Below are 72089 nucleotides of genomic sequence, written 5' to 3' on the forward strand. Positions count from 1 at the left end.
ATGGCGCTGTGTGAATTTTCCTAGATTATTATTATTATATACCTAACACAGTCTCGATATGTATTATACACAATTGATAAGAACAGAAAAAATAACAGATTATAAGACTAATTATTTTATTTCATCAAAATCGGTTAAATCGTTTCGGAGAATTGCAACTAACACTGTGAATCGATAATTTTTTAACTATTTATTTATTTATTCTTTTGCACACAAATATTTTATACGGACTTCATGCCTGATGGCATTCTCTACCAGTCACCAGTAGCGTTGATCAGAGATAGTATGGCGGTGCAATTGAACAAGTATATATTAGATGCATTTGAATAATATTATGTGAATTGAATCAGTGAATAAATTAACAAATAACAGTTTTGAAATTAGCTTTAATTCCTAAAATTAAATTACTTTGGAAATATTCGCTGGAATTTTATGTATATAGATAATAGGTATTTATATAGTAGTCGTTAAGGAAGCTCTTTTCAGTTTTTACGTAAAGAGATTATTATTATTAACCAATGAAGAAAATAATTTATATATATAAATAAATAATAGATAGATATAAATAATTCATAGTAATCGTTTTGGAAATTCCTTTCAGTTTTTACGTAAATACCCAAAATTGCAGGTAGCTTTACAGTGTTTAAGCGCAAAATATATAGTAAGATCTAAAACTAAAATGAAGCAAATAAATAAATTATTATATATATAAATAACAGTTTTAAATTAGTTTTATTTCATTCCCTTTTGAATATTTGCGGAAATTTTATATATATAAATGAAATATAGATAGACATAAATAACTCATAGTAATCGTTATGGAAATTCCTTTCAGTTTTTAATTGCAGATAGCTTTACAGTGTTCAAGTGCAAAATATATAGTAAGATCTAAAATTGAACCATGTAGCAAGCAAATAAAGAGATTATTATGATTAACCAATGAAGAAAATATTTTATATATATAAATAAATAAATAATAGATAGATATAAATAATTCCTAGTGATCGTTAAGGAAATTCCTTTCAGTTTTTGCGTAAATACACAAAATTGAAGGTAGCTTTACAGTGTTCTAAGCGCAAAATTTCAATGTTCAGTTGATTCCATTAATTAGTGATGCTATGCTCGCCCCATCGCGCCAACTTGAATAGCCAATTACATTGATAATTGGAGGTCGCGCAGGTGTCTCCAGAACAAAGATGGCGGACGCTGGTGCAAGTGAATGGAAATTGGCGGGAAAGTTCACTAACTCGAAAAGTAAGAAAAAAATCGTACCAGTTGAGTTGAGTCGGATTTATTCTATTTTATACACCTTATTTTACTTGTACAAATGTATTATTAAAAAGTAAACTATTTAATTAACTGTTGAGTAGTCAAATTGAGCTATAACTTTTGGCGTTGAGTGAAGTTGGTATTAGCAAATAAATAAATATAAATATGGTAAATATTTATGTTTATTTATTCTGTTTAATTTATATATTTATATTATATATTTATTTTTGTGTATATTTTAAATACATGTTATATTTATATAACTTAATTATATATGTACATAGATATTGTTTAGGTATTTATATAATACAGTATTATTGTCACAGGTTTTCATCATTACTTCCCTAAAATGCTTTCTATTTCTACCTAATGGTTAGCTGTTAGAGAATACCATATGGAATTAAAGTCACCAAATTGTACAATTGTTATTGTGCAAAAAAGTAAAAATAAAAATACTTCTCTTGATGTAAAATGCAAATAGAAGTATATTCTATCTATCCATCTTCTTTGCCAGTTCTTCTTAACTGAAGTAGCTAACTGAACTGGACGGTTGGGATATCTGCATTACATAGTATAAAACAAATTCGCTGTCGCTCTCTGTGCGTCCCTATGTACAATAAAATCTTTAAAACTCAACGGATTTTGAAGAAGTTTTTTTTTTAATAGATAGAGTGATTCAAGAGGAAGGTTTATATGAATAATATTAATAATAATAAATAAGAACGTGTACATCCGGGCGAAGCCGGGGCGAGTAGCTAGTAATAATAATTTTGAGTATGAGTTTGTCTATCTAAGTGGGATGTAAGTGTTATATTTATTTATATATATATAGGTATACATTTTTTTTTATTATATATGTTTATTAATAAAAAAATAATAATAGATGGATGGATTGTGTGTAAGATGATATGAATAAAAGGAGAGTATCATCATCAGATTTGTCGGCCGATAGGAATCAATGGAAGAAAATGACTTAGTGCGCCGACCACAAATAATACGATAAAGGCAATGCAATGATAAGGTATATATATTTTTAATTATAACATATTTTATAGCATCTGCAGAATTAAAAACATATTCAAAATACTAAAATATTTTTTTCGTTTTTAAGTATTTAAAGTTTTAATTTTGTATTTTAAAATAAAGTATAAGTTGATCTAAATATAGGCTATAATAATAATAATAATAATATAGCATAGGAGACAAACGAGCTTGCGGTTCACCTGATGATAAGTTGTGTATCATGTATAGAACAGAAAATTCTTTATTAAACTTAAATTTTTATACACTTACTAAGAAGTCATATAAAAAATCTCTACTTTTGTCCCTTATTACAAATCTAAACTTCTCACCCTTATTACAGATAACGACGTAGGATATCAACACTTGACATGTTGAAGTTTTATCGTTTCATTTCAGATGTAATTAGATGAAGGTACAGACAAACAAAGCCATTATCAAATGACTGGATCGCTGAAGGGAGATTGTTAATAACAGTTTTATAAGTTAATTCTTGCGTGATAAAATACGATTTCTATTTAGGAAACTTTTTCGTGTTTTCTGATATTAAAAGCATTATTAAATTTTATCGTGTTGACTAAATTATTGATATAAATATTATTATAGTTAATATAGTATGATTAATTTAATATATCTACCTACGTCAATGAGATATGCGTGAGGATATGTATGTACCTACCTAAAAATATCTATGTAATAATATCTTTGGACAATTCACATAGCTCCATCTATTCTCAAGCTAAGGAGAGCTCATGTTATGGGTACTAGACAACTGATAAAAATATAGATACTTTTTTTTATCGTGCGGGGAATCGAACCCGAACGAATGTGAATGATGACCACATTGTTAGCAATGTACCACGTATCTGACGTGGTACATTGCTAACGATACATTGATACATACATGCTACAATGTCCACGTGGTTCCTCTTGGAAACTATCATGACAAATTCCTGGTGAAATGTCATGATGGGCTAACTGCTCTAACCTCATCTTATCATCCTCCACTGGTGCCCCGTAAACCGTTAGCGCAGGTGGGTGCAATACTTCATTATCATAAAAAAATCACATAACATCATCTAGTCCCACGCTAAGCAGAGCACATGTTATGGGTACTATAAGACATAGATACTTTTTTATTTATCGTGCGAGGAATCGAACCCACAACCATTCGAAATAAGACCGTATGCTACCGAGACTGTCAAATTTTATATTCATTTATTATTATAAATAAGCAATATCAGATCCCCGATATATTAAAGTAATATAATATAAGTTTAAATATAACTTAAGCCGTAAACTTGAATAGTTTGAAATTACCAAGAAAATATGATGGCGCTTGTAAGAAAGCGATAAACGAGTTACGGCCAATTAATAAGTTCGTCAAAGGGAAACTTGAATAATTGAACTTGTTACTGTTACATCGATATTTGCCGTGTTGAGTTTTTGTTGCTTGCTGCACGAAATGAATATTTATTACGATAGCGAGTAATATCATTTTAAAATGTACTCATTAATTTATTTATAATAATATTAATCTCATGACAATTCACACAGCGCCATCTAGACCCAAGTTAAGCTGAAGCTTATGTTATGGGTACTAGATAACTGATACAAATACATAGATAATTTTATTTCGTAAATACATACATATTATACATAGAAAACACCCAGAACGATACAAACAATCATACTCATGAATACAAATGATTGTGCCGTGCGAGAATCTAATCCGCGACCATCGGATGTAAAGCGGTGTGCTAGACCGCTATACCACCGAGGTCGTCAAGATTTAGAAGAAATTATTTATTAACATATAAGTTTATTTGAATCTAGCTGTGCCTGCGACTTCGTTCGCACAGCGCGTGCATCGGAAACCCTCAAATATGAATATGTACCCAAAATCTATTACAAATAAATTTATTATTATTATTATTATTATTAATTTTCCCCATTTTTGCAACATTTTTCACTAATGCTTCGCTTCTATTTGTCATAGAGTAATGTTATATAGCTTAAAGCCTTTTTTGACGAATGGACTATCGAAGACAAAAATAATTATTCAATTCGAACCAGTAGTGTAGTAACTCAGAAAGAGTTTAGCGCATTCAGACAAACAAACAAAGAAACTCTTCAGTATAGATTCGATGGGCTTAGTAATGTTGCGATTTAAGACTCCATCTTACTTCCGAAGAAGGTTCGATTTCTCGCACGGTACAAACATTTGTATTTATTAATATGTTTTTTTTATCTGTCTGAGTGTTTTCTATTGTTGCAGTTGTGGTGGAGTTCTTTTCTGTTAAGATGATATGTTTACTAATAAATAATATGTACATTTGCAGCAGAAGAATTGTATTGTCTTTTCTTATAATATTTTTACAATAATGTCATATATTTGACAAATAAACTATTATTAAACCGTATTCGATAAGGAGGTCATATGTACACCTAACATATACATTAGGTATATATTTACAAAAGATAAAGTGTATCTATGTATTTATACTGGTTGTCTAGTACCTATAACAATAATTTTTAGTTGGTTCTAGATGATTCTTTAGACGCTGAATAAGAATTAATTAAAAGGGCAACACGCAAGTTTCTTTTTCATTCTTCTTTTGATTAGGCATATATTCCGAATGAGCGGTAGAATTAAATATATATATATATCTATTCAAAAGTATTTATATTAAGTATATTTGACTAAACATTTCATTAATATTATAAACGAGAAAGTTTGTGAGTATGGATGGATATTTGTTACTCTTTCACGCAAAAACTACGAAACGGATTGCAATGAAACTTTGCATTAATATAGGCTACACATCAGAATAATACATAGGCTATAATTTAAAAATATATTATGTAAATTGGGCGATATATAAGATATATATATATACATATATATATATATATATATATATATATATCTTTGTAGTATTTATTGTTTGATTTAGTATATATTTATGTTTATCATATATTTATAATAAATGTAAGTTTTTTTTTTGTTAGATATTTATGTTTATCATATAATTATTATAAATGTAATTTTTTTTTGTTTAGGTATTCAAGTACATATTATTATTATATATTAATATTTTTTTTATCTTTATGTATATTGTATTAGTATCTGTATTTTGGACATTATATTTTTATGTTTAGTTTTAATTATTTTTGACATTTTTATAAAAAATATAATTTGCACATTTTAACCCACTCAACACATCCTATGCCACGCCCTATCGGGTTGACTGGAAGAGATATTTTAGAGAAAGTCCTTCTTTGTTAACATTAGCTGTAATTAATATACTTACAAATGTATTTAAGTGCAATAAAGAATATTTAATATATTATTATAATGATAAATGTCAAGTAAGTGTGATACAGACGAAGTTCCTCATATTTCTTCTTATGTTATGGATTCAGGGTCCAGGGTTATGCAATAATCCAACAACATAGTTTAAAATACACTAAATTAAATTGAATGTGTGGCTTTGATGTATCAATTATTAATTTCAATACATTGCAATCATGTTGGATACAACTTAAAACAGTGATAGTAAATTGAAAGTGCATTTACGGGGCCTCATACAGCGTTTAATTAATGCTTGAGGATTAATTTGGACAGGAGAGCGTTTTCAAAGCTTGTCATTGTCAGCGTTGGTTGGGGAACGTCCCTTAGTACTGCACCTTTAGCTGTAGATAGATATATTGGGGTACATTCAAAATATTAATAAAATGAAATTAATTTTGAATTTCAATTTCAATTTCAATAGTGACGGCTTCGGTGGTTCAGCAGTTTACCTCCGATGGTCGCCAGTTCGATTCCTAGCATGCTACAAATAGTTGTAAATGTAGTTAGTTGTACTTAGTCTTATCTCATTTGGTAGCATATGATTTAATAAAGCTGTTTATTTATTAAATCATATGCTACCAAATGAGATAAGACTAAGCAAGCCCATTTATAATAAAAAATAAAATAAATAAATGTGGACAATTCACACAGCGCCATCTAGACCCACAGTAAGCAGAGCTTACGTTATGGTACTAGACAACTGATATAAATACTTTCTTTTTTGTAATTGTAATGCATACATAATATACATAGAAAACACCCAGATCGACAAAGAATCATACTCGTGAATACAAATGTTTGCACCGTGCGAGGAATTGAACCGCGCGCCATTAGATATGAAGCGGTGTGCTAAACCACTAGACAACCGAGGCCGTTAATAAAAAAATAAACAATTGGTATATCTGACCCAAACTTAATATATATACATAGTAAGAAACATTGAATTTATACAAATCAAATCAAATCATTTTTGGTAGAAAACATTACTTATAAGTGTATACAATATTAAATATAATGTCCAGTAAATTCAGCCTGCATACAGGCGTACAAATTTTTATATATTAATATATTTATGTCATTCTGATTAGTCAATAATCAAATTAAAATAATATATCATTGGAATTATTGGCATATATAATTACTATACATTATGCATTAAATTATTAAATTTAATAAATTCTTTGACACTATATTAAACAGTGTGTCAATACGAGAATAAAAATAACAAATCCTAATTACGTTAATTAACAATTTCATCAAACACGTCACAATCTAATACTATAAGCTTTTACTCGCTTACGTCGCTGAACCGGTGAATACTGGTTCCTAATGTTATTGTTTCACCCCCACCCCCGTGCCACACCTGTCACCAACCCCGTTATTTACCACAATACCACCCCATTAATCTGATAAGCACTTGATGAGAGCCGAAATTCACTTTGTATAAAGCAAAAAGGTGTAAAGTTTTTTGCGTTCTGTTTCAGTAGTGTAATAATTGTTAAGTTATATAATACTAGCTACTCGCCCCGGCTTTGCATGGGTACATGTATTATATATATAAACCTTCCTCTTGAATCACTCTATCCATTAAAAAAACAGCTTTAAAATCCGTTGCGTAGTTTTACAGACTTAAGCATACATAGACAGACAGTCTCGGTGGTCTAGTTGTTTAGCACACCGCTTTACTATCCGATGGTCGTGGGTTCGATTCCTCGCACGGTACAAACATTTGTATTCATGAGTATGATTGTTTGTATTGATCTGGGTGTTTCCTATGTATAATATGTATGTATTTACAAAAAATAATGTATCCATATATCTGCTTAGCTTGGGACTAGATGGCGCTGTGTGAATTGTCCTGAGATATTATTATTATTATTATAGAGACGGACAGACAGCGACAGCGATTTTGTTTTATACTATATAATGATAGGAATTATTGCTATAAGAGAAATAATATTCTCATCTTGTATATAAAATTCTCTTTTCACAATTTTAGTTACTATACTCCTTCGAAACGGACTGACTGATTTTTATATGATTTTATATGCAGATTCAGTAGGCCTGAGAATCCTCTAATATCTAACCCATAAGGGTCCACCTCTAACATTGTTCATACAGTTTTTTTTTATAATGGGGCATTAAAAATAAACATAACCCTAAATTTTCAAATTTTCATCCTTCTACCATCAACCCCTATTTTAATAACGATTTAGCGATTCCGGCCGGATTCTTTTCATTAGGAGGTAGGATATATTTTCAGGTACTTAACACTGCGACTTATAGGTTTTTTTTTAGGTTTTAGATATTTATTCTCATTAAGAATTACAAATAATTCACTTAACATGAGAACTAAAAGCATAAACTTAACAAAATTAAATATTAAAATACAAAAGAAGGTGTACATATATAATGCGGACGGTGCAGTAACAAAGTCTTGTAACTATAAATGATAACATTTATTGGTTGCTTACCGCGCATAGACTTATAGAGATCTTATAAGATAAGAAGAATGATATCTTAGGAATAACATAATGGGATGGTAAGTGGTAACACTTAACATTAGGTTGCTTTTTGATCGTTGGATAAAAAAATAGATATTTGAAACAAAATAGTTAATTTGTTGTAGAAATATATAGTAAAACTATTGATGACTGGAAAAATGTATTTAATGGTGAGATGGTAGACGGTGAAGTGACGATTATATAATTTTGATTAAAGAATACAAGAAAACTTTAAATATATTAATATCAAAATAGTTTCTCAACATAATTAGACTAAAAATATTATCTCTATTTTTTTTATTATCAGATCGATTAAAGATATCGATTTTTCCATAATCGAGTACTTTTACACATTACAAAATCATAATCAATCATAGTGCAAATAGCTTTATTCTTGCAGAATCTTATGATATATCAAGTCAATTCGGATTCATATCACTTACAAAATTTTGTGTTAATAAATTCTTAAAGATTTTTTAGATTTTTCATTTTCTAGAAAAAAAAATGTATTTTTTATAATATACATCTAAATGTTCAATGACATTTTCGGTTTCTTGATTAACTGTCATCGTTTTATTCTGCAGCAATTTTCATTAAGGCATCATTAAGGAGTGAAACTTTTGGAGTACGCCTCTCACCCCGTCCGACAGACCCCTGTCTCAGTTGATTAATTTACGTGGCCCAGAGATGGCGAGCTTACCTTACCCAATACTATACTAGCTGTAAACGATGGAGAATGTTCTGGAACATTCGTTATAAATATAATAAATATCTAAGGACAATTCAAAAAACCTCATCTAATCCGAAGCTAGGCAGAGCTTGTGTTATGGTACTCTTATACATAGATATTTTTGTTCGTACATACATACATATATATTACTAATAGTATAAAGCTGAAGAGTTTGTTTGTTTGAACGCGCTAATCTCAGTAACTACTAGTTAGAATTGAAAAATTATTTTAGTGTTGGATAGTTCGTTTGTCGAGGACGTTTTTAGCAATATATGTAACAATACGCTACGACCAATAGGAGAGCAAATGAAACACAGACGTAGTTGCGCGGGTCAGCTAGTATATTATACATAGAGACCACTCAGATCGATACAAACAATCATATTCATGAATACAAATGTTTGTACCGTGCGAGGAATCAAACTCGCGACCATCGGAAGTAAAACGGTGTGCTAAATTGTTAGATCACTGAGCTCGTAATTTTTTTAATTGGATGATAATGGAATAGTGCTTCCGCCTGCGGTAAAAATTTACGCTGGTGGGACACCAGTGGAGGATGATAGCCATTGTTAGCCCAGCCCCTGGAGGTCAACCTGACATGGTACATTGTTAGCATTGAAATCATTAGTCTGCATTACTAACAATCCTTTTACCCCGAGGCCGTCATTGGAATAACTTTGTTATCTATTGTATTAAAAATAATCTAGACGGGGTTTAATTAAGGGATGAAAGTTTATACGGACGATGTAGGGGGTAAAAACTAGTATAGTATAGTATATATATGTATATCGTTACTAAATATATAACTAAACTATAACTAGTCTGGCCATAAACACCGTTACATAAAAACTTTTCTTTTTAATTATTTTGAATTTGGAACACGTATATTATTTTAAAAACTTCTTTTTATTTTGCGCCATTTTAAATACTTTTTCGTGTTCATTATCAAATTACTCTAATAATATTACATACTTATTTTGCATTTTCATTTTATAATATGGCTGGACCAGCTATATATATTTGTGTATATATAGATCTTATTTAATAACAATTTTTTTGTTATTTTAAATATAATAAATTTATATGTATCTACATATAGTTAAAAACTCGCATGTTAATTTTTTTAATGTATAATGCCTGAAAATCACTGTATAGGTGCACCTCAAACTTATATAAAACAGTTAGCTTCTATAGCCAACTTTCTATGATATTTCTTATTTTTGGCTTATTTTAAATTGTATTATTTGTGTCATGTTGGCAATAAATCAATTATCTATCTTATCTAATCTATATATATGATGGCGAGAAATTCTTCCAGTGCCGTTATTGTTCCTTGTTCAGTAAACACTGTTATACTGGCTGCAATGTTTCACAATACACGACTAGGAACGCTAGAAACATGCTTCATATTGTCATTTGTCAATGTTTATTTACTTATTCCATCTTCACGTCAGGTTCCTTACGAGGTAAGAGAGTACAGATTAAAAAGTACTGTTAAGTGCAGAGGAAAAAAATGCTGAAGATCAAGAAAGAAAAAAAATATATATACCCTCATATAGATGATTAAGTAATTATTTACCGTTTTGTAATATTCAATATTCCTGTTATTTCATATTACCGTAATATTATTATATCGACAGCCTCGGTGGTGTAGTCATTTACTATCCTTTTTACAAACATTTGTATTCATGAGCATGATTGTTTGTATCGGTCTGTGTGTTTTCTATTTCTATTTTGTGTATAATATGTATTTATTCACAAAAAAAAAAATCCATGTATTTATGTCATTATTATTATTATTATTATATAGCTCGATATATGTTATACAAGACTAAAATATAAACTTCAATTGAAATTGAAACTGAAAACTTTTGTACAGAATATATTTTGAAATTAGTTATTTAGATGAATAAATACTTCTATTGTTTTAAAACTAGAGCGAAAACAAAACCAGATAAAAATATTATGAAATAGATTTAAAAAAATATATATATTTTAACATAATTTTCATATTAGTCGTTGTCATCCATCTTTTTAAATGTTATTAAAATTGTGTAGTTGACAAAATAAGTTTTAATTCATTCCCATATCATACAGTAATAAAAAAAATCGAATATTAGTGTTAAATAAATCAAATCTTGAAATTTATTACTTAATAAAAAAAAACTATGAATTGTACAGCAACGTTGTTTTATAAAAATAATAATATTTCAGCCGTGAAAAGTTCGGGAATAGTCGGCTATATTCGGGAATGTTCGGAATCGTCACGTGCACCTATGGGTCCCGGATGATTCATTGTGGTTAATTAATTAATTAATTAAGTTATTGAATGGTTAAGTTTATAGTTTTAATTATAAAACATTTTCGTGTTGTGACTAAGTATGTATATGAATTGTTATGTATATACTTAGTATATCATAGGAAGCATCTAGAACAAAGTTTATATATATAAGGTTACTATTAACCAGGGTAAAAAATGGCAAATATAGTATATAGTTTCGACTAAGTTGCACTAAGTGCCTTGTGTGTGTATTTGTGCCTTTCATCATCTGCTTCTTCCTTATCTCATTTATTTGGGGTCGGCGTAATATGTTTTTCTCTTCCATTCATCTCTGTTCGCAGTCATCCCGTTATTTACTCCCTTTCTCACCATATCATCTTTCACACAGTCCATCCATCTCGTCTTCGCCTTTCACGTGAATAATTTTTTTATCTATCTATCTATCTATCTATTACTATATCACTATCTAAAATATGGTCGAGCGCAGTGATGGCTGGCTCATCCGTCATACTCGTGAACGGGTGCTGCTTGTAGGGACTGGTCTGCTCTAATCACTATGACTGATTTCCTCTTATTAATTGTTTAACCAGTTGGTTATATATTCAATATTATTTCTATTTGAGTATTTAATAGAATTAGTGCTAATTGGTGGTTTGTATTCACACACTTAAACTTAAAAATGTAAAGTAATAATAAATTATTTAAAAGAGCAACACGCAAGTTTCTTGCTCGTTCTTCTTGTGATGAGACAGCTTTCCGAACGAGCGGTAGATTAAAAAATGTAATGACTATTCAAAAATGCTTCAATGTAAGTTTATTTGAATAAATGATTTTCTATTCTATTCTATTCTACTATCCGTGGTCACGAGCTAACTGGAGTAACAGCGATGTTATTGTAGGTAGGTGACAGCAGTTCCTTCTACCGTCACGAGATTCGTTGGACACCATACGTAAACCATACATTTAAAATTATACAGTGATTTTTTACTCTTCTAATAATTTTTCGAGATTTTTAATTAAAGCGACGATGTATCCTACTAGTATTATAAACGCGAAAGTTTGTGAGTATGTATGTATGGATATTTGTTACTCTTTCACGCAAAAACTACTGGATGTATTTTGATGAAACTTTACCGCAATATAGATATGCATTAGAATAACACATGAGCTATAAATTAATAATATGTTATATAAATTGGGAGAAATATAATGATAAATGTCAAGTAAGTGTGATGCAAATGAAGTTGTGCGACTCAGATAGTAGGTTACAAAGATCACGAGGGCACAGCTAGTACTCAATAAGAATATTGCAAGAAAATTTCTAGTAAGTTATTATTCCTCGTTTATTTATAGACGGGGAGGGGGTAGGTAGGTAGGGGATGGAGGGGTCTGTGTAGCGGAATGTTCCGCCACGCGACAAGAGGTGTCACGCCGCGCCGCCATGGAACACGACCATCCGTCAATGTTTGTTTTAGTTATCTGTTTGGCGTATTTAATTTATAGTATTGCCAGCTCAGGAAAAGGTTGAGATACTGGCAATTTTATTTAGCTGCTACATTTTAAGGATCCATGCTCTGACTGGAGAGGGCTCCATTCAAAACGCTCCACTAGGAAAATTTACTACATTTATAAATTTAACTGGATAAAATTAGTTCATATTTATTTATCCTCGATTCTTAAAAAAAAAACACATTTCGTGAATCTTACTAAGATTATAAACGCGAAAATTTATGAGTATGAACGGATGGATGTTTGTTACTGTTTCACGCAAAAACATTTACCATCAGATGAGGTAAGACCAAGCGCAAAACCATTATTAATAAAAAAAAACTTCGCAATAGATTTTGTTGAAACTTTACATAATATATATGTAAATATATATACATATATAAACTTCTGTAAACATTTACGCATGCCGTGGCAACCAGTAATTAAGTCAACACTATATACCTGAACTTTTCGCAAGTGATTATAAATGTAACCTCATAGTGTATGTCTTGTTGGTCGCTCAAATAAATAAATAAATAAAATTCCCCGTTAAAATTTTTCAACACACACACACACACACACACACACACACACACACACACACACACACACACACACACACACACACACACACACACACACACACACCCCCCCCCCCCCCCACACACACACACACACACACACACACACACACACACACACACACACACACACACACACACACACACACACACACACACACACACACACACACACACACACACACACACACACACACACACACACACACACACACACACACACACACACACACACACACACACACACACACACACACACACACACACACACACACACACACACACACACACACACACACACACACACACACACACACACACACACACACACACACACACACACACACACACACACACACACACACACACACACACACACACACACACACACACACACACACACACGACAGTCACAATTCGTAAAATTTCACGCAAGTAAAAACAGATAGTTTTAATTTCGATTGCGTCAAATGTGAATGCGTGGGTTTATTTATAAATACATACATAAATAATATTATAATTGGATTATAGTTGTACAGTTTCATCTTATAATTATATATCATGTATATTAATATTCAATATTCCCAATGATAAAGTATTGAAAGTTGTAATTGGTGCTTAATTAATATAATTGCTTATAATTTATGCTGTATGTATAATACATACCTACATCTTCAGACATGTCGGAAGCTTGTAATGTAATTTTAGCACCAATTTAAGTACTTATATGAATACTAACTGTTTTTTGCGGCTTTGCTCGCCGAGATTTCGTTTTCATTCCCGTGAGATTTTTAAGAATTAGTTTTAACGTTGTTGTTTTCGTGCAACGCAGGACCGATCGTCGTGTAGATTTTGGGGGAAGTCTTTGTTCAGCAGTGGACGTCTTCCGGCAACCACTAATATACAATAATAAAAAACTGCTTCGATAACTTAAGATAAGTTTTTCATATATATATATATGTGTAAAATTGTAGATTATATAAGAATAATAATATTAATAACTCTTAATAATTCAAACTCGGCATTTAGTCCCAAGCTAAGTAGAGCTTGTGTTATGGGTGTTATGGGTAGGTACTACAGAACTGTTATACATAAATACTAGCTGTCCCTGCAAACGTTGTTTTGCCATAAAATAAAAAAAAAATTAGGGGTGGACTACCCCTAACATTTAGGGGGATGACAAATAGATGTTGGCCGATTCTCAGATCTACTCAATACGCTCACAAAATATCATGAGAATCGGTCAAGCCGTTTCGGAGGAGTATGGGAACGAAAACTGTGACACGAGAATTTTATATATAAGATAAATCACGCATAAATTTTCTAATCTATATTTTTTTATAAACACATCATACGACGCGTTTCAAACATGACCGGTTAATCCGTTCAATGTAGAGGGATTATTACATCTATATAATACATATTATCGACATTTAACCCAACAATCTAATCTCTGGGGCCATTAAATTTAATAACGAACTTGTATTTCACAGGTCTCATAATGACTAAGTTAATTGGCGCATGGCCGAGGCGACTCGCTGTAATTGAGAGTGGGGCCCGACCCGGCCCGGCCCGGCCCGGCCCCGATTATATCGCACCATTGATTGTATAATGATAGCGGCTTGTCGATTCTGATTTAATTGTTTTATTTCAAACACTGAAGAACAAATGAGGCTCCGAAGAACAAACTTTGTTCGCGTCGGAATAAAATAAAAAAAGTTAAAATTGAAGTGGCCTAAGGTGCTCCTTATAATAGCTATATGCCAGGGAATGTCCCGTCAAAACCGGTCCAGCCGTTTCAGAGATTAGCAAGAAAAAATAGCAAGACTACTTGCGGCACCTATTGGTAAATGATTACTGTGGCATATGAGCACCTATGCTATAAATAATTGTAATATTCTAAAGAGCCAAATTTTGTGAGGTTGTATAGGGTCATCAATCTACTATTTTGACCATTCTTTTACCTAGAGGCCATTTATCGAGGAATGTTATAGCCTATATAACATCACGTTTGCAAAAACTCCTAAGTGATAAGGTGAAAATGTCAGGGGTGGACAAAACTTTGACTTTTTTTATTTTTTTGAACAAAAATTTTATTTTTATATTTTTTATAATGTGCCAGTAAAAATACGCACAATCCCAAATTTCCATGCTCACTCTCATCAGTCCCTATTATTAATAGCGATTTTAAAAATGTTGTAAAAACGGGAAAACTGAGACGCAGACGAACTAGCGCGTATTACATAGTATCTTATATAATTTAACTAAAGTCCTCCCGGGATAGCTCTAGTAAGTGGACATAGTAAAAATGTATACGTTCAACCTTATATATTTACAGTCCCCAAAACGATTAGGTGGTTACAGTATACGCCATTCGTTAACTTGTCAGAGGGAACTTAACTGTCCCTGGCCCGAAAAATTAAGAGACCCTCGGGAGTAGAGGGCTCTTCTCAGGACCCTACGAGACGCAATCAAGCTTTTTATTAGTTGTACTTCTAATAAATGAAATTATTTGATAATAATTTCTATACGAGCTACCCGGTCCGACTTCGTACGGGTGTACATATAAACCTTCTTCTTGAATCGCTCTATCTATTGTTGAAAATACATTAAAATTCGTAGTGTAATTAAAAACATATAAGAGAACTTTTCTTTTCCCTTCTTTTGTCTAGTTTAAAAGAAGGTAGTACTCTCCCGCACGGGCCTTAGGCAAGTGTGGGAGAGGAGTTATTATTATTATTATTATTATCATCTGTTTTTATATTATTATTATATGTATAAGCCGGTGATTAGTACCAAGGACGGGACATGCCAAGTCTCTCGTTACTCTATTTTGCTGGATGGTTCATTCTGTGGCATTTAGGAAGCGACGGACTATCGCACATGTATCTAAGATAACAGCCTTTTGTAGTGGAATGTAGATTAGAATAAAACAATAGACGATCTGATATTAAATAATAATATCAGATGGTCTATTGTTTTATTATTATTGTTATATTTTATTTTAATATTATTATTATACTCTATTAACGCATTTTATCGGCTTTTGTTAGTTTTTTACCATACTTACGGGCCGTGTAATTAAGTGCGGTGTGTGTGTGTGAGTGTAAGTGTACTTATTGTGTGACTGGTATTATGTCCTTTTCATCTATCTCCAGAAATTTATTATTATTATTATTATTAAAAACAATTGCACGTGCCCGTGAAAATAGTATAATTTCGTAAAACTATTATCTTATTAACTACTTGGTGTCAATAATATAAATTAGATTTTACAATCAGTCAAGTGGTATGTACTTATTGTGTGACTGGTATTATGTCCTTTTCATCTATAATATTTCCAGAAATTTATTATTAATAAAAACAATTGCACGTGCCCGTGAAAACAGTACGATATCGTGAAACTATTATCTTATTAACTACTTGGTTTCAATAATATAAATTAGATTCTACAATCAGTCAAGTGTAAACCCATCTTTAGTCAGCACATCGTGTAACGTCCAACGTTTGATAAAGGTCATCTCAGATCATTTATTATTAGTGGCATTTGGCTCTGGGAGTCGCATGAATTCCTTATCGATCACTGTATGAATTAATGATGCAACTTTCGAATTTAGTTTTGATGCGAAACGAAAGGACACGCTGTATGTTGTAACTAAGCAACTGTATATAAATAATCTAGTGAGTTTGTCAAGTTGTGCGGACGAGAATCTTCGTGCAAGTGGCATGTATTTGTTTGAAGATCCTCAGGTTACCACAAGTAAATCAAATTATGGCCCACGGCCGATGCATTAGACTTCAGGGATTGCGAAAGGATGTCCTAATTCAAATATTGCAAATTCGAAATTCGTTTTTTATTTGTAAACTAGCTGTACACGCGACATCGTCCGCGTGGAATTTAACTTTAATTTTCTAAAATAAAAGTTGACTAAGTTACTCCTTAATACATCAGCTACTTGCCAATTAAAGTCCCTGTTATTTTGGTGTATGTACCGTATTTACATATATTCATATGCATGTAGTAAAAAACTGTTTTTTTTATTGGATTGTTTGGGCTATTGTCAAATGCCTGTAGCACCTGTAGCACTGCGATCTACATAGATGTATTATGCTCGTCCTTTTTCAGAGTTCTCTACCTAGACCCGTCAGGGACAAGATTTGAAGGATATTCTTAGGAGTGATGGTAGATAGTGTGAGTGGTGGAAGGTATTTCGTTTATGTATGAGTGGATTACAACCACATAGGATGTGTAGTGGCGTTTCCTCTTCAGTTTGGCAAAATCTGGAGATTTTTTTGTGCATACGAGTATACGTATGTGATTTAATTGTATTTTAATAATTTGATAAATAATTAATTTTTATTATACAGTAATTCAATTATACTATTATATAATAATAATAACCTAGGAGAATTCACTCCGGCTAGCTCGAAGCTAAGCAGAGCTTGTATTATGGGTATGGCTAGACAACTGATATAAATACATAGAAAATATCCAGATAGATATAAATAATTGTGATTGTTTCTATCAGTCTGGGTGTTTTTATGTAGTATGTGTATATAGGTGTCGTCATGGACAAAAATGTTTTTACCGTGCGAGGAATCGAACCCGTCATTGAAAGTTAAGCAGTGTGCAAGACCACAAAGGCCATCAATCTACATACATCAATTATGTATTTTAATATATACCAAATATATCTACATAGTATAAAACATAGTCGCTGTCGCTGTCTGTCCGTCATGTATGCTTAAATCGTTAATAATATAGTATATAAATATAATAAATTTATTCATTAAAACTACGCAACGGATTTTAATCCAGTTTTCAGCAATAGGTAGAGTGATTCAAGAGGAAAGTTTGTATGTATAATACATGTACATCCGTGCGAAGCCAGGGCGGATAGCTAGTAAGATTATAAACACTAGTATATAAAATGTGTATGCGTGTATATCTGCTGATGTAAATAAATTTATTCTTATTCTTAAAGTTTTTGCAACTTGCGAGTATTGAATTGCCACCGTGACTTCGAGGACTGTGTACTAACCCATTAATTCATAGAGGTAGTCAATTACATAACAAAATTCTTAATTATAGTCAATAACCAGTTTACAACGTGAGACGCTCTCAATCTCGACAACAGAATTTTGAAATTGAATTATTTATCAAACGAGCAGTATTAAAATGATTTTATAGACAATAAAGTGTGGAATTATTATTTCCATGTTAATAGCTACTATAAACCCCGGTATTATGGGTTCTGACGTCACAATGTTTAACATGTTATCCCTCATACTGCTACAAGAATATTGTACGCCTTAAGGTATTCGCTTTGATTTTCAGATTTCTTAAATTTTATTATATTTATCTAAATATATATAACTCAAAGGTGACTGACGTAGTGATCTATCAAGGCACAGCCCAAACCACTGGACGGATCGGGCTGAAATTTGGCATGCAAGTAGATGTTATGATGTAGGCATCCGCTAAGAAAGGATTTTGATTAATTCTACCCCCAAAGGGATAAAATAGGAGATGAAAGTTTATATGAAACTTTGTCAATTTTAATCCGATCGGGCTGATACTTTGCATGCATAAAGCTACTATGACGTAGACATCCCCTAAGAAAGGATTTTGATAAATTCCACCCCTAAGGACGGCGAGCGAGCGAAGCCGCAGGCAAAAGCTAGTTAGTACATAAAACTGATTATATATAGTACAAGAATTTGATTAGGATCTGGTAGTCACTGTATCCTACCACATAGGAATAGGTTCATTAGACGTTTGATATTTAAAAAAAGGTGTATGATATATACAGGCTGTACCTACTATAATAAAGGCGGTAAGAAAAAATTCAATAACTGAAATAGGTTCATTAGACGTTTGATATTTTTTAACAAAAGAGTTGGACGATATATACAGCGTGTGCCTAACATAATAAGGGTTCAATACGCATCGTACAGATTTGCTATTATGCCCCATTACTATACAGGACGTTCTATTATGTTCTACACCATTACGCTCGAGTTAAACGTTAAGATCGTATTGAAAAGCACCGTTGAACCCATTATCCTTGTTCAATGCATACGTTATGCGCTTATGTAATATTAAATTATATAATAATACCCCTAAGTCCCGGTGAAACTGCACCGCTATCTAAGATTATTATCTATCTACAATAGATACACGTATCTAACGATATACCTGGAGCAAATAATAGAAAAGTGCATTTCTGATATAAAATATTGTGAGTTTGATATAGTCGTCACTAATGTTACAGAATAGACAATTTGTTATTAAAATAAACTTACTTTTAAGATCTTTGAATAGTCATACATTTTTTTTAATAACAGCTCATTTGGTACTACTCTTTCTATTTTTATTTTCTCTATCCACTTTAAAGTAATCTGGAAGAGATTTCTTAGCGATGAAACCACTATCGAAAATATCTTTATTCATATAGGTCTATTACAGACTCTTATGATATGTCAATTCTACAGTCAGTTTGAGTTTTTTCGAGCAAAAAGCTGAGTTTTTGTGAGTTTTCAAAGAGAAACTCACAAAAACTCAGCTCTTATTCTTTTCAAATGAGTTTGTACATGTTTACAAAAATACAGATTAATTTCTAAATAACCACTAGCATACCTATACCATTTCAATTTTGTCAAGTAATATCACTAAATGTACACTATTTTAATATTTTTTTTTTATTCAGTGTAATAAAGAGTATGAATAAATATAAAAATAAATATAAATGATGACGTAATAGGAAACCCACGGAATCCTATCTTAATATAGTGAAAGATGATGGAAGCAAGGAAAAACTATTTCCCACGTAAGCACCGTGCCGTGAGTTGCGCGAATAACTCAACCATTAGTGCTTCAAGAAAACTGCTCTGTTGCAAACAGCAATGCCAGTCCCGGTTCCCACGGGACTGGTATGTTCACGGGAACCGGGAGATGTTTAACAAAATTGTTTATTTGTCCGGGATATAGGTCATTTGAACGAGTTGCTGGTGGCTGTCGCGAGATAGCAATTATTTTTTTAATATCTACTTATATATAAGTAGGTATTAATAATTTATGTACAAGAGATTTATTCGCGTAGTGGATTTATTTTTGTTTATGAGTGTGTTATTTGGGATAATAGTTTCGTTTGTAGATTATCAGGAAGATTGTGATTTTCACTAAGAGAATTTAGGTAGTGAAAAATAAATTGTCTAACTTTACTGGATATAAGAAAACCAATTGTAAAATACCAAATTTTAAGTCAATAATTTCACTAAATTAGTACTCCAATCATTTAGAAATTACACTATTCCATAATTTGACTATTATAGTCATAATTTGAACCATTTAGAAATCATGGAATAGTGTAATTTCTAAATGATTGGAGTACTAATTTAGTGAAATTTATTGACTTAAAATATGGTATTTTACAATTGGTTTCTTACAATACTTATCCAGTAAAGTTATATCTAATTTTTCATCAATATTAAATGTAAGATATAGCGTAATACACTTAATTTTCTTAAATTAATTTATTAATATTAATTAAGGTAATTAGGACTGTATATTAAGTCGGTATAAAGTCTAAATTCATATATATGCGTTTCACCTGCCGAGCTACAAGAGGCGAGAGTAAGACGTTCCGTGACGCGCTCCCATCACGGGAGATTCTCACTTATAATTTATTAACAGGCCATAAGTGCTAAAATGCGTTCATTTATAAGTCCAGTGTTGTACGTGTGTTCCAAGGAAATAAATAATTCAACGATCCTGAGCGCCCTGCCTCGGCTCGGAGAATTCGATTGGGATGCGTCTTCTTTTTCTACAGATGAAAATAAAAATAATTGGGGTTCCTGGTTATATTTTGTTGTTGTTTCATTATAATATACCTCTTTGAACTTTCCCCTTTTTTATTTTTACGATCACCGCGCCATGTTTGTGGAGAGCTCATGAATGTAATAAATGAAATTGTTGCTTGTAATAATAATGTGTTTAGTAGAAAAGTAGAAATATACGCAAACTTGAGTTGTATTGCTGAATGTACAGCGAACGGAACGTCTTTAACGTGTTTTTGTGCGATATTACCAAAGCTACCTGCAGTCAGACCCTCATCCCTTCGAATAACGTATTATTTATTACTAAATGCATGAAAATATGCGATACATAAGTATACGTTCCCTACACTGGGTCTTTAAATAAAACTTTTAGGCTTATATAGTAAAATGGTCAACTAAAAGGCATTAAGTGCCGGACCAAATTGAATTACGTGGACGAAGCCTGCCCTCACTAAGCTATTTACAAGTGGATAACAAGAGGTCGGCATCCAAATAAAATTATAATTGGCATATAATATGTGGAATATGACAAAATCCCGGTCATTCCGGGATTTTTTTTAACAATCCAACTCTAGTATGAATTATAATCATTGAGATTATAATTCATATATAACAAATTCAAATTCAAAAATCATTTATTCATGTAGGACATTTTAGCCGCTTATGAACGTCAAATTTTTGCATTCTAATTTTATTTTTTTTCCCTACCGTCCAGTTCGGTATATAGATCCAATTGAGAAGAACTGGCAAGAAACTCAATTGAAATACTTTTTTTTTTAAAGCCAGTTTATTTACAATGTATATTTATATAGGTGTCTATGTCTAACATTAAATGAAAATAACTCAAAGGTGACGGACATAGTGATCTATCAATGCTCAGTCCAAACCACTGGACGGATCGGGCTGTAATTTGGCATGCAGGTAGAAGTTATGACGTAGGCATCCGCTAAGAAAAGATTTTGATAAATTCCACCCCTAAGGGGATAAATTAACGCGAGCGAAGCCGCGGGCAAAAGCTATTATTATATAATATTTCAAAATAATTAGCATAGCGTCATCTAATCCCAAGCTAAGTAGAGCTTGTATTATGGGTACTAGACAAATGATACAAATACATAGATGATCTTTTTCTATAAATATTATACATACACAATATATATAGAAAACACCCAAACCGATACAAACAATTATGCTATTGAATACAATCGTTAGATTTGTTTACGTATGCATTATTTACAAATGTTTCGAACTCGCGACCATCGGAAGTAGCTGTGTAAACCGCTAAACCACCGTGTCATATAAATAGTACATAGAAACATATCTTTTATGGTATAAACAGAAACATTTTTTCTAAAGCGTAAATTACAAAAGGCAGCTCGCATATCCCTCGGGATGGTCCCGAGAAATGCATTGGCACAAACAACACACGGATCCCGGGCGAAGCTTTTGTATTTTCAAGTTCGACACTGTTTCGACGGGTTATTTCACGATGGCCACCAACTTCCGAAGCGTCAACAGACTCTGTCACTTTTTCCTCGGCAGTAACTTTAAAATATTTACGACTCCAAGTTGTGTGGGCAGAGATTCGCGGATTGCTACAGTTGAATTTGAGTTTGTTGCCGGCGGCCATTTTGTTATTTCTATATACGAGTGTTTAGATTTCTCATGCGATATTTGTTAGTTTATATGTCACAGGATATTTGATATTAAATATCGATTTGTAATCAAGTTGAAGTTACAGGTAGAAGTACACAAAGGACTTTGATATTTCTAATTTGTTAGTACTATTATTAATAATAATAATCATTCATAAACAGAAGATATTTACGTAAAACTATAATTTGGCTTAGGCTAGTATATAGCAAAAATACCGGTGAAAGCCGAGGAGAAAATAACAAAAAGAAAAAAAAATGCTATATTTGTATACTAGCTACTCGCCCCGGCTTCGACCGGATGTATATACATATTATATATATAAACCTTCCTCTCTATCTATTAAAAAAACCGCTTCAAACTCCGTTGCGTAGTTTTAAAGATTTAAGCATACATAGGGACGGACAGACAGCGACAGCGACTTTGTTTTATACTATGTAATGATACTCTCAAATTACAACATTTGAAAATTAGCAATGTATAACAAGTAAAGTTAGGTCCAGGTAACCAAATGCCAGAAAGTTCCGTAATACAATATGAGGACCCTGATAACCTAAACTAGGTATGTATGTATGTATGTAGGTATGGGTATTACACCTATACTATAGGTATCAGTACAATTTTGTAGTGTGTACTATAATTAAATAATAATATTGTAGTCAGATTGGCCCTTTTCTTTGATTTTTTATTATTTAGGACTATTTACACATCACACACACACGCACATAGCTCGTAGGACAGATGGCTGTTAGGGCAATAAATCCTCGAATGGCGACCACGGACCGGAAGCTGCAGCGTGGGAAGGCCTCCAGCAAGGTGGACCGAGGATCTGGTCCATATCGCTGGAAGGCATTGGATGCGAGCAGCGCAGGACCGATCGTCGTGGAGATCTTTAGGGGAGGCCTATGTCCAGCAGTGGACGTATTCTGAGCTGCTATGATGCTGATGATAATGATTCACACTTTGCCATCTAGATCTAAGTTAAGCTAGCTAAAACTGTGTTATGGGTACTAGATAACTGTTTTTTTTTTTGGGTTGTTTGGGCTATTGTCAGATGTGTAGCACTTGTAGCACTGCGACCTACATAGATCTATTGTGCTCGCCCTTTTCAAAGTTCGCTACCTAGACCCGTCAGGGACAAGAATTGAAGGATATTCTTAGGAGTGATGGTAATTGATACAAATAGATAGATTAGAAGTAAGGCGGTGTGCTAAGACGCTAGATCACTTAGGCTGTCATATTTATAGATATACAATCTGTACCCGCGACTTCGTCCGCGTGGAATTTAACTTTAGTTTTATAAAATTGAAGTAATCTAAGTTACTCCTTATTATATCAGTTACCTGTCAATAAAAGTCCCGTCACAATCGGTCCAGCTATTTCAGAGATTAGCCGGAACAAACAGAGAGACAGACAAAAATTGTAAGAAAATGTTATTTTGGTGTATGTACTGCATTTATATTCGTATGCATATAGTAAAACACTGATATATCAATATTACAAACAGACTCCAATTTTATTTATATGTATATTTGAAAAAAGCAATAAAAAGGTATTAATATTTAATTGTTATATCATACATTTAGTACTAACAGTATAAACTCTGTTACTTTTATCAATAGATCGTGGTTTGGTACAGAATTATTTATTTATTACATAGATAATTGATGTACTGCAATAGTTTCATTAACTCCATAATGTTATGTACCATTACAACGAGAGTCTGCATAACTTCTAACTATAGATCACACCTCTCCTGTGAGAGATATCTTTAAATATAGAAATGAAAGCATTGTTAATATATTTAAAATACAAAACACGTATTATAAAGTGGCCAGTACAGTATGCTTGTATGAAAAAATAAAACTAGGATCGTACAACTTTGTTTAATTAGAAAATCGCATGTCCGTTGCAATCAGAGCGTTTTTAAACGACGTTGCAAACTGGATTTCATTTCTGTTATAATAGTACTTAAGAATATTTCAGTTTTCATAAGTTTTCAACTAAAACTTGTAACGTTTATAAATAATTACGTTTATATATAGTTAGATGGCCTCGGTGATACAGCGGTTTAGAATACCGCTTTACTTCTGATGGTCCCAGGTTCGATTTCTCTCATAGCGGAAACGTTTGTTTTCATGAGTATGATTGTTTGTATCGGTCTGGGTGTATTCTAAGTATGTATTTACAAAAATATATATATGTATTTATATCAGTTGTCTAGTATCCATAATACAAGCTCTGTTTACCGTTATTTACTAATAATTTATGTATTTCTAAACATGGATGGCAATAAAAACATGTAGATTTTTGGATAACGTAATGCAAAATATTTACTGTTAATTTATTTATGAATGCATTCTAGTATTATATATATAACATAATGTGTATCCGTCTTTATATTTCTTACGTTTTCATTACTTAACTGAACGGAATTGAATGAAATTTGATGTGGAAATAGTTTATAACACGGAGGCACAAAAGCAGACAAAGTCGCGGTTTAAAGCTAATATTCTTATAATCGTTTACATTTTCATAAATAATTATATATATATAACTCTTATATTATGGTGGAATCGTACCCGAGACTTCGAAAGTAAGTTAATAAACTAAACCATCGAGGTCTTCAAGCAGCGATATAAAAATAGTATTTAATACTTATATAAAAGCGTAACGGTTTTTGTATTTACATGGTAAAATGTGAATACTATGAAATTTGATGATGGTCTGGTGTTTTGAGTAGTCATGCTCACTAAAATGTCCAGACTTGTGGCGGCGTGGTGGGCCGGATCATTGGGCTCCCTAAAATATGATGCGCAGTGATGGCTGGCTCATCCGTCATACTCGTAAACGGGTGCTGCTTGTAGGGACTGGTCTGCTCTTATCACTATGACTGATTTCCTCTTATTAATTGTTTAACCAGTTGTTGTGTATTCAATATTTTTTCTATTTGATTATTTAATTGAATTAGTGCTAATCGGTAGTTTGTATTCACACACTTAAACTTAAATTGTAAAGTAAGATTCAAATTATTTACATGAGCAACCCACAAGTTTCTTGCTCGTTCTTCTTGTGATGAGACAGCTTTCCGAATGAGCGGTAGATTAAAAAAAATATGATGACTATTCAAAAGTGCTTCAATGTAAGTTTATTTGGATAAATTATTTTCTATTCTATTCTATTTCTATAATAAACATTATAATTTTGTTTTTGAAATGTTGGAAGAACTTTGTACAATAAGCGACATGTCAATGCAAAATGCAGGGTAGGTGATAGGACACTTGTAACGACTCGAGACACGCAAAACAGCCAAATAGGCACACATTATAACGCCATTTCTTATGAATGGTATATAATTTATTCACACATACACCCCTGATTCTGTTCAATGAATTATTGAGCTGCAACGGAGAGATGTCTTACAATCAATTTAGTAATTCAGGAAGATTCACCGTTGAAGAAATTGGAGTAATGTAAATGTAGGTATTTAAATTATATTACACAATACTATGTTATTTTCACTTTCAGCGGTTTTTTATTGATATTTTATTGTATACTAGCTACTCGCCCCGGCTTCGTCCGGATGTACATTTTTTTTTATAACAGGTCATCCGCATCCGGATCCGGATGTACATTTTTTTTTACAACAGGTCAAACGAGCATGCGTTTGACCCTGTCACCTGATGGTAAGTGATTACCGCCGCCCATGAGCACCCGCAACACCAGGGGAATTGCAAGTACGTTGTCGGCCTTTTAAAAAGGAATAAGCTCTTTTCTTGAAGGTTTCAATATCGTATCGGTTCGGAAATACCATTGCTGGAAGGTGATTCCACAATGAAACATGTATTATATATATAAACCTTTCTCTAGAATCACTCTATCTATCGAAATAAACTGCTTGAGAATCCGTTGCGTAGTTTTAAAGATTTAAGCATACATACGGAAAGACAGCGACAGCTATTTTATTGACTACCTAAAAAAACGATTCCACAAAAAGAAGAATCAAGGAAAATGTTGCAGTTGAAAATAAAATCTGAGGTCGTAATATTGGAATCACTCGCTTCCAATCCATTTGAACTATAATCATTAAGATTGGCCCGCGTTGAATTTAAATAACTATTTAGCAGGCCAATAAAGGCCGGGGTTCTGTAGGGTACGTGCAGCAGATGTTAATTGCTTGCAGCCATTTAATAATTACGCTTAGTTCAATGGGAAGTTGGGTTATATTAGCACCGATGTCAAGTTCAGATGGTGCTCTTGTGAACACTTTTGATCGCGTTTTCATTGGATCAATGTGTTTGACCCTTCAATTCCCATGCCTGTCTTATACAAAATATAAACCATGTCTCGTTTTTTTTCATTGGAATAGATATCTTTAATATACGGCAAAAAAAAAAGTTAAAAATAAAATAACTAACACTTTTTTTATAGGGAAGCACACCGAACTGACGGTAGATTTGACATATTATAAGAGTCTGCAGACCTATATAAATAAAGTTATTATGATTTTCAATATATTTATAGGTTATTATAGTCCCCTAGCATCCTCCTAAGGATAATACTGAACTTATTTAACGATGTTAATTCCAGAACCTATGTTCTATACTTATATCTATTCTAGGAATAACATGGAGTGACCTTCCTATTACCAACGGCAAATACATGTAACTATAACTAAATATATTTTATTGTCAACTACTGTTATTAAACAATAGGTATAGAAATAACGTGGAACAAAATGGGTGATACTATCGCTTAATGTGTTATCAGATAACCTTTGTAATTTCCATATACATAATATTTTGTTATATCATTTGAACGACGAACAAACTAACGACCAATCTGAAGTGGTATCCTTATCAATATATGTAAATCAAAGCAGTCATGTCAGTGATGCTCATAGTATCACTTAAGTATAGCAAATCTATTTGCTAATTGGAAGGTCAATTCTATAAGAATGTTGTAACGATTCGACTGATACTTCACAAACAGCAGACAACAAAATTTGCAAAGCAAACTCTTTGACGGCTGTAAAAGGTAGGACAGAAGTATTCACGCTCAATAAAAAATTGCATACGTAAATGTAGATCAACTTATCATTTAAAACAATCTATTAGATAATATTTGTAACTATTATCATTGATACGTTGTCGAGAAAGATGAGAATGAATGTATGAATATGACACTCAAACACATAGATTTCTAAGATTGCGTGGTCGCAAATCAAAGAGGAGAACTCGAACGCATGGACACGAAAAAGCAAGAAAAAGTCTTAACGAAACTATACTCTTTCTTACTACTACGTCTTTCCCGTCGTATATTCGAATGTAAGAAATTGCGAAACAGCATTTAAAGCTTGAAGAAATCTGCAGCGTGTATGAAAAGAAGGATCTTAGAAGAGAAGAGGAGGGAAATTTGCAGCTTGCAAGATAGGAGTCTCTGTAGAAAGTTAGGTCTTCTTAGAATTTTATTCTCTTCTTATATATCGTGGATTCTATTATTCTCTTCTATAATAAAAACTTGATATATCAAGGTATGGATCAACATCATTTATGTAAAAATCTGTTAGATAATAATTAGATTGTTACTCTAATAGTAATCATGTATATATATAGTAAAACATAGAATATGACATTCAAACACAAAGATTTCGGTTACGATTAGTTTCAGCGCAAATGAAAAAGGAGAATACTGATTGATATTGTGATCAAAAGAAAAAGATAAACTCCTGTGACACGGGGAAGTGGTCCATCCAATGTTCCAAATCTTTGACAATCTTCTATCTTGACATTAGCTGCTATGATTAAAGTCAAATTTGAAACAACATTATTTAATCATACAGGAGTTTCAGTTACCTATGCGTTTTCTGTGTACAATATGTATTTACAAAGAAATGTATTGTATTGTCTCGGGTTATATATATATACTAGCTGTACCCGCGACTTCGTCCGCGTAAAATAGTGACCTTAACCAAATAATAAAATATATATATTAATAATCTAACCCAATAAAAAAGTTTCATCGTTCTAGCTCCAAAAATGAAAATTTCTTATGGCTGAGCCTACTAATATTTTCTCAACAGCCTAAAAAATAAGTTTCTCTAGCTTTAAAAATGTCAATACTTGCATACCATATTTCAAACCCATTTTCGTTAATTATATATCAATACGCAAAAAATAAGATTCGATGTCAACCTTTAAAAATGACTACTTCTATATGTCACTTTCAATCTCTTATAATTTTCGGATTAAAAAGTATATATATATAGGATCTAGATTTTAAACCATTTAAATCAGTACAGTAATTTTGGCATTCTGAGACAGACAGACAAACTTTCTTTCGATATCGTAATATTAGTAAGGTATTTATTAAACTGACCAACTGACAAAAAAGCGAATGAAAAAAGTTTCATCGTTCTAGCTTCAAATATGACGAATTTCCATAAAAACTATTATCTGCTATTTTACTTTACCCCTTGAATGGTGACATTTTTACAAATTTAAATGTAATATTTATTTTTATTTAATGTATAGTCTAAAAATTTCTTTAACTTCTTTTGAATATTGGTGGTCCAGTTGGCCAATAACATAATAAAAATTTGTTCAATCAAAATAATAGATGTGATGTTCTAAATTGCAAACATCCCTCTACTTGCGCGAACCATATCTTTGACTCTACTGCCCAGAAGGGAGAAACGCGTATTCCGACCCTGAATAGCTCGGATGGAACGGTAGATGTTGTTTCTTCCAAATGTTGTTCATATACATATGAACAACATTTCCTTGGACAACTTCATTCTTAATATTATATATTGTTTTAATTTCAAAAATATTAATAATATGTGATTACGATCTTGTCCAAGAGCAGGGTCATCAGTTATAGGACGTACCAGGATTATATTTATGTATTTATAAAAGTAATATTCGGAGCAAACGATTATACATTTAAATTTATAAGGAGTTCGGATTGACAATAATCAGTTGCTCGTTTTACTTCATGCGCGCTGCTTATACAAATGACATTTATGTTTATTTCATATCTAGTACAATATTGTGTAAAGAAATTTAAAATTTATTCAGTTAGACTTAATACCACAGTTATAAAGTAGACTTTCCAAAATTTCTAATTTTTTAGTTAAGCCAGTATTATACTATGTGTGTATTAAACCGCATTTTAAAGATAACTTGTATTTCCATTTTCAAGTCGTATACAATCCCTTTTTTCGCATTAAAAAGTAGCCTATGTCCTTCCGATGATCGGCGTCTAGACTATCTGCCTACCAACATTCATTTGATTGTTTAGTGTTGGTTTGAAAGTTTTCTGTGTACAGATATGTATTTACAGACAGACAGATGTTTGTCATTTATAATATTATATATATATTTTATATTTATTTAGAGAATTGCTTCCCAAAGAATTATATACATATACTAGCACTAGCTTTTGCCCGCGACTTCGCTCGCGTTAATTAATCCCCTTAGGGATGGAATTTATCAAAATCCTTTCTTAGGGGATGCTTACGTCATAGTAGCTTTATACATGCAAAGTCTCAGCTCGATCGGTTTAAAATTGACAAAATTTCATACAAACTTTCATCCCCTATTTTATCCATTTGGGGGTAGAATTAATCAGAATCCTTTCTTAGCGGATGCCTACATCATAACATCTAGGTGCATGCCAAATTTCAGCCCGATCCGTCCAGTAGTTTGGGCTGTGCGTTATTAGATCACTATGTCAGTCACCTTTGAGTTATATATATTTAGATAAAATGAGTATAGTTAAATTTATATTGAAGTGCAATATACCGGAGTATACATATACAGTTATAATGTCATATATATGTTACATCCATCCTATATACTGTGAAGCAAGGCCGAGTCGCTAGTGTTCTATAATATTGGTTCGGTCGGGTTGTTGCACACACATTGTTTGAAACCAAAGGTATAATCCGTTAATTAATTAATTTGCTCCCTCATGCGATGTGGATGTTGATATGTCTGCTTTTGAGCTCTCCATTCAAGTTGTGTGGAGCTTGCTTTGCCAAGAGGTTCTAGATCGTATTGCAATTAATGAAATTGTCTTTATACGTAAATACTAGCTTTATCCTACGGCGTTCTCATTCTAATTTATATATCAAGCCCATCTGATGGTAAACGGTTACCATCTCAAACAATATTTTTATGCTTAACCTCACTTATCACCAAATATGCTCAAACTCGAATGCTTACAAAATTATTTGATTTTTATAGAAGTTTGTAAATTTATTCTCTTAGTTATAATAATGTTGAGTATACTCCGCGAAGATCATAATATTTCAGCACATTTTTATGTATTTAAAAAAAACTTTATTCAATGATATTTTCATTGTATAACAATAAAATGTGGGTGTTGCGGCCTTTGACAGGATTGCTTGCTGGAAGCTTTTTTGGCATACTAGAACAGACAGAATAATTAGCAATAAAGTATTAGGACAAATATGACAGACGATTAGGAATTTTGGTAAAATTTAGGATAAAAGTATCCTATGAGTTAGTATAGAATCAGATCTATCTGTGTATCAAATTGCATTCAAATCCGTGGAATAGTTTTGAATAAATTCCATGGGCTTTTTCAATAAAAGAATTGTAACGAGTATATAGTTTTTTCGCGGATTAATTACTAGAGAGACATATAAATTGACATGTTATTTTTTACTTTGGCCAGGTTTGAATTGAAGTAGTTCAAACTAGAGATAATAAACTACTAGAGGGCCAGATAGAGTGTCTTGTGTCAGGTGATTTTACAAAAGAACAACTATAAAATTAATTCGAGTACGCATTCGAGTTTTATCGTACTCACCAACTCTAATTCGAGTCATTATCATTAAGCGTGTCGCATTTTGAAACAATAAAGTGTAAAACTTCCGAGAGTCATTCGCATACCTCGCGTGATTGTTCTCACACTCAATAAACAAAGTTTACAACCGTTCGTTCATTCATGAAAGAAATTCGTTCGCGTGCCGTCATATTTACAACGTAATTCTAATGAGTGCCGATATCAGGGTTGCCAACCTTTCGCAATTACACGGAGGCAATTTTGGGCGCTTGTGTTGTTGTTGTGGTAGAATTGTGACGCAATCTTGTGACTATGGCATTGGCGGCTCGTAAGTCTGTTATGTAATTTTTTTGTTAGTAAGAATCTTATACACTACCCTCATCATCTTTCCACCAAGTGGACTGGCCTTGTGAAGATTTTTGTATGCACTAAAAAGGACTTACTTTTAAAATTCCTGTGTTTAATAAAAGAGTTGCAACTATTAAAGTCTTAGTCAGGTACTGGGTAATAAAGAATCTGATATAATCTCGCACGTTCAATTTGGGTGTCCAATATCGCATAATATTTAGAGCTATTTTCGTAGATATTTTATCGAATTGGCTGTTATTTTGCTGGTGTTTAAGGATTTGTATTATTTTGTTTAATTAACCTACTATTAGCCTGTTTGAGGCCACAAATACAGCGCGGAAAGATGACCACCGGAAAGATGGCTACTGGAAATCTTATAACCTTCTCTCGGATATAGCTTGAAAGTCGTATGTTGACTGTCGCAATTTGATAGACGAGCCTAGTGTTGAGGTAGACGAGCCTAGAGCCTACTACACTAGGCTTCCAAGCTCTATTCGAGCTCTATTCAATGCCTAATCAAATTCTGACTGTTACTGGATCTACACCCAATGCGACATTTGTTTCGCCTCTGAACGAGGCATCATCAGGCAAAGAATAGAGTTTGGAAGTAGACTTTTGTAGAGAAAAAGTTAAGGCTGTAGCCTTAACTTTTTGATGACCAGACTACGGCTTAGTAGTGGCCAAATATTTCGTAATTTACGAGGATAATTGTATGAAAACCAAGTTCTAGTCAATGCCCAAAAAAATTTCGGACAGTCATTGGTTCTATACCTGCGTGCATTTGTTTTACCTCTAAACCAGGCTACATTAGGCAAAGAATAGAGATTGGATATTGTTTGAAAGCTTAGCGTCAACTTTTTAGTAGTGGCCAAAAAGTGGGCCTGAAATAAATGAAATAAATAAATAAAAATTTCGTATTTTTACGTTTTTTTATCGCACTGTTGGCAGCCCTGGTCGACATCAATTAGTTATGTTTGTTGAGTAATACTGTTATGTAAACACACCGTTGACATTATACCTACTGGTGTTAGTAAAATGAAATTGCTGATAGTCATCGAAATGTTGGGCGAGTTTTATAGTAGTGTCGTCGGTTGTCGCGTCGTGTGGAAATTGAAACGAAAAGCCGGTCAAGGGCGTGTCGTTTTATGGATATTAATGGAATGTTTATTATTTATTTATTTATTTTCCGCGTAAAATAACCTTAACCAAATAATAAAATATATATATTAATAATCTAACCCAATAAAAAAGTTTCATCGTTCTAGCTCCAAAAATGAAAATTTCACTTATGGCTGAGTCCTGTGAAGGTAGGTACTAATATTTTCTCAACAGCCTAAAAAATAATCAAAGCTTGAAAAATGTCAATACTTGCATACCATATTTCACCTTTTGACCCTTACAACCCATTTTCGTTAATTATATTTAATCAATACGCAAAAAATAAGATTCAAGCTTCAACCTTTAAAAATGACGATACTTCTATATAACCTCCTCTTTCAATCTCTTATCTTTTTCGGATTAAAAAGTAACATGTCCTTTGATCTAGGTGGCATTTAAGTGAGACAGACAGACAGAGTTACTTTCACTATCGTAATATTAGTAAGGTATTTATTAAACTGACCAACTGACAAAAAAGCGAATGAAAAAAGTTTCATCGTAGCTTCAAATATGACGAATTTCCATAAAAACTATTATCTGCTATTTTAACCCCTTGAATGGTGACATTTTTACAAATTTAAATGTCATATTTATTTATATTTAATGTATAGTCTAAAAATTTCTTTAACTTCTTTTGTAAATTGGTGGTCCAGTTGGCCAATAACATAATAAAAATTTGTTAAATCAAAATAATAGATGTGATATTCTAAATTGCAAACATCCCTCTACTTGCGCAAACCATACTTTGACTCTACTGGCCAGAATGGAGAAACGCGTATTCCGACCCTGAATAGCTCGGATGGAACGGTAGATGTTGTTTCTTCCAAGGAAATGTTGTTCATATGTATAGACAACTTCATTCTTAATATTATATATTGTTTTAATCTTCAAAAATATTAATAATATGTGATTACGATCTTGTCCAAGAGCAGGGTCATCAGTTATAGCCCGTACCAGGATTATATTTATGTATTTATAAAAGTAATATTGCGGAGCAAACGATTATACATTTAAATTTATAAGGAGACAACGGATTGACAATAATCAGTTGCTCGCGCAACTTCGCATGCGCGCTGCTTATACAAATGACATTTATGTTTATTTATGTCGCATATCTAGTACAATATTGGTGTAATTCAGAAATTTAAAATTTTTAAAGTTAGACTTAATACCACAGTTATAAAGTAGACTTTCCAAAATTTCTAATTTTTTAGTTAAGCCAGTATTATACTATGTGTGTATTAAACCGCATAAAGATAACCTTGTATTTCCATTTTCAACCCCTTACAACCCTTTTTTCGCATTAAAAAGTAGCCTATGTCCTTCCTCGGCGTCTAGACTATCTGCCTACCAAATTTCATTTAAATCGGTTCAGTAGTTTTGGCGTGAAAGCGAGACAGACAGACAGACAGACAGACAGAGTTACTTTCTCATTTATAATATTAGTAAGGATTAACACTTTATTGCACCAGAAATACAAACAAATAAAGAACAAACAAATAATAAGTAATAAGGTACAAACGGCGGTCTTATCGCTTAAGCAATCTCTTCCAGACAACCTTTGGGTAGAGGAGAGAAGATAGAAAGAGGTAGATGGCGCAAGAATGGACTAGAGTTAAATAAAAAAGGCATAGGAATACTAAATGATAATAATTGGGCATGGTAAATAATTATATACTACTTTACTTTCAGTAAGTATATTTAACATATTTATTGTAAATATTCAAGATGTGGTGTTGGCGCAACATGTTAGGATTTCGTGGACGAAGCGTCGCACTTTTTTTTTATACCACGTAGGTGGCAAACGAGCATACGGCCCATCTGATGGTAAACGGTTACCGCAGCCTATGGACGCCTGAAACACCAGGGGTGTCACATGCGCGTTGCTGACCCTTAAGAAACCTTAGGATACCCTTCTTGAAAAACCCCATACTATAGTCTCTCGAGAAAACCTCGACAGGTAGTTCATTCCACAATCTAAGTGTACGCGGGAGGAAGCTCCTCTGAAACCGCACTGTCCGAGACCACTAAGGTTCCAGTGTGTGGGCATGAATTTCCTGTCGATGGCGAGCGGTGCGATGGTAAAAGGAAGCCGTAGGCATCATGTCAAACAATTCATCACTATGCACTTATGCATATCGGGACAACTGGGTACGAGAGTAATGAGCTAGATTCTAACATGTTGAAATGTTGATGGAATGCATATAAATTAATTTTTTTCCAGTACGTATAATTTAATACATTTATTGTTAACTTTGGAGATGTGGTGCTGGCGCAAAATGTCGGGAATTTCATAGACGGAGCGCTGCACTAATGCATCTATCAATATTTGAATAATTGGATATGAAAAGAATAAGCTAGACACTTGCATGTAGCTTATTCTTTTCTTTCTTTCTTTTTTCTAACCACTGTAACTGTTCTACTAGATATATAAGAACTTTGCAAATACTAGATTATAAAAAATACTATTAACAAATGGGCCATTGATGCTATAATAAATATAAATTTATTTTATATATAAAATTCTCGTGTCACAGTTTTCGTACCCATACTCCTCCGAAACGGCTTGACCGATTCTCATGAAATTTTGTGAACGTATTGAGTAGGTCTGAGAATCGGCCAACATCTATTTTTCATCCCCCTAAATGTTAGGGGTAGTCCACCCCTAAATTTTTTTTTTATTTTAAGGCAAAACAACGTTTGCCGGGACAGCTACTAATTAATATAGAAGAACCGGTATGATAGTTATATAGATCTATCTGATTAAGGGGCCATCCTTATATCCATCGCCATCCATACTTAATTTATTGTTATTAACTAATGCTTAGTATTAATATCTCCATACAGCTATGATGCGCCCGTCATCCTACTGCGTCTGTGAGCCGTGCAATATTGTGCATCTGTGGCGCATTACGTTTGCGCGGGAAAATAAACTACAAAAACGATTTCCTCTGCACATATACAAATTTTCTTGTGGTCCTAATTCCTAATTTTTAAACTATTTATATGTATACAACAAACCTGAATATAAATACAGTCTCTAATAACATACTAAACATATTTATGATAGTACATATATAACTAGGTTATTCTGTAATAGTGTTTATTTACATGATTACACGACTAGGTACGATCGAAATAGTTCGGAGATCTCCATACAGTTATGATGCGCCCGTCATCCTACTACGTCTGTGAACCGTGCAATATTGCATCTGTGGCGCATAACATTTGCGCGGGACAAAAACTACAAAAAAGACTTATTCTGCACATAATAAAAAGTATTTTTTAAACTATTTATATGTATATAACAAACCTTAATATAAATACTAAGGTTTGTTATATATAAATAATATATTAAACATACTTATGATAGTACATATGCAACTAGGTTACTCTGTAATAGTGTTTATTTACATGATTACACGAGTAGGTACGATCGAAATAGTTCGTATACGAAATAATCTCATAACATGATAGATCACAGTATAAATTATTCTCAATACGTATGTTACAAACTGACTCAAATGCCACGAGAAACTCCACTATTAGTGCTGTGACTAATTGATGCGCGCGTAAAGGGAGTTATCGATACTTTATGAATAATGTAGTCGATACATGACGGTTTGACGGGCTCCGATTATTGGATTGGGTGCCTGAAACCATTACCGATTGATAACTCCGATTTGTCATGTCTATTTTGTGCGGTTTGATTTCTTTTAGTTATTCGTGTAAAAGGCTAAATAAGTACTTATTATCTTTGTAAAAAAGCGTATGAAATTGTAGAGTTTATAAACGAGAATAATGTACTTGTAGATAACATTTAAAATTCATAGTGCTGGCAGTATTATCTGATTACATTAAGAATGAGTACGTAACGGTTTCTATATTGATTATCGCATGCCTTTTACTCGTTATTGTGTGATTATTTATTTTATAGAATATTTATTCAAAAGTTACAAACATGTTTCTTTCTCATGATTCTTGTGAAGAGTCTATATTCCGATTGAGTGGTAGAATAATAAATATGACTATTCAAAAGTACTTGTATTGTATATTTGAATATAGATTATTTCTACATATTTCTATTTCTAATGCATATCTAAATATTTACATAATATAAAACAAAGTCACCGCCGCTGTCTGTTAGTTTATATCTTTTAAATTACGGATTTTAATGTAGTTTCCAGTAATAGATAAAGTGATTCAAAAAGAAGGTTATATGTATATTACTAGGGTGTGTAACACGTATGTATGAACAGAAAAAGCTCAGATACTTAAAGATTTGTAATCCATTCATGCAAATCCGGGACGTTTCTATAATTAATAATATAACTACGAAATATTTGAATTTTTGATATCATTCAAATCAAATCAAAAAACATTTATTCTTGTCATTTTAGCCGCTTATGAACGTAAATTTTTTTGTATTCATATTTTTTCCCTTGCTGTCCAGTCAGTAAAATATTTATTGTTTATTAACGAATAAATAGACAATACTTGGTTGAATTAAAAAAAATCTTCTGAATAATTAGCATCTATATGTGAATAGCATATTTTACAGAAACATCCCTGAATATAGCTAATTATAAATACACGAGTTTACAAACGTATTAATATGATGATTACTCAATCACTTTTAACCAGCAGGACAGGTTAAATATAATAAAATATTTAATTTGTGCTGCTATAAAAAATAAAATTAAAAAGAAAAAAAACGTCATCCTCGTATATTTAAATGAGAAAATATTAAATTTATACCGTATTACATATAATGCATACGGTTTATTTTTATAAATATGTATTATGAATTATAAAACGAATATTTATATACGAGTAGTAATGCGAAATAACAGTTGGGAACATTAATTACAAGTTGATCCTGGACAGAATAAGAATAATCCCCAATGAATGATTTTGCACATTAATCGTTTTATCGATATGAGCCGCATTCGAGTCGCGGCACTCGCATTCAGGAGCGAACAATCGATAATATTTCCAAGTTTAATCACTCGATCCCGTGACTAACTTATTCCGTGTTTAAGTTTCATTAATATACCAAGGGATTAGGGATATATTTGACGATGCCCACTGAGTGTGAATTATTAACATTTTCATGTACTTTCGGTCAAATCCATTCGATACTTGTCTACTCTAATCGACACGCCGTAATAGAGAAAGTTCTATGTTTAATACAATGTGAAATAAAGTCTGTGACACGAACAGCGAGGTTGTTCTATTCTTGATGACATAAAAATAGCTAATGTTATAGTTACTATTGTTGTATAGGGCAAGTTGTCAAGGGTAATATGTGATAGAGATATTCAGTGGATTACATATATAGTAGTAAATATAATTTTCGTTGATTGCATGTTACATAAAAATAGCAACAATACTTATTTTAAATGTGATGGTAGTCCCTTAATCCATTACATTTGACACTCTACATCTCTACATTTAAATAACATATATAATATAAAACAATATATAGTTACTATTGTTGTATAGCAAAAAACATATGCAAAATTAAATCTGTTAAAATACTAACAATTTCTGTTGGACCTATTTCTACTTCAATCAATGTGCCTAATAATATGAACATACTATATATAATTTTATATTAATTAGTAAGTCATACAAATTACAATACTTCTTAACATTTGAATGTAAGATGATAAAGAAGAAATTTTCAGTATTATTTGTAATAAATTATTTGTGTAATTTAATAAACCGAACAAGTGAACGTCAATCTGTCAAAGTTTACGATATTTTAATCGAGTTTTTGTAACCCAAATTATTTTTGACGAGTTTTATTCTTTTTTTTTCATACAAATCTTATCCTGCTCCTGATATACAAGACGTAATGTTTAAATTACTATAAATAAAGTTTCATAAACTATAATAATTATAAAATACATGTAAATATTTTAAATTTCATTATCTATTCTATAAAATGAAATATTTAAAACTTTTCAGAATCGTAAACATTATACCAAAATTGTTTCTGGCAGATTGTACACCTTTTCTTTTTATCAATATTACATTATCTTGTTACTTCTTTTCTATGTCACTTTTAACTGTCTTACCTTCTTAATACATACACGTGAAATTATTCCAATTTTTTTTATTAAGTGATTCCGCTGCAACATAAAGGTGTATCCAGAAGGGGAGTTTATAATTATATATTATACAATTTCAACTCTTGAATTATTCAATACAATCACTCGACTGTACCTTGAAATTAGGTCGCGGTCAATATTATTTCAAATGTCAAAACGAGTGACAGCGGTTGTCACCTGTCCTGTCCTGACAGTGTAGAGTAATCTATCAATTCCCTTCAATATAATAATTGTGTTCTGCCCTTAAAAAAACAGATACAAGTAATAATATAGTCTATGTAGTTGCCTGGAAGTTGAAATTCAACTGGCATTAATAATTAATAGTATAATTTCTATGGTGACAATTTTTGTATTCTTAAATTGTGGAATGAATTACCTGCCGAGGTTTTTTTTTTTTTATTTATTTAAATAACTTTAATGCACGTCATACACAGGTAAAAAGTACATATGGCGGACTTAACACCTAATGGCATTTTCTACCAGTTAACCATGAGTTGTGCAGAGATAAGTTGTTGGCGGTGCAAACAATATTATAATATTTTATAGAATATACATGAATAAATATATATATATATATACACATGTAAATACATAAATATTCCTACAAATATACACAAAAATATATATATACATATATATAAACAAAAATATACCATACACATAAATATATGACCAATAATATTATCTGTTGCAACTAGGATGGAGTTTTTTAAGAAAAATTGGTTAAGATTTCGTAAGGTTCGATAAAGCGGACGTGTCAACCCTGCTGTTTCAGGTCCATAGATTTTTTTTCAAGCGATGATGATGATGCTTCCGCCTGCGCTAACGGTTTACGCTGGCGAGGCACCAGTGGAGGATGATAAGATAAGCATGAAGTCAGGTCAGTTAGCCCATCATGACAAAATCACTAGGCGCCCATAGATTACGTTTAGCATTTTCCGAATGGGCCGTATGCTGGATTGTCAACATATTGTATATTATAATATGCATATCTTATTGACACTCGTGTGTATTTTGTATTTATATATAACTAGCTTTTGCCCACGGCTTCGCTCGCGCTAATATGTCCCGTTAGGGGTGAAATTTATGAAAATCCTTTCTTACGCATCCCCCTACGTCATAGTAGCTTTAGGCATGCAAAGTCTCAGCCAGATCGGTTTAAAATTGACAGTTTCATACAAACTTTCATCCCCTATTTTATCCCCTTGAGGGTAGAATTCATCAAAATCATTTCTTAGCGGATGCCTACGTCATAACATCTACCTGCATGCCAAATTTGAAATGCGCGAAAATGAAATGCGTGTGGTTTGGGCTGTGCGTTGATAGATCACTATGTCAGTCACCTTTGAGTTATATATACTTAGATATGTATGTGTATATATGTATGTATTAGTATATAAATTGTATGATATATATATATATAAGTAGTTTATGTAAATTATTATTATTTAGTATTGCTATGCCTTTTTTCTCTAGTCCATTCTTGCGGCATATTTCCACTTTCTGTCTTCTCTCCTCTACCCAAAGGTTGTCTGGAAGAGATTGCTTAAGCGATAAGACAGCCGTTTGTACCTTATTACTTATTATTTGTTTGTTCTTTATTTAATTGTTTGTATTTCTGGTGCAATAAAGTGTTAATAAATAAATATCTCGTTTATATTAAACTAGCGATTCGTCCCGGTCTTCGCACGGATGCATTAGAAATGCTTTGCTTGATGCTTTAATTTTTTTAGGTTTTTTCCATTCTATAATGCGCATACTCTACTACTCTATCTATTGCTGTAAACTGTATTAAAATCCGTTGCGTAGTTTAGAAGATATAAGCGAACAGATATCTGTGGGGACATTGTTTTATATTATATAAAGATATAGTATAGTATATAGTTAATAAAATTCTATGCTTGTTCTATGATAAATAAATAAATTACCTTATAAGAACATATATTAAAATTAATTCAGAATATTAATAATATTGTATGTAGAACATTAGAGGGCATATAAATAGTAATAAATAAATATCCCTAGACAATTAACACAGCGTCATCTAGTCCTACGATCAGCAGAGCTTATGCGTCACGAATACACAACTCATAAAACTACTTTAATTTTTTTTAAAAACATCCAGACCGAACCAACAGTCATTCTCATCTTGGTACTAGACAACTGATAAACTTATATTATTATAATAAAAAGAATTAAAAATACATAAATAGAAAATACCAAGTTCGATGCAGTCATACTCATGAATACATTTGCACAGTGCGAAGAATCGAAACAGCGACCATCGGAAGTAAAGCGATCTGCTAAATCACTAAACCACAGAGGTCGTCATCTTATTTTAAGTAAAAGATAGGCAGTTGGCCTCATTTAAAAACCTTAGCGAATTAATACAGCATCACTAGTGTCGTGATCAAAGGTAGCTCATAAATAATGAGAGCCCGTTTCATAAAGTAAATCACCGTTGAAACAAAGGAAGCTTCATAGATGCGATATCGAAACGCTGTTTATTCGTATTTTCTGAGGCCTTTGAAATTATAAGGTTTAAGCTCGTTTCACTGGGTCTTATTGCGTGAATTATTATTTAGTGAAATATTTTCGAAATTAATTACTAATTTATTGCATTTAGTTATGTTGGGAATTTTATGAGGTAATAAAATTCGCTCATATTGGAATATAGATAAAAGTAGGTGTATACAATAGGTAATATAGATATGTTATTCAGACAGTATGTCTTTTAAATCACACACAAAATACATTACTCCGCTTTAACAAAATTTATATATGACATATTATTAAATTAAGATATTTAATTACAATTTTTATTTACGTATGTTAAATTTCCACAATATTTTATTAATTATAATTATTAAAATGTTTATTACAAATATACCTTTTTCCGGAAGAAATATTAATTTATCTAAACTAAAAAATTGTAATATTTTTCTAGTACTTCATATAATCTTTTGTTTTGATGAGATTTAAATGTTTATTGATGAGTTTGTTTACAAAATTAAGTCGGAATTTCGACTCTTTAAGTCTTTGGTGAATAGATTTCTTCTGGCACTACATTCTAGGTATTGTCATCATTGTTCATCAGATGAGGTAAAACCAAGCGTAAATCCATTTAAAATAAAAAAAAACCAATGATTTTTAGTCATTTTGTACGTGAAAAAAAATTGCGTTACAATTTTATATGGCAAAAAGGTTACGTAGTTTTTGTTTTTGACGAGTTTTAAAAATTTATTGACGAGTTTGTTTACTAGTATTATTAACTATCGAGACCATATCAAAATTATTTTGGATGTGAAAAAAATATTTGCCTTGAAAAATGAGGTTACATCTTTTGTGTTTTTGACGAGATTTAAGAATGTACTGACGAGTTTATTTACAAATGTCATTTACTATCGAGACTAAAGTCAAATTATATTGATTGTGAAAATATAGTCACCTTAAAAATTAAATTATATCGAGTGAAATATGTAATATAAATATTTAGGTAGAAAGTTAATTTTAAACTTTCGTGTTTAAAATACTTTATTTAAATTATTACCAGGTGTTAACACGAATAATTTTATGGCAAATAAAGGTATTTACCTCTCTCGACGTTTCGACTAGGTTGCACTAGCCGTGGTCACGAGCTGACTGGAGTAACAGCGATTTGACATCGACATGTAGATAGGTGACAGCAGTTTTTCCTCATCTACCGTCACTAGATTGTTTAACGAAAGTTCGCGACACACAGCACTCACGGTATCCGTACACTTATCGACTGTTGATGCTACTGAACTTTGCTTGAATTTATTTATGACTGGATTCCACGCAGATGATAATTTTAAGCAAACGTCGAGGTAAATACCTTTATTTGCCATAAAATTATTTATGTTAAAACCCGGTTAATTATTTAAATTTAGGTAGAAAATTTATTTTTGTCATTATATTTTATTTTTATACTAAGATGGTGCCGTACAAGCATACAGCCCATCTGATGACAAATGGTCATCGTAGCTTTTGGAAGCTTATTTTATAACTGTATATGGGAAAACATACGAGTAGCTTAATAATAAAATAATATTTTTATTAAATCGCAACAGAATTGTATAAAATCTAGGATGTTAGTAGGTAATTATTTATAGATTTTGTTAGTAGAGAATAAATATTTTAATTCATATATCTACATCTACCTTTCAGATGCATTTAATTATTAATGTTAATTATATGTATGTTACGTTATATTATATATTTTATATATAAATAAAACTAATTTACCTCCTCTGTTTTCGCTGTCCGCCGGTTTCACCTGTATTGCTCGGTTCATCTGGAAATAAAAGAAAAAAAATTAAATTATTTTGTGAAATTGATAAGAAAACGTGGAGAGGTATCTTGAAGACATCGCTATTTAGTGATAAGGCCGCCCATTGGTATTTGTTTTGCACATAGTTATGATGTTTTTATCTCTTTGTATATATATAGTAATTTAGATAACTATATTTTCTATGACGGGAACAATAAATAGCTCGTATTTCTATAATCAATATGATCAATCGTGTAATAAATAAGTAGTACCTAAAGTTGTCTCCTCCCAACGATTCAATATAATTGTAACAATTACGACGGCCTGAGCCAAGGGTCAAACCCAAAGCGATTCCCTCAGAATAAAGTCGTATCCGTCAGGAGGGAGTTGGCCTTCAGCCGTTCCATGAGTCCTTGCGGGTTGCCAGTACTTGCACGCGGCCCCTGTCGTTCGGTTAATCATAGACCAGCTGCGGCCAACAACATTAGAATAATTCGAAAAATAACTCTGCTAGTATTTATTTCGGCGAAATGAAATGACTGTGACAATAAACACAAAATAGCTGTTATATCATCTCAACTATACTGTTTACCACCGCCTATTGTATGCAATATAAACGCTATACCAACAACAATTGTCGGATTGACAATGCGAATTTACATAAATTCTATTTCGTCCAACGCGAGTACTTTACTGAAGTCTAATAACAGTTAATTTTCGCGCGTTAATGTATTCTAAAATAAACGATTCCGTTGACGAGTTTGCATAATTAACGGGATGCTGCGTGAATGCAGGTTTAGATTTACGTTCGCAGTTGAGCTCTGAAACCAATGATGCCAGTGCGAGTTTTTTGCCCGTAGATTACGAAAACATTTTTATCGTCGTACGAGATTTTGACCTACAAAAATCGTGAAAATACGATATCGTCAAATTCTAGTACGACATAGTAATTTGACCAATTTTCGTAGGTCAAATTCTCGTACGACATAGTCTTTTGACCAATTTTCGTAGGTCAAATTCTCGTACGACATAGTCTTTTGACCAATTTTCGTAGGTCAAATTCTCGTACGACATAGTAATTTGACCAATTTTTGATTCTCGTACGATATAGTCATTTGACCAATTTTCGTAGGTCAAATTCTTGTAATAGTCTTTTGACCAATTTTCGTATTCTCGTACGACATAGTAATTTGACCAATTTTCAAATTCGATATAGTCATTTGACCAATTTTCGTACATTCTCGTACGATATAGTCTTTTGACCAATTTTCAATTTCGTCGATATAGTCTTTTGACCAATTTTCGTAAATTCTCGTACGATATAGTCTTTTGACCAATTTTCGTAGGTCAAATTCTCGTACGACATAGTCTTTTGACCAATTTTCGTAGGTCAAATTCTCGTAATAGTCTTTTGACCAATTTTCGTACGTCAAATTCTCGTACGACATAGTAATTTGACCAATTTTCGTAGGGCAATTCTCGTATGACATAGTCATTTGACCAATTTTCGTAGGGCAATTCTCGTACGATATAGTCTTTTGACCAATTTTCGTAGGTCAAATTCTCGTACGACATAGTATTTTGACCGACTTTCGCTGGTCAAATTCTCGTAATAGTCTTTTGACCAATTTTCGTACGTCAAATTCTCGTACGACATAGTAATTTGACCAAACATTCTCGTATGACATAGTCATTTGACCAATTTTCGTAGGGCAATTCTCGTACGATATAGTCTTTTGACCAATTTTCGTAGGTCAAATTCTCGTACGACATAGTATTTTGACCGACTTTCGCTGGTCAAATTCTCGTACGACATGGTATTTTGACCGAAATTAACAGGTCAAAATCTCATACAGAATTGTACGAGGATCAGATCGCCAAACTGATCTAATATAAAACATTTTTTATTTCTCCGTACGAAGCTGGTTGCCAACTCTAGCTCGAATGTACACTGATGTTGCAGTATGCTTTACGTTTTGGACAGGTTATAATCTCGTGCGGGAGTCTATAAAGATGCTGGGGTTGGTGCAGACAACGATGGTAATAATAGAAAGATGAAACAAATTTGTTTCATCATAGGTTTAGGCTATTTATAGGTGTTTTAAACTTATAATACAAAGAGCTTCGATAATTTATTGTGTACGTTCTAATTAGAGTCCCCTAATGCAAATAAATATAATTTCAATACTCTATATGTATTTACGGCCTTCCGATGGTCGTGTGTTCGATTCCCCGCATATATACATTTATATTTATGATTATGTATGTATTGGTCTGGGTGTTTTTTATATATATTATGCATTTACAAAACAATTCTAGCATTTATAACAGTCTAGTCTAGTAACAATAAAATATTGCTTAGTTTGGGACTAAGTAACTGTGTAAATTGTTTAGGGATATTATTATTACATTCAAATTCAAATTCAAATTCAAAAGTCTTATTCATGTAGGACATTTTAGTCGCTTATGAACGTTTATTGAAAGTTTTTACATTATAATTTTTTTTCCCTTACCGTCCAGTTTGGTATATAGATTCAATTGAGATAAACAGGCAAGAAACTCAATTGAATTACTTTTTTTTTCAATGCCAGTTTATTTACAATGTATAGGTATTTATATTGTTTACATTGTTTGGTTCATCGTGTACTACATCGTCTAATTATTCCCAGTGGACAATTACATTGCGCGGTCACCATCCGAGTGGCGATGCGATTAATGGTAACAAAACGAAATGGAACTAAATTACAATTTATTGCGATTAAATAATCCCCCGGGAATAGGCTATGGTAGGAGGTAGCTGAGGTTAGTGTTTTATTATACATACAGACACGACTGTTATCCTAGATAAAGAAGTAATTAAGTCTGGACAATTACCACAGCGCCATCTAGTCTCACGGTAAGCATTGTTTGTGTTATGGGTACTAGACAACTGATATAAATGCTTGTATATTTTTTGTAATTACATACATATTATATATATAATGAGAGTAAGGGGCTTGTTTGTAACCTCATTGATAGCCATATAAGGTTGACCTCCACACGGTTGCCCCTAGAAACCATCGTGATAAGTCACCATTGGCCAAAATGGTCAAACTGACATGATCTCACGCTCATGTTATCATGACCCAATGATGCCTCGCCAGCGTAAGCCGTTAGCGTTGGTTGGTGCATAATTTTATCATTTTATTTTTATCATCAATAAAAAAATGTGTATTAAAACACTCAGATTAATATAAACAATCATATTCATGAATACAAAAGTTAGCATTGCGTGAGGAATCGAACTCGCGACCGATAGAAGTAAAGCTGTGTGCTCAACTGCCACACAACTGAGGGTTATCATTACATAGTATAAAACAAAATCGCTGTCGCTGTTTATCTGTCCTTATGTATGCTTAAATCTTTAAAGCTACGCAACGGATTTTGAATTTTTTAATAGATAGAGAGATTCAAGTACATACATGTACATTCGTGCGAAGCCGGGGCGAGTAGCAGGTTATATATAATATAATGATATGCGTCATCGTAAATTCAAAATGGAGCGCCTTACGCCGTATTTTACAATACCAGCACACTTTTCTTGCACAATCATCTAATTTTAAGGTATTCACTTTCATTTTTCTCAAATTTAACAACACCAAAGTGGAAAGAGGGAGTATCTCGAGATATCATGAGTAGCAGTTGACACGGCCCTACGTTTATTTACATTAGAGAGATTTCTCGGACGTTACAGAGGTGAAATTCAAATTGAATTCATAAAACGCTCCCCGTCGCAGTGCTAAATGATTTTCCTCGAGTAGTTGTAAAGGTTGAAGAGGATGTTATAAAAGGAAAATATCTTCGAATTCCCCACGGCCGTCATTTCTGTGTAATGCAAAAAATAATTAGACGTAATTTTTTTATGGGTGAGCTGGAGTAAGAGGTTCATGCGTAATAGATGTGCTTTTGTAACAGTTAATTGGGGTTCAATTTCGAAGCTCGATCTGTATATTTGAAGGTGTCGTGATCTAGCAGTGTACCACATTTAACTTCCAATTTGCGGGTTCGATTCCTGGCAAAGTGCAAACATTTGTATGAGTATAACAGTGTCCTGAAGGCATTTGCTTGTAAAAGAGACTATCCCATTCTAAGACTGGGTGGGATAGGTAATTCATTAAAGGTATATTTTTATTTTGTTTTTATTTTATTTTAACCAAAAACTACTGTGTAGAATTAATTGGTATTTTTCACACACAAGCCTTGCTATACGAGCTCTCAAAGCATATAAAAATACAATTAAATCGTCAGTCAGGAAAAAACGAAATTACTTTTCAAACAACCTAATATATTTTATTAATAACATAGGATAAGTAATGTTATTAAGTTGTTGCTAACAAAATGGACAATGTTGTCTCAAATTAATTATTATTATTATAACTGTTTTATATATGAGAACGTAATGTTGAGGTGAATAAAACTACTGTGCAACCTTACCTTGTTAGTCTAACATTTGTTATATCGATTATAATATAACAATTGTTAGACCAACCTAACATCAATAATAGTTTAACAAATTACTTAATATAACAAATATGTACAAGGGATCATTTTATGACTTGTTATATCGAGGTTGCATTGTATTTTGATTTGATATGATGAATGATGTTTTCATATACGTAGATAAATAAATAACTCTGGACAATTAACACAGCGTCATCTAGTCTCACGGTAAGTAGAACTTGTGTTATGGGTACTAGACAACTGATATAAATACTTAGATTTTTTTGTAAATACACACATGATATAGGTACATAGAACATACTCATGAATACAACTGTTTGCACCGTATGAGGATTCGAACCCGCGACCGTCAGAAATGAAGCGGTATGATAAACCGCTAGACCACCGAGGCCGTCAATGCAGTGGTTTTAGAGATTATCCTTCAAATGGACTAAAATTCGCACTTTATATAATTAATGTATATGGCAACACTAGTTACGAGTATTTAGAGCAGGTGCTGTCCGATTTATGTCCATTCACCTGAAGCGATAATATTCGAATTAGCTGAAACTGTGCAAGAAAGAGACAAAAATACATGCGCCTTGCAGTGGGCGGAGCGGTGAGTACATAACTCGCACACCTCCAAAACATTAGGTATTTTTGCCTGTACGTTTGAAACAAATTGTTTTTTTTTTAATTCATTGTTTGTTGAAATTTTCATTTCATTAACTTTAATAAAATAAAATGTGTGTGTCAATTTTTTTTTTTAAATTCACTTCTTGACCCGATATCGCTCAGGCGTACCTACATAATAAAATTAGAGCAAAACCAAGCAACAATTAAGAAACTGAGTATCTTTCTGTCGTATCATTCAATAATGAATGTAATAGTTTAATAAAATTTTATAAATAAATAAAAATATTCAAAACCCCAAAAGCAACAGGCAATTTTCTTATTAACTTGTCTTGATTGAATCAACATTGACAACGGTTGGTAGAAAAATATAATATATTAATATTATATATATTATACAATACTAGATATAATAGTAAAAACTGTAAAAATATAATATAATAACTAAAATATATTAGAAGTAGTCCATTTAGGCAATGTTCCGAAGATACTGGCAGCGTTCTCTCTTGGAATAGCTAGACTAATTCTTTGTCCGAGGTAGCTGCCAGCTCTTCAGTCTCCTGTGATGATCGACTAACCTTCTTCTATTTTCTTAAAAAGCCTTGTAGTGCTAGGACCCCATGGACCAATATATAATAATGATATTTAAAAAACAAAACATTTAAAACATATCCAAGTTGATGAGTCCTCACAATCTATAATTTAGTACCACAACTAGATGGCAACATTAAAGTTGTAAGTCATATTAAATGCATGTAAGTGACAAAAATATGATTTATAAATAAATGGTTTCGACTTTGAATATCCGGGTATTTGTTGATATCCGGGTGACTTAGCAACCGGGTGGCATCACATATTATTACCCGTCTGGTTATACAAGTTGACAATGTTATACAAGCAATCGCTGTTTTGGTTGACAGTTAAAAGCTATGTTTAACTTTTGTAACATCGATTGACCGTTGTTAATATTTGTTCTGTTTAACATCACGACTGTAATTTCAGGTGGGACAGTCAGAGACTTTTTTGTCCCCGTTTCGATTCGTCACTGAGGATTTTCTACGCCTGTTCTTCGAGGTGACTACGGTACGAAATGTTTTATATTATGTAATGATTTTGATTTTAATTCAACACTACAGTCATTGTTAATAATTAATAAATAAATCATACCTATATAAAAAAGTATAAAACTGTCGCTGTCTGTTCATCTCTATGTATTGCTTAAATCTTTAAAACTACGCAACGGATTTTGAAGCGGTTTTTTTAATAGATAGAGTGATTCAAGAGGAAGGTTTATATATATAATACATGTACACCCGTGCGAAGCCGGGGCGAGTAGCTAGTAAACGTATAAAAAATGAAATATTAATTTAATAATAATGTAACGTTTACTTCGAGTTTATTTAAAAGTAATTAATTGTCTATTCGTTGGGAGCGGTACGTACATAATGTTTGTTTTACTAAAACAAACAGTCTGTAACTGTGAAGGATGTCTGCAACATTATTATAACTGCGATGTATTAAATAACTAGAGAGGTGCCCCGACTCTCTTCGGTTATACATAATATCATATAAAATTTATTACAAAGTTTAGAAAAAGAAAGTGGAGAAACAGATATCAGAAAATAGCGACTTTATTTCATACTGTCAGAGAAGAGACTTAGAAAAAGAAGGTGGAGAAACAGAGATAAGAAAATAACTTTGTATGTAAGTCTCTTCTTCAGAAGAGACTTACACAGAAAGAACGTGTTTGTAAAATGAGAAGTAATTTGACTGCTTTTATTGTATTTAACTTATGCGATATTTTCAGAAATATTATAAGAAATTTGATAATGGTTTTTATTTTGTACCTACAAAAAATATTTTAAAGAGAATTAAATTAAAAACCGTAATAGTAATAATTAATGGATTTTAGCATACATATTTAATGGCCTGTGTCTTTGTGCAAATGAGACAAGGTTTTATTTCTATACATTGACAATTAAAGAAGTGAATTTATTTATTTCTGTATATCGGCGCTGGAAACTATATTTGGAGCATTATGCTGAGTTCTGGTCCACAGCGACTCTGTTTTATATCTACAATGTTGTTTCTTGTATTATTTATATATGAAAATCAAATTGTTTAGTTAAGCGAGGACCCAACACCTAATCTAATTTAGTGCATATAAATTATTCAGTTTTTACAAAGCCCAAGTTAGTTTGTATTATCTAAGCAAGAAATTTATGTATATTTAAAATAATATTACAGGTGTATATATATATACAATTACATACAATATAACAACTGAATATCAGCGCTGGAAACTGAGTTTCCAGCATTATGCTGAGTTGTGGTCCAATTTGACTCTGTTTTGTAATGTGTGAATCTTGTTGTTTCTGTTTTTTGTGTCAAGACGAGTCTATATTACATATATAATAATAATGTTGTGTATTGTATTATATAATATATGATAACTAAATTGATAAGTTAAGCAAGGACACAACACCCTCAGCAACCTTGAATGTCAGACAAACAAAACGTTTCACGAGTTCTGCAACAAAAAAATCAGTTGTTTAGTGTCTGAAATTTAGTTTACCATCGAAACTTCAGTAGTGTCTAATTGTCTTGGACAATTTCTTAAATATATTAAAAGTGGGATCAAATGAATTAATGAGTTGGTATCGTCATATTTAAATTTTATTATTAAACATAACTTTTTTTAAATATATTGTCACAATTTTGCTTTACCAACCAAAATATTTTAGTTACTATTTCAATTAGTTTATTCATTACCATTTTTCAATATGTATATTAAATTGTAATAGTCAATATTTTGGTGATAGATATATTGAAATATTTAGTACTATTTACTCGTCACGGCTTCGCCCGGGTGTACATGTATTATATATATAAACCTTCCTCTTGAATCACTCTATCTATTAAAAAAAACGCTTCAAAATCCGTTGCGTAGTTTTAAAGATTTAAGCATACATAGGGACGGACAGACAGCGACAGCGTCTTTGTTTTATACTATGTAATGATATACTTCACTTATCTATCTATAATAATAATAATCTCAGGACAATTCACACAGCGCCATCTAGACCCAAACTAAAGCTAGCTGAAGGTTATGTTATGGGTACTAGATAACTAATATAAACATAGTAATATTTTTTTAATGAGTACATAAACATTAGACATAGAAAACACCGAGACCGATACAAACAATACTCATGAATACAAATTATTGTGCCGTGCTAGGAACCCGCGACCGTCGGAAATAAGGAGGTATGCTAAATCGCTAGACCACCAAGGCTGTCAAATATACACTATAATCATTACTAACACTTCGTTAATCACTTTTTATCACTTATTTTCACTGTATGTCTCTTTTTACCCGACAGAGAATCAAAACTGCGATCGTATTTGAGTATAGCGTAGGTCGCTATACTCAAATACGATCGCAATTTTGATTCTACTTTTTTACTCGTCGCACTTAACTCGAAATTATGATATTTTGCGGCCCAAAATCCTTTTATTAATAGGCTTTTAATTTAATATCACGAAAGCGTTACAAAGTCAAACACACAATATCAATTTAACACATAAAATTGGCAAAGTTCGTGCCGATGCGATGTGGTTCCGGTAAGAAATTTCTGAAACAAATTATTAGCGAGAAGTAAAACCGATCATAAATTACGAATCCGGTATCCGTGAACTTAAACAGAATTTATTAAGTAAGTAGGTAATTTAATAAAACGGTGCCCTGTACTGTGGTTAACTATACTATATCATAACTAACTATGAGACCAATGTTGATTATTAACAATGCTGAAGAAACCGCATTCAGAAATCAATAATAAGAAAAATTACAGCTCATTATTTATTGTGAACTTAAACAGAATTTATTAAGTAAGTAGGTAATTTAATAAAACGGTGCCCTGTACTGTGGTTAACTATACTATACCATAACTAACTAAGAGGCCAATGTTGATTATTAACAATGCTGAAGAAACCGCATTCAGAAATCAATAATAAGAAAAATTACAGCTCATTATTTATTGTGAACTTAAACAGAATTTATTAAGTAAGTAGGTAATTTAATAAAACGGTGCCCTGTACTGTGGTTAACTATACTATACCATAACTAACTATGAGGCCAATGTTGAATATTAACAATGCTGAAGAAACCGCATTCAGAAATCAATAATAAGAAAAATTACAGCTCATTATTTATTGTGAACTTAAACAGAATTTATTAAGTAAGTAGGTAATTTAATAAAACGGTGCCCTGTACTGTGGTTAACTGTACTATACCATAACTAACTATGAGGCTAATGTTGAATATTAACGATGCTGAAGAAACCGCATTCAATGATTCAGAAATCAATAATAGGAAAAATTACAGCTCATTATTTATTGTGAACTTAAACAGAATTTATTAAGTAAGTAGGTAATTTAATAAAACGGTGCCCTGTACTGTGGTTAACTATACTATACCATAACTAACTATGAGGCCAATGTTGAATATTAACGATGCTGAAGAAACCGCATTCAATGATTCAGAAATCAATAATAGGAAAAATTACAGCTCATTATTTATTTATTTTAGGTAATCAACAGCTTATACAATTTATAGACAACATATAGTATTACATAGTTAGTAAAGACAATAATAGATACCTCATGAATTTATCTTTAATATTAGTTATAGTTAAATTGCTTATTTTAAAACAATAAAGTTAAACATTTAAACGGGTCAGAGCCAAAGATAAAGAACAGGTAAGGGTGAATACAATTAGTAAATCACGTCAATCATCATTATACTATTATTTTTAATGCAACTTTATATCATTATAGTTTTAGTAATATTTATTTTTATTTTTTTATTTAAGTATAATGAAATTAATACAAAAAGTACATCCAAGAGTACAGTAACATAATTATTAAAGCTACATAGACAATAAGTCTAAAAAATTTTAAACATATAACTATAAAATATTGAGATTTTTTTTCGGACTACACTAATGCAGCTCTGACTTTACAGCTGCATCGGATGATTAGTTGTTATCTATTTTTATAGTCCTGAGTAAAATATCATTTGTATTATTTCTTAGACAATATTTTTATTTTTAATTTCTAACTTTACAATAACTCTACCACCAAACCCTATTTTTAATAGCGATATTAATTTATATAACAACATAATTAGTAACAGGACTGTGTGTTTCATATATAAGGATAGATGAATAGCGACACACAAGTTTCTAGCTCGTTCTTCTTGTGATGAGACAGCTTTCCGAATGAGCGGTAGGTTAAAAAAAATGTGATGTCTATTCAAAAGTCAATGTAAGTTTATTTGAAGAAATGATTTTCTATTCCATTACATTCTATTCTATAACTAATTTAAGAAGCTTGATTGTTGCTGTGGATTGTTAGAAATTGTGAGCGTTTATAATTTAAAAATGTCATAATTTCTTGAGAATTAAACACAATGGTGGCAACAGCAAGAGAGAGAGAATATTTTTATTTACTAACCTACATCATAGACAATATTTCTTACATATACATGAAAATAGACGGCGTTAGTTGTCTCTAAAAAAGGGAATATTATGATAATCTTATATATAAAATTCTCGTGTCACAGTTTTCGTTCCCATACTCCTCCGAAACGGCTTGACCGATTCTCATGAAATTTTGTGAGCGTATTTGGTAGGTCTGAGAATCGGCCAATATCTATTTCTCATCCCCCTAAATGTTAGGGGTAGTCCACCCCTAAATTTTATTTTTATTTTAAGGCAAAACAACTTTTTCCGGGCCAGCTAGTAAATTATAACATTTCTAACATACTGGTCATTTTTATATCTACCGAGCTGTGGAAAACAGTATGGTGCTACCTGAAAAACCTTTAATGTTTTATTCTCGTAATTTCGAGAACTCTTTTCTTAATGAATGCTTACATCTTAAAAGGAGGCTGTGCTCAAAATTTCAAGTACCTAACTCTTAAGTGTTCGTCATGAAGTCTTTTTATATTATACATTGTATTTTATATTTATTCTTAAGCGTTACTTGTCTTAAAATGTAACATGTAACGAGAAATTTCACATCATGAGTATGAATTATGATTGTTTGTATTGGTATGGAAGTTTACTGTGTATTTATTAAAAAAAAAGTATTATCAGATGTGTAGTACCTGTAACTAAAGCTCTAATTGGCTTGCTCTGATTAGATGGCGCTGTGTAAATTGTCCTGGGCTATTATTATTATTATTCCGAAGACATAGAAGATATATAATTAAAAACAGAATAGAATAATCGTGACGAACTTAAGCATCTGAAAATTTGCCGCAGCCCCATTATCACCTAAAGATATTAATGGGGAAGTTGCGCAAAAAATGAAGTTTACCAAAAATTTCAGGAGCACGATTGTTTGTATTGATTCGGAAGTTGTATGAGTATATATAAAAAAAAGTATTCTCCCACATATATTATTAAAAGTATTAATAATTAAATTGAAAAAGAAATAATCCAAAGATGATACAATAATGGTGATGAACCTAAGCATCTGAAAATTAGCAGCGGCTCATTTTCACCTAAAGATATTAGCGGAGAAGTTGCGCAAAAAAGAAGTTTACCAACACAACCGAGGGAGGTAATGGGGCATACAAAAAGGGAGTCTGAATTCCTACAATTTTTCAAAAATATAATCTGTTTGATAAAAGTGCTAATGTTTAGATACATATAACTTGTATTTGTCTACTTCTGGCTGTACAATACTGTTACAACACTTTTATGGAACATAATTATGTACAATACTGTATATAATTATGTTCCATAAAAGTGCTGATGTTTAGGAATATATAGCTTATATTTATGTCTACATCTACTTTCTGGAATGTCACAGTTTCTCTTAAATTATTCTAATGACATAAATCAAATGCAACTGAAAGAGAAACAATCCAAAGAGATAGAATAATAGTGATGAACTTAAGTATCTGAAAATTGGCCGCAGCCCTATTCTCACCTAAAGATATTAGCGGGGAAGTTGGGCAAAAAATGAAGTTTACCAACACAACCGAGGGAGGTAATGGGGCATACGAAAAGGGATATTCTTTTACAAGTTTCGTTTGTGGCGGTTGATAAAACTTTTTATGTTTCCCGTCCAGTTTTCGAATCCATAACGCTGGACGGCATGTTAGGGTATAAGGAAACGACGTGCTAACAGCCTATATGGAGGTTGAGGTCCTTTAATGTGGGCTGGGTTAAATGGATCGGTGAAAAGGGGCCGACTTGCCGTTCTATCATTTTAATATGATTGCTCGTAGTTAAACTGTTCGATTGGTTTTTGGTGCCTTTTATTCATACGCCCTCGGTGGTCTAGCGGTTTGGCACATCGCTTTACCGTTGCGGGTTCGATTCCTGCATGGTACAGACATTTGTATTCATGAGTATGATTATTTCTATCGATCTGGGTGTTTTCTATGTATTTGCAAAAAAAACTAAGTATTTATATCAGTTGTCTAGTATTCACATTTTGTTTAATTTGGGACTAGGTGACGTTGTGTTATTTGTCCAGGGGTTTTTTATATGTATACTAGTTATTACTTGCGATTCTGTCTATTCAAAATAATATAACGGAACTTAATGAATGGACATATATTATATGTAGGTACTATAATATACGGTATAATTCACTGTTATATTGATATACTTATAGATTACTTTAAAAAGGTAAGAAAAGAACAGAAAGATAAAATACACACTTCCTATGGCAGAATCTTTCAGTTATAATCATCCATATAATCGTCATTGCCTTGCCTTTATCCCATTATTTGTGGTCAGCACAGATGTCACCTTCTTCCACTGATCCCTATCAGCTATCATATTTGAACTTACTCTCCTGTTACACATAACATCTTTAACACAATACACTTTTATATTTATAATTTTAATCACTATATTATAGTTGAATAGTATTAAATAACTAGTAAAATTTTTATAAGTGATTACTCTAGTCGATGTTGTTACAGTAATGTCATAATTTTAAATATTGATACATCTTTCTTTTAATGTAATTTTAAGTATAGGGATATTAAAAATACTACTGTAAAGAAAGTTGACCAGTTATAACATTTAAAAGTAAAAATTTTGTTATTTGATATTTTATAAAAAATTGAATATATCTGCACAGCCACTTTATAAAAATATCTAACTATTTTTATCTAGTTTACTTACATAACTAATTTAAAGATATATTATTATTTACAATTCTAAAACCATCTATTATATATCGGAAACCATTGCATATTTTTTATTTTTAACGCATGCTCATTTGTATTTCTTTAAATTTTGTTATTTATTTTTATTTCATCAAAACTTTGTGTTGTATAGGTGTGTTGAAGATGCAAATAAATAATTTATCTATTTCTATTTTGATATAATGAGGTAAGAAAAATTATATACCTATAATATAACCACTTGTAATTATATAACAAAAAATATAGAAAAATATTCAAACAATGTCATTAAGTGCAATTAAAGTAACTTAACGTATAGTTCCAATTTTAAATCGCATAAAAAATTATACAATTTAAAATTTAAAGTAACTTAACGTATAATTCGAATTTTAAATCGCATAATAATTTATACAATTTAAAATTAGAAACAGGTCTTAATAATATCGTAAATGAAAACAAGAAAATGAACAAAACAAAGTTTTATTGGGGTGAGAGTCGAAATATATTGATTACAAAACAAAAGTTAAATACAAGTGCAAAACTTAACAATTTGTCCTTGCTAAAGTCCAATCGTATCGTGAATTAGTCTTTCAAACTTGTGCTAAATAGTCCTCGATCAAAACAGAACAACGTAAACACGCACGGTAAACAATAATATAACGGCCACGTTTTGAAATAAGAACTCAATGTCGCACTTTAAAATCCGTCCAACAAATCGTCAAAAAACACTGGCAGTAATCTGTAAAAAAAAGTAAATAAAAAGAAATTAAAAATAAAAAACAATATTAATAACAAAAAAGTAACTTTAAAAGTACAATGCGTTTAAAAGTACCCAATTTATTTACTTACAATAACAGGCGGTGGATATTCAACTTTTGCTGAACGCAATATATCTACGAGATGAACCATATGGACAGATAAATTAGTCCCAGTTTAAATTAAACTTCGAGTGAGGCTCTATTGACGGGAGGGAGCGGACGCGGTGTTCGTACGTCACTTGGAACGCGTCGCAGCACGTCTCACTCGTGCGAAGGTCGAATGGCGACTGAGGACTGACGGGAGAGGGCATACGCACGCGGGGAGGTACGCACTCACGCAGCCTGACAGCCAATCGCGTGCGTGCGCCGCGCGCACCCCCGCGCCCCTGTGCCCGCCCCGCGCCCTCCCGTCACCTCACAATCGATGCCCTATATTGCATTAATTATTTAGGGAACACGCAATAAGATAACGCAAGGTGGTAGATAAGGGATCTACGTAACTTTAAATAAATCATAGACAGTGAGGTTTTCAGTTCGGCGGAGTGTACGGACGCGCGCGCTCTTATAGCTGTTTGTGTCAAATCACTTTGCATACTTTTTTTTTAATTACGAACTTTTAATAACATATTTAAATTTAAATTTAGAATACCACACGTATTATAGGGAGTAGTTTTTCATTATGAATACTTTAGTGGGAACATTATTTTAAACGGATATTTTGGACAATTTTCTTGAGCGTATGACTCAACGGTTTTTTATTACGATATAGAGATTGAAGGGTCGTGAGTTTGAATTTGGCGGGTAAATTTTAGTGTTTTAATTTTACAGTTGAAAAGATTCAGATTAACGGAATTGTATATGAAATAAAACATGGTCTACCTAGTTATGTTTTAATGGAAGAATCATAACTTTGTAAGTACCTACTTAGATAAAACTAAAAAAATTAACAAAGTATTTCATAATTGTTTTCTTAATCTTTTCGTCAAAATGATTCATCGCGCGGAATGTTTTTGATCAAATGTATGAAAAACAATCATTACTTCTCTGTCTACGGGCCGAATGTAGATATACATTTTCGTAACCAGAAACAATCTCCTGTTGCCAGTTTTTTTCAAAAATACACTTTAAGTTTTTAACTTTAAAGTCGATAAGACAATATCTGTAATTTTTGACTTAATGCAATTTATGATTACGTGTGAGACGAACTGAAGATCTAGCCAGTGGTGTGGCTTGGGAGAGACCAGACCATGGGTCCCAGTGGGCTGATGACATACGAATATGTACTTTGCCCAATCAACTCACAATAATCATAATATTTATAATAATCTCACAACAATTCAAACAACGCCATCTAGACCCAAGTTAGGCTAGCTATTATTTGGTAAATAATATAATAGGATATAAGAATAGAATAGATAATTACGTACATATTATACAGAGAAAACACCAAGCCCGATATAAACAATCATACTCATGAATACAAATGTCTGTGCCGTGTGAGGAATTGAACCCGCGACCATCAGAAGTAAGGCGATGTGCTAAACCGTTAGACCACCGAGGCCATCGCAGTACAAATAATAAAAATAAATAGGAGAAAAATATAAATTCGAACAGTCTTCGATTTAAAATTATCTCAAAACATAAATACACTGTTTTTCCCAGTTGTTTTAATTAGTGAATAATATAATTTCGAATTTAGAACATGTTTATTTTTAAAATCCTCTCAAAAACTAAATATTTTACTTTTATCCGATTGTTTTGATTACAGAAAAAAATAAATTCAAATTAAGAACTTGCTTCTTTTTAAAATCGTCTCAAAACATAATTGTTCTGCTTTTATCCGGTTGTTTTATTGATAGAAAAATATAAATTCAAATTAAGAATATGCTTCTATTTAAAATGGTGTCAAAACTTAAAACACTGCTGCTGCTTTCTCAGTTGTTTTAATTACAGAAAAATATAAATTCAAATTTAGAACATGTTTCTTTTAAAATCGTCTCCAAACTAAATATTTTGCTTTTATCAGGTTGTTTTAATGACAGAAAAAATAATTCAAATTAAGAACATGCTCCTTTTTAAAATCATCTCTAAACATAAATACACTGCTTTACTTATTTGTTTTAATTACAGAAAAATATAAATTCAAATTTAGAACATGTTTCTTTTAAAATCGTCTCCAAACTAAATATTTTGCTTTTATCAGGTTGTTTTAATGACAGAAAAAATAATTCAAATTAAAAACATGCTCCTTTTAAAATCATCTCTAAACATAAATACACTGCTTTACTTATTTGTTTTAATTACAGAAAAATATAAATTCAAATTTAGAACATGTTTCTTTTAAAATCGTCTCAAAACTAAATATTTTGCTTTTATCATGTTGTTTTAATGACAGAAAAAATAATTCAAATTAACATTCTTTTTAAAATCATCTAAACGTAAATACACTGCTTTACTTATTTGTTTTAATTACAGAAAAATATAAATTCAAATTTAGAACATGTTTCTTTTAAAATCGTCTCCAAACTAAATATTTTGCTTTTATCAGGTTGTTTTAATGACAGAAAAAATAATTCAAATTAAGAACATGCTCCTTTTTAAAATCATCTCTAAACATAAATACACTGCTTTACTTATTTGTTTTAATTACAGAAAAATATAAATTCAAATTTAGAACATGTTTCTTTTAAAATCGTCTCAAAACTAAATATTTTGCTTTTATCATGTTGTTTTAATGACAGAAAAAATAATTCAAATTAAGAACATGCTTCTTTTTAAAATCATCTCTAAACGTAAATACACTGCTTTACTTATTTGTTTTAATTACAGAAAAATATAAATTCAAATTTAGAACATGTTTCTTTTAAAATCGTCTCCAAACTAAATATTTTGCTTTTATCAGGTTGTTTTAATGACAGAAAAAATAATTCAAATTAAGAACATGCTCCTTTTTAAAATCATCTCTAAACATAAATACACTGCTTTACTTATTTGTTTTAATTACAGAAAAATATAAATTCAAATTTAGAACATTCTCGTTTTAAAATCGTCTCGAAACATAAATACTTAGTGGGAACTAATTAAATTGTCATTTCTAAATAGTCGCATAATGAACGGAGCGGCCCGTTATAAATATTTCACCGTGCCTCAATTAGGGACAAGTTAGATTTGAAACTCGATCACATTTCGTTTTCATTTGATCAGGTCATGAATAAAATATGTGCTGTGCAACTGCTGCCGGGGATCCGTACTTATTGAGTCGACTCGATTCGATTACGATACGATATAGGGGGTCTGTGGTAGTGGTCCTCAAAGAGGAATGTCCTCAAGGAGGCGAGCATCCAATGTATTTGTATGTGTACATGATGTATCGAAGGAGCGATTCATTTTTATTTACAACCTCAAAGTAAGATTCATATCTAACAAGAAGCAAACAAGCTTACGGCCCGCCTGATGATAAATCAACTGTCGTCTATACATGAACAACTCAAGACATCATGTAGACCCATTCTGAAGGATAGTTATCAAGCCTTTATACCAGATAAATTCACTGACCAATCTCAACCTTCGACCTGAACACATCTTCCAGAGCTGACTCAAAAATGAAGGAAGAAATTCTCAATTCTACTGTATTTTTTTAAATGTCTGTTACTTCATAACTCCGTCAACTTTTAAATATAATGTACATAGAAAACACTAAACTTGACTTGACGAAAATATTTGCATCGTGCGACGAATCGAATCGGCTACCATCGGAAGCAAGGCGGTGTGCTAAACTCTAAGCCAAGCAGAACTTGTGTTATGTGCAGTAGGCAACTGATATAAATAATTAGATACCTTATTATGTAAATATATAATACACATAGAAAACACCTAAACCAAAACAAACAATCACACTCATTAATACAAATGTTTATACCGAATAGGAATCGAACCCGCGACCATCGAAAGTGAGGCTGTGCCACCGCTGAACCATCGGGGTAGTCGATAGCGCATTACATGTTTATAAATTTTAATAAAGCTGCAAGCCCCTCCATAAAAGGTAGGAGGCAAAAAATGATACGCATTACTCACAGAAGAGGTATAAGAGGCGGTATAACAGTGGCGGCTCACTTTAATATTGGTACAAGAAAAAGGACGTAATTCAACCCCCCTAATTTCAAGGGGTCACATCTCCTCCTGCAAATTTGATTGACCCCAAGGCTTTTGCATATACCATTCTCAGTATTTAGTAACACGAAAAGAGAAAAGAATCATGCTCTGATTTTATACTGCAAAGTTTATTATTTATAATGTTAATCTTAATAATTACATAGTATAAAACAAAGTCGCTGTCGCTGTCTATCCGTCCCTATTTATGTTTAAATCTTTAAAACTACGCAACGGATTTTGAAGCGGTTTTTTTAATAGATAGAGTGATTCAAGAGGAAGGTTTATATATATAATACATGTACACCCGGGCGAAGCCGGGGCGAGTAGATAGTAGTATTATAAACGCGAAAGTTTGTGAGTATCGATGTTTGTTACTGTTTCACGCAAAAACTACTGAACGGATTTTGATGAAACTTTACAGTGTTACAGTGGTATTTTAAATTAACAATACGTACACTAAGATCAATAAATACAATCATATTCATGTATACAAATGTTTGTATCGTACTGTGCGAGGAATCGAACCGCGACCGAATTAACGCGATCTGTTAAACCTTAAAATCACCAAGACTGTATTAATATATTTTATTATATTATTCAAGTATATCTTAATAATGTTATAAACGTGAAAGTTTGTAAGTATGGATGTTTATTACACTTTCACGCAAAAACTATTATAATAATAATAATAGAAAATCATTCACACAATCTTAATTTAAGCACTTTTGAATAGATCTGATATAAATTTGTTTTTTATCTAAATACGTTACATATTATCACATAGAAAATACGAGCAAGACTTGTGTGATACTCTTTTAAATAATCCTTGTAAGTTTACATTTTGTCGAAACGTATGAATACAAACTACCACCAAGCACTAATTTGTGTGGTCAAATATAAATATGCAATAAGATTAAATCACTAATGAATATTGAATGGATTTTGATAAAACTTTACAGTAATATAGCTTATGCATCAGAATAACACATAGGCTATATTTTATATTTCAATTTAACACGGGTGAAACCGTGTGCATAGTCTATACATACATACATCTATACATATAAATAAAATTGAAGTGTCTGTTCGTAATATTGAAATAGCCGTTTTTTACTACATGCATATGAATATAAATACGATACATCAAATTAACATATTTTACAATTTTTGTCTGTCTGTCTGTCTGTCTGTTTGTTCCGGCTAATCTCTGAAAGTGGCTGGACCGATTTTGACGGAACTTTTTTTGGCAGGTAGCTGATATAAGGAGTAGCTCAGGCTACTTTTATTTTAGAAAAATGAAGTTACATTCCACGCGGACGAAGTCGCGGTTACAGTTAGTTTAAAATAATTCTGAACTCGAGTTGTGTTGTAACAGACAATCCAACTTGTTTGTTATTACGCTATATCTGTCAAAATTTCGTAATTCAAGGTAATTTGGAAATATCTATGAATTTTCAACTAAGCATAATTTCATTGGAATTGTGAAATTGAATTAGCTCCACTTTCACGGCTCGACCCGCAGATCTCCATGAAGTTTTGAATTGTACACTCTATATTTGTATATTTGTATAATATTCATAGCCCGTTTAATTATTTGACGATTGAAACATAGATCATTTTTTTTTACAATTAACACAGCGCCATCTAGTCGCATAGTAAGCAGAGCACTAGAGAACTGATATAAATACTTAGATATTTTTTTTTCATAAATATAATACATACATAATATACATAGAAAACACATACAAAAATTCATATTCGTGGATACAAATTTCCAACGTGCGAGGAATCGAACCCAGGTATCAATCAATAATTTCACTAGCTTTTGCCCGCGGCTTCGCTCGCGTTAATTTATCCCCTTAGGGGTGGAATTTATCAAAATCCTTTCTCAGGGAATGCCTACGTCATAGTAGCTTTTTGCATGCAAAGTCTCAGCCCGATCGGTTTAAAATTGACAAAGTTTCATACAAACTTTCATCCCCTATTTTATCCCCTTGGGGGTAGAATTAATCAAAATCCTTTCTTAGCGGATGCCTACGTAATAACATCTACCTGCAAGCCAAATTTCAGCCCGATCCGTTCAGTGGTTTAGGCTGTGCGTTGATAGATCACTATGTCAGTCACCTTTGAGTTATATATATATAGATTTTAAAAAATTAACATCACAAAATTAAATTAACTTACGATATTGTGCCTTATATTCATCTATACAGGATCCATAATTTGGAGCTCGCAGTAATCACCCACTAGAAATGTCATACTTTGTCACACTTCTCAGTCCTCGGGGACTGCAGCGGAGCGTGGCGAACGAGGCAGCCCTATTGGATACATACATATAAACAAAGGTTTTCTCAAACGAATAGCAAAATTAGTATATTTCCTAATATATGTACGTATATTTGCAGCTGACCCGCGTAATTTCGTCTGCATCACATTTAGTTAATATTAATATTTCGCACAATATACATAATACCTTTTTAAATTATAGCCGTTAACTGTGCCGCTAACTAGCTGTGCCCGCGACTTCGTCCGCATGTTATAGTGACAATGCCAAAAAAAAAAAATCAATAATCTAACAAAAAAAATAGAAGGAAAAAGTTTTATCGATCTAGTTTCAAAAACGATTTTCTGAAATGTAAATTTTATCTGCCCTTTCAACCCATTATAACCCTTTTTAGGCTTAAAAAAGTAGCCTATGTCCTTTCTCAGGGTCTAGACTATATGTGTACCAAATTTCATTTAAATCAGTTCAGTGGTTTAGGCGTGAAAGCGAGACAGACAGACAGACAGATAGACAGAGTTACTTTCGCATTTATAATATTAGTAAGGAGTAAGGATATCTTGTTCAGATGTATAAGTTATATTCAAGGAGTAATCTGACATCGAGGGTGACGCAGCTGAGTTGAGTCACAACGCGAATTTCAATGTGTTTGTCGCACGGGTGCCAGCAACATGCGCCTTTATGCGGGGGCTCCACATCGGTGCCCCCAGTCGTCCCTCCGCCAGATTCGAACCAATTCAAACGGAGATCGAAATTACGACGGCCTAAGGTTCGAACCCCTAGTGGAGCCTTCAAACTAAAGTCGTATCCGTCAGGAGTTCGCCTTCAGCTGCTCCATAAGACCTTCCGCGGATTTGGAGAGCCATCTGCACTCGCCCCCAATCGTCCGGTGAAGCTGTAAAGGCCTGCTGCAGCCAACAGCATTAGAGTGTTCGAAAAAAAAAAAAACCACCTTCATGAAGGTGGATTACAGGTCGAAGTGTGTGGTGTATCAGCGCAACCGTGGCAGAATGCTGTCGTCAGTGCGGTGACCACACAGACAATTTACATTTATGTCTTATATTAATTTCAACATCTTGTATATGTTCATTATATGATAAGGTATTTATAATATGGGTAATTAGTAGTCTGAAGTGAATAAAGAAACAAAAATATTACAATAAAAATCCCTCAAAATCCATGCACAAACATCCATCCATCCATCCATACTCACAAACTTCCGTTTATAATTTAAATGCAACATATCATAATTCAGGGATCTTCTCTATAACTATGTTTATTTCTGTTCGTATTTATGTTTATTTATATTTAAGCATATTTTTTTATACTACATGGTGTTAAACAAGCATACGGCCCATCTGACGGTAAATGGTTACCGTAGCCTATGGACGCCTGAAACACCAGTAGTGTCACACACGCGTTGCCGACCCTTAAGACATTAATATACCCTTCTTGAAAAACCCACTCTTATCATGTAAACAAAGATACTTCAATAAGAAATACGTGAGACTTAAACTGTTTCAGTCAAATTTTCTTTGTTGTTATGGATGATACTGGAATTGTGCACCCGCCGGGACATGGGACAGGGAATCTGAGGGGAGCCTACGCTCTAGTACATATCTCACACATTATTATTGAATTTACTTTTTAATGAATAATAATGGTATGATGTACACTTACCCTTACGTTGTACGTTGATGGTGAACTAGTAGAAGATGATAGGATAAGAATGAAATCAGGTTAGCTTGCTCAACGTGACAAAATAACCAGGAAGAAACCACGATAGTTTCCAGGGGAACCTAACGTTCTATTACCGGACCTTGCTGCTGTAGTCTCGCGAGGAAACGGCAGGAAGTTCATTCCACAATCTAAGTACTTGATTTCCAGCCAATATATAGACAGATTGCTATAATAAGACATTTTTTTATTTCCAAAAGACAATGTTAGTATAGGATTATTGTTTAATCGCTCGGTAAATGCGAAATCGGCACCTTATTTTTCTGAGAAATCCTAAATGCCAAATCTTGTATTTAAGGTATGCTACTAGGCGTTTTGCGTGGGAAGCGAATTTATATATCGTCTGTAGGGGCAGATTATAATTAGATGATTCGAAGGGAAGCGTGCAACAAGGGTTTGTTCTCTGGTCATACAAAGTAAAGGTTACGTGGCACGACGAGGTAGACCTACTAAGGTAATTTTACTCTTTCACCGTAATACTACTTACTAGGAAACGGCGGCTCATGTAATCCTGGAGTGCGTAGCAGTCGCCACACAACGAAAACAAATCCTCGGGACGGTGAGGTCGCTCCGTGAGACATGTGAATACACCAGGAGACTTCTGCGCTTCTTGGAGGAGCTTGGCTGGCTACTGTAATAGTCTGGCTCTACACGCACAACGGCCCGAATGAGAGGTTAATTGCGGCGACTGGAGTCCAATATACAATACAATACAATAGTACTTACTAGTTCTCTAATGGTAGCGATAAATAATTGCTATAATGAGTACTTCAAATCAAATCAAAATAATATATATTCATGTAGGAAATTTTAGCCGCTGATGAACATCAAGTTTTCGGGACTGTTGTGTCTTTAATGCAAATACAATGTATAATTCATATTTGGATGCATATGCATGCATCAGCTAGGGTTGCGGGTAATAACTGGCCGAGAAGGGCTAAGATCGTGCCGGGCGGCGTGGCATGGGAGAGGCCCATGTCCAGCAGTCGACTACAGTGGGGCTGATGATGGTGATGATAACGATTGTGATGATGATGACGTGGATTTTGTTGCTTGTAAGAGATTTTAGAACATTAGTAATTATTTTTCAGTGTTTTTAATAATTATTGAATACTAGTAGATATTCGCAACTTCGTCTGTATCACATTTACTTGATATCTTTCGCCCAATTTACGTAATATCATTTTAAATTATATCCAAAAAAACCTTATATCCTGTAAAGTTTCATCAATACATACATACTCACAAAATCACACTGACTTTCGTTTTTATAATATTAGTGAGATTTTACTTGTATAATACAGTAAAATAGTGTAATAAAGTAACTTAGTCCAATATCCGTCCTTTTAACTGAAAGTCTGCAAATCTATACATATAAATAAAATTGGAGTGTCTGTTTGTAATATTGAAATAATCGTTTTTTACTTCATGCATATGATTACAAATACGGTACTTATACCAAAATAACATTTTTACAATTTTTGTCTATCTGTATATCTGTTTGTTCCGGCTAATTTTCGTTATGGCTGGTCCGATTTTGACGGGACTTTTTTTGACAGGTAGCTGATGTAATAAGAAGTGACTTAGGCTACTTTGTTTTAGAAATATAAAGTTAAATTCCACGCGGACAATCGCGGGTACAGCTAGTACAGAATAAATTAGAGCTCATCATGCAAATATCTGTTTGACTGGCAACACAACACGGCCCACTAAACTTAACTGACGTGAAATCTCTTTATAATTTCCATCTTTTATTTCTCGCTCGGAAATCTCCTGACGCCTCCTATTTCACTGGTAATAAGCATTCAAGGGAAATGTCGCGCATCTCGTTTGATCGTGTTTACCTATCTGGTTGGTCATTAAAACTTTTTTTCTATCCGGCGCACAAGTTTTAACAAGGTCCGTGATCGACAGATAGGTTTTTCGCTAACGAGTACGGCGCGAAATGGGGACGTCATGTTTAATGTATCCATGCGTTCAGGTTTTAAAGGGACAGGTCCTACCATCGCCTCGATGTTGCAGAACAGTACTTTGAAATCGTTTCCGGAAACCACGCGATAATTTGCTATTTAATTTTCAATGTGTCAGAACAGTACTTTGAAATCGTTTCCGGAAACCACGCGATAATTTGCTATTTAATTTTCAATGTGCCAGAACAGTACTTTGAAATCGTTTCCGGAAACCACGCGATAATTTGCTATTTAATTTTCAATGTGTCAGAACAGTACTTTGAAATCGTTTCCGGAAACCACGCGATAATTTGCTATTTAATTTTCAATGTGCCAGAACATACTTTGAAATCGGAAACCACGCGATAATTTGCTATTTAATTTTCAATGTGCCAGAACAGTACTTTGAAATCGTTTCCGGAAACCACGCGATAATTTGCTATTTAATTTTCAATGTGCCAGAACAGTACTTTGAAATCGTTTCCGGAAACCACGCGATAATTTGCTGTTTAATTTTCAATGTGTCAGAACAGTACTTTGAAATCGTTTCCGGAAACCACGCGATGATTTGCTGTTTAATTTTCAATGTGTCAGAACAGTACTTTGAAATCGTTTCCGGAAACCACGCGATAATTTAGTTGCTGTTTAATTTTCAATGCCATTAATTTTGAATTTTATTTTATTGTGATATTGCAATGAAAAGAAAATATATCCATGCCTTCAGGTTTTAACGGGACAGGTCCTACCATCGTTCAGATGTCTCAGAACAGTACATTGAAATCGTTTCCGGAAACGGTGCGATAATTTAGTTGCTGTTTAATTTTCAATGCCTTTGAATTTTTTTTATTGGGCTCTTGCAATGGATAAATATGATATATCCATGCATTCAGATTTTAACGGGACAGGTCCTACCATCGTCCCGATGTCTCAGAACAGTACATTGAAATCGTTTCCGGTAACTACGCGATAATTTGCTGTTTAATTTTCAATGCCATGAATTTTTGAATTTCTCTTTTTGTGTGATATTTTAATGGCAAAAATAACAATACCCGCCGCTTATCCATGTGAATAACAGCTATTATATTATGTTATTATATAAATTATACGTTGCAATTCCGGACGACTAAGTTGGATCTCATCAAATTCAAATTCAAAACTCATTTATTCATGTACGACATTTTAGCCGCTTATGAACGTCAAATTTTTGATATTATAATTTTTTCCCTAACGTCCAGGTTAGTATATGCATCCAATTGAGAAGAACTGGCTAGAAACTCAATTGAATTACTTTTTATGTAAGTATTTTTATCAGTTGTTTAGCCCCGATAACACAAGCTCTGCTTAATTTGGGACTAGATGGCGCTGTATCAATTGTCTAGGGTTATTATTATTATTATTAGGTATTAGAACACTTTCCTGTCTCATAATTTAACAAAAGTGTATTTATTTATTCTTTATTGCACCAATAGAATTAATACATAAGAATTATAGAGAAAAGAGATATGGCAATACAAAAGTCGGTCTTATCGCAAGAAGCAATCTCTTTACCTTTAGGTAGAGAAAATATAAGAAAAGTGGTGGCACATGAATAGAATGGAGATATATATATATATACAGGTAATAATAGAGATAGGATAATAATACCAATAAAGATTAGAAATTAACACACATTATATATACTATATATAAAATATAAATATACATAAGTATATAAATATATATACAAATATTACAAGCGATGTATATATACATATATACTAGCTGTCCCGGCAAACGTTGTTTAGCCATATAAAATAAAAACGCTATAAAAAATAGGAGTTGATGATAGAAGGGTGAAAATTTAGGATTGTATGTATTTTTGTATGTTGTATCATAAAATGATAGAAACTAAAAATTTTGTCTAAAAAATTAAAAAAAAATTTGGGCGTGGACTACCCCTAACATTTAGGGGGATGAAAAATAGATATTGGCCGATTCTCAGACCTACTCAATACGCTCACATAATTTCATGAGAATCGGTCAAGCCGTTTCGGAGGAGTATGGGAACGAAAACTGTGACACGAGAATTTTATATATAAGAGAAATATATAAATACACAAAAAATGCAAGTACAAATAAGTGTATATATAATAAATAAAGAAATGTCCCATTTTTCGTTAAATAACGTATGGTCACATTATTCATATATAGGTATTACGCGACTGGTTGGAATGTTTGATATTCTGTTGTCAATATTCGGGTGGTGAAAAAATAAACTACATGCTTAGAAAATAGGGTTCGATATCGATCGATCTGTTATCTGGAACCGCATTTGTCAGGTATTATATATATATAATATATATATTTACTTTTATAATTGTCAATATGTACAAAGTTTGTATTAATCAGTAATATTACATTAATTTTTGTATATTTGTCTTATTAGTAATCAATTTAATACAAACTTAATACGGCCAAAGAGTGGAACACACTTCCAGCTTTTGTATTCCCGGAGAAATACAACCCCGGATTCTTCAAGTCTATGGTGAATAGATATCTTCTGGGTAAGCACTATACATCCTAGGTCTTGTCGTCATATACCATCAGATGTGGTTCTTAAAAAAAAAAAAAACCTATTCATAAGCTAATTTTTATTTCTATTCTATTTCTATTTTGCAAGTGTATAGGCGGCCTATTATAATAATTACTACTACTATTATAATAACCATAATAAACAAATATGTAATTAAAACAATTATTATATTACAAAACAATACTCAATCTATACATAAAATTGGAGTGTCTGTTTGTTATACTGAAATATGCATGTAAATTACGGTTTGACTATATGCATATGAATATAAACACGGTACATACACCAAAATAACACATTTTACAATTTTTGAAATGGCTGAACCCATTTTGACAGGACTTTTTTTAGGCAGGTAGCTGATGTAATAAGAAGTAAGTTAGGCTACTTTAATTTTAGAAAAATTCCTTCATTTTACAAAAATAAAGTTTAATTCCATACGCACAAAGTCGCGGGAACAGCTAGTGTTGATATAAAAGCAATAATAATAGTATAAAATATTCAAAAGTTCAGTAAAAGTAAAGTAGACCCACTTAAAGAAACTCTTTGGTTAAACTATAAAAACATCAACGAAGATTTAACGACCAACTATGCGGAGCCGTAAAACTGTGAGAATGCACAGGACCAACTATAAAATCTAATTACCAGATCGCTTTTCGAGATAAAAAAACTGTGTCAACAGTGAAACTAGCAAAACGTTAAGTTATATTCCTTTTATAATATTAAAATGAAGAATGGCGTGGGTCTTCCTCTTAAGGGATTGCAGACGAGCGATTTATTGTAATCACTGTTTAATTATAAAGTTAAAGAAAAAGTTGGAGTCGTGTCGTATCAACAGCTAAAGGGACTGATAGAAGATCGTGGAAGGTGGCGGGAGCTAAACCGACAAGAGCACAGCTCTTAAATTATGAATGAATGAATATTTAATTATATTGTAAGGTTAAGTTTAGGGCTGTGAACTGAACCATAATAGAGTTTTAATGATATATAGATTTATATATAGAAATTGACTTTATTGTGACTTAATTATTATGTATATATATATAACTTACTTACTTAGTATTTACATTAAAAGAAAATATACTAATATGTATGTTTTAATGGATATAATATATAGTGGCAAGGAGAACGTGACTCAAAGACCAGTTGTTAGTTAAGACTACCTTTATTGTTAATTCAGCCTATCCGACATTTATTTTATACATGTCACAATTTACTACATTTTATTTTTTATAAATAAACTAAACGTTACAAATTGAGACTTATTCTCAATACCTTAAAAGTGTCTTTAAAATAACGTGAAAAGTGGAAATAGATCAGTGCAAAAATGAAAGTCTGAGAATGAAGTCAGGTCACGTACCAAATTGTGATTAATTGGTGAAATCGTACAATCAATTAATCGTAAATATTTAACGATTGTAATATAAGAATATTTCAAAATAAAAAAAACATTCCTCACCGATTTGTGACGTACTAATAAATACTCTTTATTAAGCACAAAAACAATGTATAATAAAAGAGAATTACGACATATATTACAAAAGACGGTTTTATCACTATAAGCAATCGCTTACAGACAAACTGGTAGAGAGTAGATACTAAGTACACACTAGATACTAAATCTATTATAAATTAATCGGAAACTCTGTTACGCTACAAAGTTGGGCGATTAAAAGTCGCTCGTGTGCTCAACTCTTGCTTATCGCTAAATAAGCTGCCAACTTAATGATATTAAATCAGTTTTAATTTTATTCTAACTCAGCTGACAGTTTGATGAAAATAGGCATAGATTTTTATGAATTACTCTAATCCCGACGTGTAATTTACAAAGTGAGTTCAGACGGGCGAGTTTAATCTCATCATCTGATA

Source organism: Achroia grisella, unplaced genomic scaffold (assembly GCF_030625045.1).
Source record: "Achroia grisella isolate CSIRO2021 unplaced genomic scaffold, CSIRO_AGI_Agris_v1 utg504, whole genome shotgun sequence".
NCBI classification, from domain to species: Eukaryota; Metazoa; Arthropoda; class Insecta; order Lepidoptera; family Pyralidae; genus Achroia; species Achroia grisella.